At 42.4% G+C, this 72,089-nt stretch overlaps 1 protein-coding gene and 1 long non-coding RNA gene across 6 annotated transcripts; both read left to right on the top strand.

The window, feature by feature from the left end:
• The first annotated feature begins 9,683 nt into the window (after positions 1-9,683).
• On the top strand, positions 9,684-11,584 carry LOC148853061 (uncharacterized). 3 transcript variants are annotated; one of them, XR_016098995.1, is made up of 3 exons: positions 9,717-10,406; positions 10,489-10,719; positions 10,896-11,534. It is a non-coding gene; the product is annotated as an uncharacterized LOC148853061 (long non-coding RNA). The 3 variants fall into 3 exon arrangements; XR_016098997.1 differs by having other exon boundaries at positions 9,748-10,406; positions 10,489-10,809; positions 10,896-11,505; XR_016098996.1 differs by lacking the exon at positions 10,489-10,719 and having other exon boundaries at positions 9,684-10,406; positions 10,896-11,584.
• Positions 11,585-31,643: 20,059 nt separating this feature from the next.
• LOC148853060 (cellulose synthase-like protein E6) lies at positions 31,644-70,607 on the top strand. 3 transcript variants are annotated; one of them, XM_088945656.1, is made up of 7 exons: positions 31,644-32,468; positions 65,394-65,534; positions 65,657-65,788; positions 66,824-67,036; positions 67,621-67,833; positions 67,914-68,261; positions 69,927-70,607. In XM_088945656.1, the coding sequence occupies exons 1-7, from the start codon at positions 31,878-31,880 to the stop codon at positions 70,473-70,475; spliced, it is 2,187 nt and encodes a 728-aa protein (XP_088801782.1). In that variant the 5' UTR covers positions 31,644-31,877; the 3' UTR covers positions 70,476-70,607. The 3 variants fall into 3 exon arrangements, with proteins under 3 accessions (XP_088801782.1, XP_088801783.1, XP_088801784.1); XM_088945657.1 differs by having other exon boundaries at positions 31,652-32,468; positions 67,621-67,746; XM_088945658.1 differs by lacking the exon at positions 67,621-67,833 and having other exon boundaries at positions 31,652-32,468.
• Positions 70,608-72,089: the final 1,482 nt, after the last annotated feature.

Genomic DNA, 72,089 nt, shown 5'->3' with positions numbered 1-72,089 from the left:
TTTCTCCCTATTTGGATGTAGCTGGAATCCCCCATCAGACTTGCAGGGCCTTTTTTCACCTTCTTTTTTCAGGTGACAGATAAAAAGGGAAAGGACAATGTGGAGAGGACTAAGGGTTGTAGTATATTAGACACTTTGGGAAGATATTCTAGGATATTCTCAGAAGCTCAGTGAGGAGAAGCATATCTAAAAGCTATTATACATATTAGGGCGGTACAGTGGCTGAAATCTTTGTAATTATTCATAGATTACACCGTGGATGACATGTTGAGGAAGTGGGGTGAAATTGCTAATTGCACACAGACCAAGTCAGCAATGAATGTGGCGTGGATCCCTCCACCTAGTGGATTCTTGAAATTAAACTTTGATGGGTGTAGTATGGAAATTTGGGACAATCAGGGATTGGGGGTGTTTTTAGTGATAAAAATGGGGTCATTTCTGCCATGTTCTCAGGCACAATTGGAGTGGGTGACTCCCTTAGAACTGAGAACTTTGCAGTTATGGAAGGAGTCCGAAAAGCAAAGGAATTGAACATCAAGAAACTCTTAATTGAAGGGGATTCAGAGGTGGTGATAGGGTAGCCGATTAAAGAGCACAATGGTTTATGGAAGTACAATAATGAGTGGAGGAAATTCAAGTGGTTGGTGCGAGAGTTGGAAGTTAAGACATGTTGGGTTAAAAGATCGGCAAATTCTCTAGTTGATGGTTTAGCTAAACAAGGGGCAGAAAGGGATTCACTGTTTTGGGCTAAGTTGTAACTTTAGTGTTTTTTTTTCTCCTTTTCTTGAGGTTCTCTGTTGCTCTTGGAAGATTAGTGTGTTTGTCTTCCTCTTGTAAATCTTCTATTGATGATTTAATGAAAGTGTTATTGATAAAAAAAATGAATTCTATGCAGACACATATTAGTCATCACTACTTTTGGATGGAAATTACAAAGGAGGTGTGGAATAGTGTCACAGAGACCTATTCCCAAAAATTTAATGTTGCTTAGGCTTACAAGTTAAAGAATGATGTAAATAATCTAAGACAAGGGAGAAGCTCTTATTCGTTTACTTCTCCATGCTAAAATCTCATTGGTAGGAGATTTATTTGATGGAGATTGTGGTTTGGGGGTGTATAAAGAATGTTAAAACACATAGAAAACTAGTGGAAAGAAATCAGGTTTTTTAATTCCTTATCGGACTCAACTCGGAGTATGATATTGTGAGATAGAATGTTTTGGCGAAGGATGAGGTGATTTTATCTTAGGCTTATGTTATGGTGAGTAGTGAGGAGAGCAGGAGGCAGGTTCAGTTTATAGAGTTACAGATGGATCAATATTCTAATGCCAGGATAAAGCTGAAGATCAGCAGTGGGAAGAAAGGTGTTGTTTGTGAATATTATAAGAAGGCTGAACATACTAAGGACACCTGTTGGAAACTACATCCAAAGCTTATACCTACCAAACTCAAGAATGCCAATAGTTGAAAAAGGAATGGAAATGGGAAAGGTGTAAATGCAAATATAGCCACTTAGTGAACAGGGGCATAGTGGTAAGAAGTCAGTGGGAGAGCAACTTGCTAGAAACTGCCAAGGCTAAGTGTGAGAAGTATGGCTAAATAATTAGTCACCTTGAGCCTATTGCTATAACACCTACTTCATTAGAGACAATTCCCTCTTCATTTTCATCTGCCCATTTAGGTATTCGTGCTACTGTAGATCATGCTTCTATCTTAAGTAATTGTAGGATCCCTTAGATAATTGATTCTGGTGTTTGTGATCATATGACTAATGTGTTCCGTTTATTTTCAACTTACCAACTTTTTTCTAGTAGAGATAAGATCACCTTTGCTGATGGCTCTCTTGCTCCTATATTTGGCAAGGGAAACATTACGGCTTTAAACACCCTCACCTTATCCTCAGCCCTTCACGTTCATAAACTAAACACTAATTTTCTTTTAGTTAGTAATTTGACAAAATATTTGAATTGCAGGACCTTTTCCCCTTCTTTTTATTTTTTTTTTTCAAGACATGGACTCTTAGAAGGTGATTGAGAGTGGTCATGAGGCAAATGCGATATACCTACTGGACATGCATGGACAAAGTCAAGAGTCACCTCCGAGAGTAGCTTTTGGTTTAAATGTGTCAGAGTCAACCAATCGTATTATTTTATGTCATTATCATTTGGATCATATTTCATTTTCTTTGTTGAGTCTTTTGTTTCCAACATTGCTTAAAGAAATTAAGTTGTTAAGTCTACATTGTGAGTCATGCAAGTTGTCAAAGCATCAATTGTAGAAACTCTTATAACCACCTATTACCTTGCATGAGTGGTTATAAGTATTTTATTATATTTATTGATGATTTTTCTCACTACACCTACCTTTATTTTATGGATTCTTGTGTAGAAGTACCCAAACTTGTAAAATAGCTTCATGAATTTGTGGTTACCCAATTTGATACCCACATCAATATATTATGATCAGGTAATGCTAAGGAATATTTTGAGAATGATCTTGTTTCATACTTTGAGAAGTTTGGGGTTATTCATCAAAGTTCTTGTGCTCATACTCCAAAATAGAATGGGTAGTAGAGAGAAAGAACCAACATGTTGTTGAAAGAACCAACATGTTGTTGAAATAGCCAACAACATCCTTTTTGCCTCCTATGTTCCAATGAGATTTTGGGGTGACGTTGTGATGACAACTACCTACCTTATTAATCACATGCCTTCTCGTTTCTTAGGGTTCAAATCTCCCTTTGCCGCCCTATTTTCTGAGAGTAAATTGTTTCCTAATTCCTTTACGTGTCTTCGGGTGCACATGTTATGTTCATGTCCTTAACTCTCAAAGACATAAGTTTGAACCCAAGGCCTACAAGCGCATTTTCTTATGGTATGCCTTCATACAAAAGGGTTATTGTTGTTTTTATCCCACTAGTGGAGCTCGTTTTGTCTCCATGAATGTTACCTTTGTAGAGTCACTTCCATTTTATGGTAATTCTTCTGAGGGGGAGCATTCTGTTGAACTATTTTCTTCACCACTTCCTCTGCATTTTCTTGTTGAACCTAAGATTGAGTCTCCTGTAGTTCCTTCTATTCCACTGGTAGAGCCTTCGTCTCCCAATTCTACAATTCTTGCTTCTCCTCATCCTCCTATTAGTCCTCTAGTTTTCATTATTCAATCCTATAGTTTAGAGGTGGTATCAAAGACAAAGGCTACGACATGATCAAGTTGTTCCCCCGTCTATAGTTGAGCCTCAAACACTTTCAACCCCTAAAGAGAGGACAAGTTCTTCCCCGCATGCTTCAGAACCTCCCTTCCCAGACTTAGACCTACCTATTGCTGTGAGAAAAGATAAGAAGAAATGTATAACACACTGTATTTCCAAACACCTATATTATAGCTTGTTATCCCCATCTTATTATTATTTTTTAACCTTTATTTCTTCTTAACCTATACCCAAGTTAGTTATAAAGGCTTTTTTATTTAAGCCAAAATGGAGAGAGGCTATGAAAACTGAAATAGAAACACTTCATAAAAATCATACCTAAAGTATTGTGGATTTGCCCCATGGGAAGGAACCAGTGGGATGTAAGTGGGTGTTCACTTTCAAGTATCATGCTCATGGCACCATTAAGAGGTATAAGGCTCGGCTAGTAGCCAACGGTAATACTTAGGTATATGGAATTGATTATATGGAGATTTTCTCACTAGTTGCAAAAATGACTACGGTGAGAGTTTTGTTATCCTTGGTAGTGAGTTATGACTGGCCCTTATATCAATTTGATGTGAAGAATGCTTTCTTAAATGAATATTTGACTGAAGAGGTTTATATGTAAATGTAGGGCAAGGTATGCAAGTATTAGACAGTGTATGCCCTTAGCTCCAATCAAATTAATGTACATAAATATTTATTTGTTAATGAATAAAGTACATTATTGTTTCATGTTAATGATGATATGCTTTCTATGAATTACCCCTTAACCTAGACATTTATGAGACTCATGTTAGTTTAGAATATTTTTTGTCATTGGATAGACTTGGGAACTTTATCCTAAAAAGGTTGACACTAGTGTGCTACTAAATAGTTAGAGCAGCTTGTCTTAGCTATTAGGTTTAGACCGCAAGCACAAGTAGTGGGTCTTTGGAAGAAAATTTGAACCCAAACCAATTTTCAATTATGGCTTGGAACTTGGAGATAGATGGACAAAATTGGAAAGTTACACATAACCCCGGACTTGATTATGATATTGCACTAAGTAATGAATTGGGGCTACCTTTGATGTGACGACTAATGATGTCCATTATCAGTCAAAATATCTGAGTATGTTAAGAGAGTTTGGGAAATTACTTGAATGGGTGATCATAGTGATAGGATCGACCCATTTGTCAAACAAAGTGAATATCATGCTTTGCATTCTCTTTGATAGAAACCTAAACTTCCAGTAGCAGATTTCATCTATGTTTGAAATCTAGTTTTGAAAAATATACTTATATATTATTATACTATTATTTTATGAAAAATGTTTGCAAAATGTTTTAATCTCGGGATCCATCTGAGCAAAGAGTGTAACATTGTTACTTGTAGTTAGGGAAGAGATCCTTCCTTGTGGGTAGTGTTTTGATGATTATGGGCTGAAAGGTTTAGTGTAAGAGACCATTACAGGACTAATTACCTGATGGGATTTATTTTACATAAGTTCATTATTCTTGGGTCTTCATAGGGTGGCTTAGTCCAATGATCATTTAGGTGTAAATGTTGGGTTCAAACTGAGCCCAATCTGATGTGAGACCTTTGTGGGGTTCACTACCTTGAGCAATGAATTCAGCTTAACCTCTTTTATAGGTGGGGCTGAACCCTTATGGACTGGTGTGAGACATTTGTGGGGTCCCACGCCATACAATATTAGGCCAAAAGTGGCCATGTAACACCTAAGGACGTGAGCCATTAAAGAAAATAGGCCAAAGTTTTATTACTAATGAAATTAGTTAAGCTATCGCATGATAATGTGATTTGGGTCGAAACTGGGCATGGTTCTAGGTACGAAGCACCTATCATCTTAAGAGGATAATGCTTATCTATTAAAAGAGTCCAGATCCAAATCAAATTTGGATAATATCCTAATTAAATTAGGAGAGTGCTCCATATAAGGGGGTTAAGAGGAAGAGGGCGAGTACAACTTGGATTCCTCCTCTCTTGCTCTCTGCTCTTCTCTTTTCTCTCCCAGAAACCCTAGTTTGACCTAGGCATTAAAAGAATGATTTTTATCAGTTTTTCTGTTGTGTTTTTTCAAGAAAATGTTGGAGAAATCGGGCTCAAAAATCCCAATTGATTCAATGCAATTGGATAATAGTTTTGTAGAAAACAGTTTTGTTGAATTGACTTCTCATTCATTGTGCCATCTTTAGTTGGAGCCCGATTTTTGGGATTGATTTTGGATGTGAACTACCACTCTTGGATATGTGATTTGTAGACTATGTATCAAGTACAATTTGTTTTAATTTCGATTTGAAATCTTGTTCGGTTTAGTGCAAGAACATTCTAAAAATTTTAGATTTCAAAATCTCTAAGATATATTTTTATATCTTTGCATGACATGACCAGATATCCCATATACTGCTAGTGTGATTATTTAGTTCATGCATGCCCATAAGGACACAAATATGATTGTTGCAGAACGGATTATGTGTTATATGAAAGGAACTCCAAGAAAAGGGTATCCTCTTATCTAGGCATGGACACATGAATCTAGATGCTTACCCAAATTTTGATTAGGCTGGTAGTATTGATGATAGGATATCTACATTGGCTTACTGTGCCATGGTTGAAGGGAACATTGTTTCCTAGGGGAGTAAGAAATAGTCAATAGTAGCGAGATATTTGGTTCAAAGTTGTTATGGCTCAAGTCACTTCTAGAGGAGATGGGTTTTACACATGATAACCTTTTAATGCTTTACTATGATAATCAGGTTGCGATCAACATAACTCATAATCCAATTCAACATGATAGGACAAAACATATTGAAGTTGATCGACATTTTATAAAAGAAATGATAGCTTTTAGAGAAGTTTTCCTTCTTTTAATTGCTTCAAAGCAACAATTAGCATATATTCTGACCAAGGGTGTCCCCAAGGCAAAGTTACAACATTGTGTAAGCAAGCTGGGCATGATTGATATTTATGCTCAGCTTGAGGGGAAGTATAGAGATAATGGGCCAAATAAACCTTAATTTCATTATTTTTCTTTAAGTTATGTTTATGACTTGTGTTAGTAGGTAGTGGACCTTAGTTATGGATGTATTTTCTTTTTTTCTTGTTTTTTATTGCTTTCTTTAGTGATGGGCTCCCTATATATTAAGGGCAATTTGTAATTATCCTTATTTTTTACAAAAAAAAGAATAAAAGAGATCACGGGGGACTGAAGAGAGGTTTTGAGCTACTCTATGTTTTTCTTCATTTTCTTTAATCTTCTTCCTCCATCACTTTTCTTTCTTCAATCTCCTTTTCTCCTATTTTTTTTCTTTTAATTTAGATTATTGCAAGTGTGATTTACAACTATATCCATCCACTAAACTCCACCTCTATTTCCTATTATTTGACCCATCATCAAACCAAGATTTCATTTCAACACCCCCATTAACTTAGACTTGCAAATCTTAAATCTATCCATCTGATGCAACTTTAGAACTTCTAAAATACCACCAAGGACATCAAAACGCCCTTAGATCTCCCTCTACCAAACCCCACTTCTAATCTTCACCATTTGACTCATCATCAAGCTAAGATTTTGCTTTAATACTCCCATTAACAAAACCTCTAAATCCCAGATCTACCTATTTGATCCAATTTAAAAGCTCCTCAAACTCCACCAGTGACATCTAAACATCTTAAAATCTACAACATCTTCCAAATTCCACTTCCGATCCCCATCATTTGAACCACTATCAAGCTAAGATTTCATTTCGACCCTCCTTGTTTACCTAAAAGCTGCATATCATAGATCCACCCATACATTGTAGATACATCAAACCTTGCCAATGACACTAAACCACTCTTAGACATCCATCTACCAAATCCCACCTTTAACCTCCCATCAAGTCTAGATTCCATTTTAGATCTCTTAGTTGGTAGAAACCTTCAAATATGAGATCTCAATATTCCAATTATTAAACAAAGATATATGTATATATACAGTAAATCAACAAATAAATAAATAAAAGTAAAAACAAAAGGGGTTTGCTTAAGGAAAGTTGTTTCTTGCTTTGTCTTCATGATAGTGTTTGATGTTTCCTTTATATAATTAAGAATTACATATTAGTGCTAATGTTCACCTTGGAACCCCATGTGGGCCCCACCTAATGGATGGAGGAAATGAGTGTCTAACCTCTTCTCTCTCCCATCCAAGTCTTACCAGACCATTTCAGCTGGTGCTTTGGGCTTTGGTGTCACTATTAAAAAAAAATTAAATAATTCCTGAAGCTCCAATCACCTGCATTTCACTGGATTAATGGGTGGTGATTCTAAACTAGCCTAAGTGAGCCATTTTCTTATGCTTACATGCACCTTAAACCTATCACTATTTTATCCATCATCAAGCCTAGATTCTAGTTTCAACATTCCTCAATAGCCAAAACTACCAAATATAAGATCTAGCCCCTTAATCCTAACTTGAGACCCATCAAACCTTATCAAATTTCTCCATATGCCCTTAGATCCCCATCTGTTAGGTTTCAGCTCCAAATCTTTATCATTTGACCCTCCATCAAATAAAAGATTTCATTTCAACTATCCTAATTGGTGGAAAACTTCATACCAGAAATTCCCCATGACAACATGAGCATTGTCACGTCAAACACAACCTATAACGTTGAAAAATCCATACATACTTATTCATCAAATTTCGGCCCTAAAATCTCCATTTTATCCCACATGAAAAAGATTTCGATTTAACCCCTCTTGTTAATTACAACTCTCAAAATCAAAGATCCACTTCGTAGTACAACCCTCGACTTCCAAACCCTACCATTACCTTATTAAACATTCCAATCACTTATCCGTCAAATTCTAAAACCTAAAATTCCCATTTTACCCCTCCTATAGAAAAGATAATCCAATCACTCTCGTTAGTTGTGGCTCTTCAATCCAAAGATTATCTTTGTGGTACAAACCCCAAGACTTCCAAACCTTAACGTTACCTTTCTTAACCTCTCGATTACCTGTTTGTCCAACTTTAAACTCCAAAATCCCCATTTTACTCCTCATATAAAAGGAATTTGATTTGACCGCTCTCATTAGTCGTAACTCTCCAAATCAAAGATTTTCTTGGTGACACAACCCCCGTATCTTCCAAGCCCTACCATTAACTTTTTAAACCTCTTGATCACCCATCTATCAAATTCTCGACCCTAAAACTCCTATTTTACCACTCATATAAAAAAATTCCAATCAAATTGATTTTATTAGCCACAACTCTCAAAATCTAAGATTCTTGTAACAACATGGTCCTCAAGACTTCCAAACTTCATCATTATCATTTAAAAACTCAAGATCATCCATTCCTAAAATTTCAAACCTTAAAATCCTTGTTTTTCTCCTTCTATGAAAAATATTTTGATATAATCGCTTTCATTAGCCACAACTCTCCAAATCAAAGATTCCATTTGTGACATGGCCCCAAGACTTCTAAACCCTACCATTACCTTTTTAAACCCCTCAATCACTCATTCATCAAATTTTAGACCCTAAAATCCCCATTTTACCCCTCATATATAAAAGATTCTAATATGACTGCTTGTAATTAGCCATAGATTTCCTTTGTAGCATGTCCCCCAATACATTCAAATGCTACCATTACCTTTTTAAACCTCCCAATCACTTATCTGCTAAAGTCTAGACCTAAAATCCCTGTTTTACTCCTACAGAAAGGATTTTGATTTGATCACTCTCGTTAACAACTCTTTAAACCAAAGATTCTCTTTGTAGCATAGTCCCTAAGACCCCTGAACCTCACTATTCCCTTTTATAAACCCTTTGATCATCCCTCATTCATTTTTTAGTCCTAAATTTCCATTTGACCCCTCTTATAGAAAAGATTTTGATTTAATCATTCTCAATGGCTATATCTCTAAAAATCAAATATTCTCTTTACAAAACTCTCGATATCCACATGTCAAATTTTAATGCAAAATTCCTTGTTTGACCCTTTCATTAATAAAGATTCCAACCGATGCAACATGGTAGGTTGAAGCACCTGATATTCAATTGCCTTAAAATCCTAACACCCTCGGCACCTTAGACCCACTTTAAGTGATTTGGCCCTACCTAAATAGCTTTCCATTATTTTTTCGTGCAAAGATACCTTCCTACACTTCAAAAACCCTAGATTCCATTTTAAAAAATCCCATTGGTTCATCCATTTAATTGACATTACACCCTAGCCTCTTACGGTTTAATCTCAGCCATTAGATCCTTCTCACTACACTCTCCCTAAATCTAGACCCTTCCTACAACTCACTCTCTAAAACTTTACAACTAAGTCCCTAGACATTTTTTCAATTTATCCAAAATTGCAAGAGAACCTAGAATCGACCTCAGCCTTAGATTTGAAAACCCCCTTTCTAAAGATCCCTCTCTATTTTCAGTCAAAGAGTCACTTAGATTTGAATTTGGCATTTTAAAAGAGAACCCCCTTCTCAAGGCAGTGGGAGTTCAGTCGAGAGAGGGGATAGACCCAAAAAGGTAAAGAAAAAAAAGGAAAAAATAAGAGAGAGAGAGAGGAAAAACGCTACAGTGAACCTAAAGCTCATTTCGATTAAGAGAGAGAGACCATTAAACCAAAATCCTCCTTTCTTTATCTTCCTCTAGCAATGAAAAAGCAAAAGAAACCCTAGCTTCCTCAACCTTCCTCTAACAAGAGGAAAAAAAACCAAAAATTGAATTCCTCCTTTCTCCGTCTTCCCCCTAGCAAGAAAATAGAGAAATCTCATCATTCCTATTCAAACTAGGCAGGGAAATTACCTTATTCTCATCATTATTTTGACAAAAGGCTTTATTTCTCCCAACAAATTGTCGAGACCGAAGTCTCCACTTTCCTCCACCCAAAAACTCTATAGTTGTTTCTCAAAACCATCCACCATCAAACACTACTCCCAATCAAACTTTCATCCATCCTCCACTGTAATCCTCCATTTTAGGATTCAAACTAAGAAAGAATCCCCTTAATTGGTTTCAGCTGTGAAGAAGAAGAAGAAGAAAGACGAGTTTTGATTTTCACATTAGAACACATTTTCATTGTTTCTTCTCTCTTCTTATGGTTCTCGGGTGACCAAGAAGCAAGAAACATCTCAGCCTTTCTCCTTACATTTGCAACTACCAAAACCCTTTCAAAGCTCTTTCAAAGTGTTTGTTACAAGGCCACACTCAAGGTAGGCAATCCCTTTCTTACTATTATAATAATAACAATAATGTATCCACAAACAGCAACAAAATCTTTCCAACCTACTGCAGCCTGACTCTTTGATGCGGAAGATCTCAACTACTACCTTTAAGCAAGTTTTTGAAGGTCTTTTGTACCCTGCCTTTGTGGTCATTCCTCTCGTTGTCGTTGAGTTTTGGTTGAAACCACCCTGGTGACAGGGACAATGCGTCTAGAGGTATCTTTTCTCGCTGCCGATATAGTACTCCAGGGGACCATCTGAATCATCGTTAGAGCCGAGACTAGAAGAATGATTCAGATCAGTAAGTGTACGGATGCACCATGACTCTTGTCCTCGGCGATTATGAGGAGTTTCAAAAGCTCCACCTGCAAAAGAAAATAAGAATAAGAACGTGAAGAATGGAAAACCCCCTCTTCATTTTTCTTTTTGTTTTTGACTTTTCTCCCTCTTATTTTCTCTCTAATTTGAAAATTGCAGGTCAAGCTTCAGCTTGGCGCAGAGGGTCAAGCTTGCATCATTGAGTTTCATCAGTCTGGTTACAGACTTGGGGGATGGAGGACAGAGGACGGAGGGTTTAGTTGCAAAAAGAGCTCTCCTTCTTACATCATCGAGTTTCGTTGGTTTGGTTGCAGACTTGGAGAACAGAGAGTCGAGCTTTAGTTCGGTGCAAAGGATGAGAGAGAGCAGAGTCATCATTCTGGTCGCAAACTTGGACGGAGAGTCCAAACTTCAGTTTCACTGCCGCCAATGCCCAACGCTGCGGCTTCTACTTCTCTACAACTTGCCCTGGCTGTAACAACCACACCTGTGGTTTGTCTCCAAAGAAAGCGGCCAGCTTGCAGAAGACATGAAGCCCTTCCCTCTGCAAGTCGAAAACAAAACCAAACACCTGTTTGTCTGAGCAGGACAGTGAAGGAGGAGTTCATGAGTGTGTTGCTGAGAGGTTAGAGAAGGAGCAAAAACCGCTTGAGAATTCGGTGGACGACTATGTTTTCTAGCCTAACACTCGAGGAACCGCTGCTCGACTGTTTATTAATCTGATTTTGTTGAGCCTCTTCTTTGAGAACAGCGATTCAATATGTTCCTTGGTAGTAACCGTGGATGCCATAGCTGAAACTCCGGGGCATTTCTTTATAGGGTTAAATACAAAATTAAGCTTAACTAAATTGTCAGAACTCCACCTGGTCTAAATTAGAGACTGAAATTAGGCAAGAACGAGATGAGAGTTACAAAGAAATTAAGGAACGATGAGCATGCAAATTGAAATGAGAGCAATCGAAATTAAATAGAAAATTTGAAGTGGAACGACTGAACTTAAAACCCTAAGAATGAACTAGAGGAAGACCCCTTGTTCTGTTAAAAACTCCGTCAAAAATATTGGTTAATCATTAGTTGGTTTTTATTTTGAAAATTCAAAAAATAATGGAGGGTAAATTTGATATTTTTCTTTTTTCGTCAATGTTTAACAGTGATGACAATTTTCAAAAAAAAACTTGGAGTACTTTTAAGACAATAATTGAACAATAAGGATACTATTTGTCAATTAACTAAATAGTAAGGGTAGCTTAAGAAAGTTGTCATTTATCTTTTTGATGTATTTTTTTTTTCTTGTTCAATGTAAGATTTAAATATAGAGAATTGAATGAGGTGAAAAGTTGTAATTCAATTTACAATTTAAACATCACAATTAATTCATTTCCTTTTTTTGCATGTTTCATGGAGTGATTCCATTGAACCCTTATGATTCATGGACCAAGTAATTCTCAATAGGAGCAGAAGCAAAACTAGATGAAGTCAAATTCCATAAAACAAGAGGGCACGATACACAAAGAGAATGGTTCATGGACCAAGTTATTCTGATATAGATTTAGGGACTTTACTTAAAAAAGCTAAAATGAAAAAAAAAAAATATTGGATCACTAACCCAAAACTCTCCTAGAACCCCTACAACACCAAGAACCCTCTTGGGTCTGTTACGAAGCCAATCAAAGCAGATGATGCAGCTGTATATGGAGAAGCTAGATATATTTGACCTTCTTTATGCCCCATTCGGCCAGGGTAATTCTTATTTGTTGTTGACACACAAACCTGCAAGCAGTCATAGTACTAGATTTAAAAGTTACTTCAAAAGAATGCTCATTGGTTTTTCATAAGCATTATGTAAATGTATACAGAGGACTGAGGTTCATTGTATGACTGATTCATTCATGAACAAACTGTGGATGCAGCCCATCCATGGTTTCTGTATATATTACAACAGAAATAACAGCTTTCTATTTTAGTAGTTCTAATTTTCGGTAAGGTAGAATCATTTATCTTCCCTTTTTGCATCTTTTGTACCTTTTTTTTTCTGCTCAGTTTGGTCTATCTTATTTTCAACCTTAACCATCTCTGGTATCAGCTCTTGGATACATACCATGGGATTTTATTGGTGAACACGACACTGTGTTGCCGGGTAAGACCTTTGTAATGAAGGGATGAGAGATCCATTATATGGATGGTCGAACCCTATAAGAAGGTTGGGCGAAATTTCAAAAATTTCTCTCTCCCATCTGGGAATCGTATTCCCTATTTTAGAAAATTGCATTTTCAAAAAGGGAGGAGAGGGATATACCTGATACGAAGTAGCAGTAACTCCGAATGAAGGTATTCATGCCCAAGGAGAAAACCAAAACCCGCTTCCACTGAAGATGGCACAGTGTGTAGGAAAGAAGAATCAGTAGGACAGTTCTTCAACAAGAATGGAGTAAAGGACTGGTGAGCACGACTTCTGATTGCTTGTTCTGCCAAGAAGCAATATCAAGAAAAATTCTTGACCACTCCCACAAGTGGAGATCGAATTGGGTAGGGGTGGCAAGAACAGGGAAGAACTTTGCAGATTGTTGTGTTGTGTAACTAAGGAATTCGCCCCCTTTATTTATAGCCCTCTTAGGATCAGCCTCCTAATCCAATTAGGAGAGAGTTCCTTAATCCAAATCTAATATTTGGATATGGATTCTTGAATGGATAAGACATATCTTATCCTTCATCTAATCCTCAGTCTTCTGCTTATCTTGAACCCCTGCAATGACTTACATGCATGAGTTGAAGCCCCAGAGTCAATATACCAGGAAGCAGAAATAACCAACAGATTGGTCTCTATGACAAAAGATCCAAAATTAACTTACTTTTTAGTCTTCAGATATTGAGGACAATTCCTGTTCCAATGGTTAGTCGGTTTGCAAAAGTGACAGGCATCCGATGCTTTGTCCTTATTTTGCTTTTTCCGTTTGCTAGTCTCTTTCTAAGCCTTTTTCTTTGCCCTTTTCTTCTTCTTACCTGAATTGCTACCTTCAGCAAGCATGGCTATCGGTTTATCCTTCTTGATCAGTTCTTCAACCCTCTATAACATATTGTTGAGTTCCTGAAGGCTAACATTTAGCTTATTCATATTGTAATTCATGATAAACTGATTGAATGAGGGAGGCAAGGAATTTAGGATTGCATTAACCTTGGTGACATGATCTAGCTCTGACTTGAGTGCCTCTAGTTCATTAATGTAACCCATCATCTTGAGACAATGGTCATGAACCATCTGGCTCTCGGTCATTTTTGCGGTCATGAACAACATCAAGACCTTCTGACGAGTAGAACGATTCTGCTCTTCATACATTGTCCTTAGACTATCTAAGATATCCTTGGACACTTCAATCTGATCGAATTGTCTCTGTATCGGATTGTCGAAGGAGGATATGATATAGCACCGGGCAAGAGAGTTCTTATCTTTCCATTCTTGATATTCCTTCCTACGTGCCTCAGAAGCCCTATCACCCGGACGATCTGGAGCAGGGTTCTTAGCAATCTTGTCCAATTTTTTGGACTTTAATACCAACATAAGGTTACGTTTCCAGTCAGTATAATTTGGGCCCTTAGGTTTGTTATCATCCAAAGCTTGGCGGATTGTTCATTTGCCATTTCTGATAAAGGGTAAGGCAGAATATTAGTCCACAACTTGAATTGATTCATGTTTACAACATAGATATGGCTTTTAATCTATATTTAATTTCCATTTATTCATCTCTGAGATTTTCCTCCTATCTTATTGACAGAGACTGCGAATTATGTCTCTAAAAATGTGGAAAACCACATTAAGCCAACTGCTTCAGCTGCATAACCCCACCAACTTTTGTGAAGGATCATATCCACTCATCTAATGAGCTTTCCCTTTGACCTCTGTCAGACAAGGTTCATTGCCATCTTAGGTTAAACCTTTCTGTCCAGTAAGTGTTCACCCATCATATTTGCGAACGCCAAGGTACCATGAGAGAGTCTTCCATTTTATGATAGGCTCCTCCCACATCAGTCTATGACGCCCCTATCATCTTATGAAACAATCCAACAGATCCAACAACAAATGGATAGCCCAATTTTATGGTGCATCTTTTCATTACTCAAGAACTCATCTTCATGCTAATAATGGAAGGCCTTTAGAGAGTTCATCATATGAATCTCCCTATCACATGCACTTATATTTTGAGGAGGGGACAAATAATTATGCCCTAGATTTATTTAGGTCAAACCAAAGTGGCTCCCACTGACTTTCATAAAGCTGGATTTAGATGGGCCCTAAACAGCTAAGGTTCCACACGGTTCCTCTTGGGGAAGAAGCTAATGTGGGGCCCACTATGTAGGGATATCATCCAATGATCTTAAGAACACCATGGCAATGATGTGCATTCAACCATGGTGTGTGAAAGAATCACTATCGAATCAGCATGGGCCAAGTGCTTATGGCCCATGAATGTAGTACATCACCACTTCCATACATCACATGCATGAAATTCATATTTGATCCAATCAATTAAATAACTATAAAACCCATAAATAAAGCCCATTTAATTCCGTAATGTTACCAATTAATATTATCTAGGTATATGGGCTGAACTGCAAAGAGCAATTCAGCCCATATAGCATTTATGTTGAATTGGGCTAAAGCAGTTTTAACATATTAAAACTAGGTTTTACAGATGTGAGCCAAATTGCATCTTGAAATTAACCATCAATCGCTCATCCCATGAAGGAAATATTAGGTCTGAGAATATCCCCATCGAACCATAGATTTGGCCCAACCAGTTTGGTCCAATCTGGTTCGAATGGGTCTAGGGTTTGATGTTCAATTCAAGAAGATGATCTGAAATTAAATAACTAATAGATGACATTCAAGAATCAGTGATCAAACAAAAAAGGGGGCTGTTCGTAAGGCTGCAACCCTACAAAACAAGAAATTAGATTGCAGATTGCAGTTTCCATTACTGCAATTCGCAGATCGCAGATTTCTTATCTGCGCAAATTTTCTCCTCCATGCGAACCAGCTTCGTCTTCCATGAAATAAAATAGAAAAAACCTAATTTTTCTATTAATATTACATTAGAGTTAAATACTATACATCCTGTCTAAAAAATAAAAAAATTATTTCCAGGCAAAGAATGAATAGAATAAATCAACAGGTGCGCGTATTTCTTGCGCCAATAAAAGAATTCGATCTCCACCATACAAATAGCCCAAATTTCAAGAAATATAAATAGAACAGTTCTAAATATATTACAAAAAATAAAAGATTTAATTTCAGATCAATCGCCTAAAAGTGGGATCCGATTTCCCAGAAAAAAATGCTAACTGCGCAAATCGGGTAGAACGCCTTTTGCCCATTTGCGTAGATTCAAATCTGGTTTTATTCGGTTCAAGATTTGAATCTGGCTCTGATACCACTGAAGGGATAAGAGATCCATAATATGGATGGCATTCCCATTTGGGAATCGCATTCCCTATTTTAGAAAACTGCATTTTCAATGATCAATCTTGAACTAAAACCGAACCAGATCTGAAACAAAAAGGGAGGAAAGGGATATACCTGATATGAAGTAGCGGTAACTCCCAATGAAGGTGTTCACGCCCAAGGAGAAAACCCAAACCCGCTTCCACTGAAGATGACACAATGTGTAGTGAAGCAGGATCAGCAGGACGACTCTTTAACAAGAACCAAATTCTTCAGCAAGAATGGAGTAGAGGGCTGGTGAGCACGACTTCAAATTGTTTGTTACAATTCTTGATCACTCCCACAAGTGGAGATCGAACTGAGTAGGGGCGGCAAGAATAGGGAAGAACTTTACAGATTGTTGTGTTGTGTAACTGAGGAATTCACCCCCCTTATTTATAACCCTCTCAGGATCAGCCTCCTAATCCAATTAGGAGGGAGTTCCTTAATCCAAATATGATATTTGGATTTGGACTCTTGAATGGATAAGACTTATCTTATCCTTCAAATAATCATAATTAGATTATAGATCCTATTTTGCCTCCTTTTAATTAACTAACTTAAGCCTAGTTCGAATTAGGCTTTAGGCCCGTTAAGTTTATGTGCTCACTTAACCTCTTAATTTGCTGCCCAGTTGGCTCTATTAGTATGGTGTGGGACCCAAACATTGATCTACACATCAGCCACATGGGTTCAGTCCAACCTTTTTTACAAGGCCTGGCCGAATTTATAATAGGAGACAGTGAACCCCTGAGTCCATCACTATAGACTCCTAATGGGCCCAACATTTACACTTAATGGTCATTGGGTCCAGCCACCTTATGAAAACACTAGGACTATGGGCAGATGCAAGATTAGCCCATCAAATATTACCCTCAATGGTCTTACACTTAACCTCTCAGCCCATAATGATCAAACACTGCCCGACAAGGGAGGACTTCTCCCTTGGCTGCAAGGAATAGTGTTGCACTCTCTACTCACATGGATCCCGGGAATTAAAACATTTTGCAAACATTTTGAAAACATATATATATATATATATATATATATATATATATATATGTTTTGCAAAACAAATTTCAATGATTGAAATCAACTACCAGTAGTTTAGGTTTCCATCAAAAAGAGTGCATCCCCGATCATTCACTTTGTCCGACAAAGGGGCTGATCCTGTCACTATGATCACCCATTCAGATGAATTCTCAAACTATCCAAACATACCCAGGTTTTGACCCCGTCTAAGGATCTCATTGATTGGCACATCAAAGACAGCCCAATCCGACACCTAGTGTAGTATCATAATCGAGTCTAGGAGTCAGGTGTAACATTCCAGTTTTGCCCATCTATCTCCAAGGTCCAGGGCAATTTTGGAATTTTGGTCCGGTTCAGGGTTTCAAGAAAACCCACACTGCATGCACCTCAGGTCTCACCCTGATAGCTGAGACAAGCCACCCCAACCAACTTGGCGGCACATCAGTGTCAGCCTTGGCAGTATAAATCTCCCCAGATCTATCCAATGGCTATGAAGATTATAAACTAACACGAGTCTCATAAGTGTCTAGTTTAAGGGTATTACACAAAAATATATCAAAACATATGAATCAATTATGTACTTTTTTTCATTTACAATAAATGTCATCAAGTACATCAATGTGATTGGAGCTAAGGACATACACTGTCTAACATGTAATGCTTGTGTCTTCTTTGAAATGTTAAATCCCATGAAGGGGACTGCAGAAAGTACAATTCTAGAATCCATTGGTGTGACAATGGAAATTGATAAGACAACTTTTTCACAGAGCTCTAGAGCTCTATTAGCCTATGCTACTGTTCCATTATAACCAATCAAAGTATTTAACCCTTTTGATCTTCTACAGGTTTATGGAACGCTAAAGGAGGTAAATAATCTTAGTAGTTCTGAACAGTTAATTCATGGGGAGTTGTTAACTATCCAGTTTGTTCCATATTTGGACTCACCCAGCAATACCATTCATGAATCACTAAGAGGTCAATTAAGAATTTCATAGATTTTAACATTTTCTTCACTTTCTTTCATTTAAACTTGTGTCCAAACTGTTCAGTTCCTGGTTTGATTAAATCATCCCCTACCCTGATGTATGAATTTTCAAGACTGTATATTTTGTGGTTGAGGTGTGCCCAAACCTAATCTGGCCCAGCGCAGCCTGATCTGCATACCTATGTGCTATATATCATATATCTCACATTAACATGTTGCATATATGATACACACTTATAAATTGTTGTTTATTTGTTTGAAGGAATTGATTTAGATGTGCATACCTTTTTTTTTAATTATAATTTGCACTCCTACCTGATGCAAATTCACATTTATTGTCTGATTTTCACTTATTTTGTAAATTTTGCATCTTAAAAATTGATTCTCACCATTCTCCTACCTTAATTCTCTCTCATATAAAGTGGGGATTATATCATTTTACTTTTTATTTTACTCCTAGACCAAAAAAAAAAAAAAAAAAAACTTCTTTTGCCTTCATTCTCTTTTATATAAAATGGGGGCCATATCATTCTTTTTCCCATTTTACACCTGCAAACAAACAAAACAAAGTAAACTTAAAACAAAAGTGAATCGGAATTTATAATACTCGTCCCATTTGCACTCCCATGCATTTACACCATTTATTTGCATTACAAACAAATGGAGCCATATAGCAAAGTCTGTTGAAAACTTTGAAACATGGGTTACAATCTAGAACCTGTAATCCTAACCCCACATTATATTGGAATTTTGCCCATGAGAAACTCTCTGCTGCCAAAAGCTTTAACATTTTAACTCAGAAATATTAAATGAAAAGACTTCTTTCTATATGTGAAAAATGCTTTTAGGCTCAAATCTGCCCATAAAATGGAAGGTGGAGATATGATTATGTCCTTCCTTAGCAAACCCAAATCACAAACTGATTTGGGTTGGCAAGGCAAGGGCCAGGGCCAGGCCCAGGCTGCTGCCCTATTAGCTTTCTTGTAGAAAAGGAAAAGCTAAAAAGAGGAAAGGATCCAAAAGATGAACCATGTCTATCCCAATTCCCAATTGAGCAGCAGTGTGGCTCCATTCCTCCATCACATATATGGCTTTAATGTACATCAAAGTTAAGCTTGTGGTGACACTAGACAATCACTGTAGTATGGACTAGCATCAATCCTCTCAACCACCTCACAACTCGTAGCCTCACACCATGTTTTGCATGTCACACGGGGCTTGGAAAGTGAAAGAATCACACCCAAAGCCTAAATTATGCCAGCTTAAAAGCCATAGCTTTTCCAGACATTTACAATAGAACTATGAGTTTATGAAAGTGTAACATCACATTCCATCTCTCATACAGACCATATTGACAAAGAAAAGGTTCTTTTGTAGCTTTGGCCATTCTTAGAGCTTCAAAGCTTAGAGTTGTTCAAACTTTAAACTGAGATTGGAAGACTGAACCCAAGCAAATCTCACTCAATATTTGTTGGCAAATGGGGTCACTGAAACTTGTTGTCTTTAGAACATTATGTGCCCCCACTCAGTTTCACTAAGTTTGCTATTGGGTTACAGGCAAATCCGTTCCCAGGATACAACAGAGACTTGGGCGAGAATCTACAACCAACAAAGTTGAAGAATCTCTGAAGATACCTTCTATGAGACTGTAGCAGACTGGACTATGAGAGAAAGAGAGAAAGTGGATTTCAAAAATGTGTGTTTTTGAAGTCCAATTCATGCTCCTTAGATAGTTTATGAAGAGGTATGAAGAAAAGGTAGGTGTTGGTTCTCTGAAGGCACCTTGAACAGTCACAATTTTAAACATTGTGACTATTTAAAAGGTAGTTAACAGTTAATGACTGTTAACTTTGAATTGTGCCTCTTGATCACACCCGATCAAATCGTGATTGTTGATCTCATCAACAGTGATCAACGGTCAGCATTGCACCGAAACCAAAGCTGCCCTTCGCAAGCCACGTGGGTGCGCACAATGTGTGAGCAAAGTTCTCCTCTAAAGCGCCTAATTGTGCCACACACACACGCGCACACACATGCACGCATGTTGTGCGATATCAAACCTCCATTCTCTCCTCTACTATTTCTAAGGAGTGTAAATCAGCTCCTATTAAAATATTGAAAACAAAGCTTATAATTTTCCAATGTGGGACAAGTTCAAACTGGGTTTTGTAAGAGAAAAGCTAATTTTCCAAACAAGTGTGCATGTGCAATTTCTCATGTAATTGACCAATAAACCTGATGCGGCACAATCCAGGCACTCCTAGCTGGCTACTAACTGTCTCCTTGCTGGCGACGGATGACACCTGAGAAGATGAAAAGTGAGGATTCCCAAGGATTTTACACGGTGGGAGTACTCCGACGCTTAAGTTAGAATGCAAGGAAAAGAGGAAAGAAGAGTGGGGTAGCTAAGAGTGTAGGTCGCGCTTTATCACTATGCTTGAGAGATTAGAAGTCTCAAAAAGAAGGTTTCTCTACTGCCCTGAGGACTTTTATAGGTGCGTTCTTGTTAGGTTGGGCGTAACCGCCACTAGGCCCCTGCCACAGTCGTTACCTGCCAGTGCTGCGCAGGTGGTCGTTGCAACGTACTCCTCGCCCGGGTGAGTGACACGTCTCCAAAGGGCAGGCGCGCCTCCACCTGTTGAGAGACGTGGGTGCAGACTATCGAAAGGACAAGGACTGTGCCGTCAGTTAAGGGACGTGGCACAGTCTAATCGGTACGGCCTGTCAGGAGGAAGCTTCCTGAGGAACGCTCATACTGCTCACCCGCGAGCTACTTTGTAGCGAGCTCGGAATGCTTCAGGGTTACCCTTAGTAGAATTGGTCCTTGGGATGACTTGTTTGCTTGGGAGCTCGAGCGAGCTAGTTTCCCTAGCTCGCGAGCTAAAGTTTCCTCGGAATATCCCTTCCGAGATAGCTCGGGGAACCCAGAGTTCACGTTGTGGCAGGCTCCTCCTTTTGCGAGCTACAATGTAGCGAGCTACTTTATGGGCCCGCTACTTGGTTGTGCCAAGCCACAATGTTGAACTGTTACTCATGCTGGGTCAGTGTCCATGTGTCACCATTTCGTAGGTTGGGCCAAATCATCCTCCATCAATTGCCCCCCACTCCTCGAGCTGAGAGTGTTGCCTTAGCGTGGGGAGTTCATGAAGTGTGATGGACTGATTTGACCGAAATTCAAACTTGATTGACTGCTCACATTAAATGCATTCGCAAAAACTAGGAGATTTTCTGACCTTTCGGATTTTGAAAATGTGCTGGAGTAGCTCTTAACTCTGGATGTTGTGCAGCCATCATTACCTCAATCATGGAAGACGTGCAGCCAATCATTTTCGATTTTCAGAAGGCATGCGGTCAGTACGCCTGTTAACCATTGGATCCGCGGGCCGTCGATTCGGGGGCATGGGGACTATAAATAGGAGGGCCCTCTAGGTCTCATTTTCCTTCATGCCATCTTACTGTCTTCAGATCTTGAGGTCGCGCATCTGTCAAATCTACTTGAGTTCCTCAACTCACTTCATCCTGTCCCTTTCGGTGAGTCTTACTTACTGTCAGTCATGTTGAGGTACCCGTATCATGTTCATCACCAGGGCGGTAACCAGGACGATGATGCTCCTTCGATCTTAGGGGGAGCTTGGGAGCAGGTTTCAGGGGCCCAGGAGGCCTCCGGCGAGGGAGCCTCCTCTTCTTGGGGAAGGGAGCCCGATACCTTCGGCCCTTCCTCCATGACAAAGGGGAGACTTCGATCTCTGATTAGTTATTTCCATCTTCATAGGGACCACCTCTACTGCCTTCCCACCGATGACTTTTTGTGGGAGCATGGTCCCAATGACATAGTCATTTACCAGGAACATCTCGAGGCTGGCCTGCATCTTCCCCTACACCCCTTGATAGTGGATGTGCTAAACCACTTCAATGTCACTATCGATCAACTCCATCCCAATGCCATTCGGAACTTGGTTGGGACTATATCCTTGTGTTGGGAGTATTGTCTTCCCTTGAGTCTGGACATTTTTTCCGCCATCCTCTGTATAAAGAATGCCACACCCGAGGCTCCACCGGAGAGGCGTCTCTATTACTTCTCTCCCTGTCGTGGCTACAAGCTCTTGCATGAGCTCCCGAAGAAAATTCCTGCCTGGAAGCGGGATTATTTTTTGGTCTACAACCCCGAAGGGTGGCCCTTCCCTACTTCTTGGAGGGGCGCCATCCAGGACTCTAGGGTCAAGTTGGACCCTGATACCCAGAAAACGATGCTGTCCTGGGCATCGGTTGGCTTCCTCTGTTCAGACTACTTGGCCAAGGAGAAGCTCGTGTAGGCCGGCTTGAGCCCGGGTAGGTTGTCCTTTTAGATCATGTGGTTTTTGTCACGACATTGTGTTCATACGCATACATATTTCGTTCTTACCGAACTAACACTATGATTTCTTCTTGGCAGCCATCATGTCTGGTATAGACTCGCACCCCGACCAGACTCCCACCTCGGGGGACACTGAGTTTGGATCTGCCGAGCCGGTTTTATCCTCCCCTCTGCCTAAGATCCCGCCACCTGAAATCCTACCACCTCCATCCGAAGGAGGGGCTAGTGGGGCTGGCCTCGAAAGGGGGCGAGCCCCCGTGGTAGGGGTGACTTCCCGTAATCCTCTCCAGCCATTCCCTTATCCTCTGTTCCCAGTGGGAACTGGGAGGGGGTGAACGACTATGTCGTGGCTCGACGGAAGAGCCAGAGGGCGATCTGTAACGACGAGGTCGCCCATTGGGGGAATATGGAGCCTGAGGACCTCGCCGCATTTGCCTCCTCTCACTACATGGTGGTAAGTGATTCTTTCCTTTCTTCTCCCATTTTGCTTTCTTTTGTTGTCCTTTGATTCTTCTTTTGTTGGCAGGTGAATACCGCCATCCATGCTATGGCCCTCCAGGTGCACATCCACCCCGGCGATGCCATCGACCAGCGAGCTATGAATCAAAAGCTCCAAGAAGAGCTCGATCGGACTCGGGGCGAGCTCCATCACACTCGCAAGGGGAGTGAATCTCAGGAGCTGCTCATCCGCGACCAGTAGGCACAGATCGCCCAGCTTTCTGAAGAGAGCGCACATTATAGGGAGGAGTCATCGAGGGTGGTGGCGGAGAGGGAGCTCCTCTGGCAACAGGTGCAGGACTTGGAGTCTACTCTTCTGGATCAAACTCGGAATTTTGAACAGATGGTGGAGGCTGAGCGAGAGAAAGCGGTCTAGGATTTCAAGGACTCCTAGGAATACCATGACCTCCAGGTGGAATATGGCTCGAGTTCATACCGCTCTGGGTTTAAGCTCTGCCGGTGGTTGGTTCGAAAGAAATTCTCTGGGCTCAACCTTGATGGCGTCACTATGAAGGGTCTGTCTCCCGAGACAGCGGACCAAGCGGAGGAAGAGGAGCCTGACTCTCTTGAGGATGAGGATGAGGAGGCGGATCCCTGAGGCTTCAGCGATGTTTTTTCTAGACTTCTGGCATCTCCCAGGTGCCATAAACCTGGTCTTGCAAAGATCTTTGGTTGGGCGGTTGTGCCCTTTGATTATCAGGCTTTTTCGAGCTATTTAGCTCGGTTATTGCCTTGTTATTTTTCTTTCTCTCCTTTTTTTAACGGTAATGAAATTTCTTCTTTTTCTTCCAAGTATGATGTGCTCTCTTTATCTTTGCTAAGGCAATCTCAACACCCATGCTATTAGAGCTACATACCCGAAGTAGGACTTCTTGATAATCGTTATCTTGAACTGTCCCTTAAATCATTTAAGGCATCTCTATGGTGCACGACGAAGTGATTACCTTGTGTTCCCGAACTATACACTCGTTGGTTGTTCTTTAGTTCGATCAAGGTACTAAAACGAGCTATGCTTGGCAGGGTTTAAACCCAAGCTGCTTACGTTTTTCATACTTTACCTTCATCATCGAAATGGCTAAGTCTTTCTTGATGTCGAGGTGTTGGTTAGCTCGGTGTTTTAGCCCATAAGCCGGGGAGTGACTTATGGTCTACCCTTGAAGTTTGCCCATGTCATGGAGACGACTGGGTATTATTGCGCTGAGGTCATGTTAGCTCAGTACTTTGGCCCTTAGGCTCTAGAAGTGACTCATGGTCCACTCTTGGAGTTCGCCCATGCCATAGAGGCGACTAGGTCCTATTGCGCCGAGGTCTACGTTAGCTCGGTATTTTGGCCCTTAGGCTTTGGGAGTGACTCATGGTCCACTCTTGGAGTTCGCCCATGCCATAGAGGCAACTAGGTCCTATTGTACCAAGGTCTACGTTAGCTCGGTATTATGGCCCTTAGGCTCTGGGAGTGACTCATAGTCTGCCCAATTGTCATAGGTAATATTGCCTTAAGTTGACAATATTCCATGCCCGAGGTACCTGTTTTCCTTGAAGAGTCTCAAGCTCATATGTTCCCTCCCTGAGTACTCGTTTCACTTGGTAAGGTACTTCCCAGTTGTACCCGAGCTTGCCAGTGCCAGGCTCAGGTACTATAACTTTTCGAAGGGCCAAGTTGCCGACGCGGAGGTTCCGCTTCTTGACCCTGGCGTTATAGTATTGAGCTACTCTTTGTTGGTAAGCCGCGGTCCTGATATACGCAAGGTCCCTTATTTCGTTGAGTAGATCAAGGTTGGTACGTAGCTCATCTTCATTCGTTTGGTCACTATATGCTTTCAGTCGCAGCTTAGGTACTTCGATCTTTGCGGGGATGATTGCTTTGGTGCCATAAGTGAGGTTGAAGGGAGTCTCTCCTATGAAATCTTCTTTGTGGTTCGGTAAGCCCATAGAACACTGGGTAGCTTGTCTTCCCACAACCCTTTAGCTCGATCCAATCGTGCCTTCAGTCCGTGAAGGATGGCTCTGTTTGTGACTTCTGCCTAACCGTTTGCTTGAGGGTGTGCTACTGAAGTGAAATTCTGTCAGATCTCCATGTCTTGGCATTAGTTCTGGAATTTGATGTCCTTGAACTGCTTGTCGTTGTCAGAAATTAGTACCCGAGGTAACCTGAAGCGGCACACAATGCTCTTCCAAAAGAAGTTTTGGACGTTCCAGGCTGTTATCGTTACAAGAGGATCAACTTCTACCCACTTGGTAAAGTAATCCACTGCTACTACTAAGAACTTCCTCTGGCCCACCGCTGGCAGGAACGGTCCAAGTATGCCGATTCCCCATTGTGCGAAAGAACATGGGTTGGTGAGATACTTGAGGTCGACAGCAGGCTGATGATGAATATTGGCATGCTTCTAGCATTTGTCACATTTTCTAACGAGCTCGATGGCATCTGCCTTCATTGTTGGCCAATAATACCCCAATCGAAGTGCCTTTTGGGCAAGGGCCCTACCCCCTAAGTGTCCGCCGCACAGACCCTCATGAGTGTCACAGAGTACGAGCTCGGCTTCGGTAGGTCGCAAGCAGTGCAGGTAGGGGAGCGTGTAGGATCTCCGGTAGAGCCGTTCGTCTATTATGACGTATTTGGCTGCCTAGCGCTCTACCCTTCTAATGATAAGGATAAACCCTTATCTTATCTACAGATTAGATTAGCTTTATCCTAATCTTATTAGGAGGTTTCTAGATCTGAATCACATTCAGATCTGGACTCTCTAAGTGGATAGGATTAAGACCCTATCCTAACTGCTAATCCATCTCAGAATTCGCCCCTTTAATTAAGTAAATTAATAGCCCAGCTCGAAATGGGCTTTAGGCCCATTAAACTTATGTGCTCACTTAACCTTCCTAACTGCTGCCCAGTTGGGCTTCCTTGTATGGTGTGGGACCCAAGCATTGATCTACACATCAACCACATGGGTTTGGCCCAGCCTTTGTTACAAAGCCTGGTCGAATACACTATTAAAGACAGTGCACCCCCTGAAACCCATCAAATGGGCTCTATGGGCCCAACACTTACCCTAAGTGGTCCCTGGGCCAAGCCACCTTGTAACACCCAGGGACTGTGGGCAGATGCAAGATTAGCCCATCAGGTATTATCCTCAATGGTCTTACACTTAACCTCTCAGCCCATAATGATCATACACTGCCCGACAAGAGAGGACCTCTCCCTCGGCTGTAAGGAACAATGCTGCACTCTCCACTTATATGGATCCCGAGAATTAAAACCCTTTTGCAAACATTTTAGAAACCATAATATATATACTTTTATATCTCATATAAAATATATTTTGCAAAACAAATTTCAACGGTTGAAATCGGCTGTCGGCAGTCTTGATTTCCAACAGTGAGAGTGCATCCCCGATCATTACCTTTGTCCGACAAAGGGGCTGATCCTGTCACTATGATCACCCACTCAGATGAATTCTCGGATTGTCCCAACATACACAGGTTTTGACCCCCGCTAAGGATCTCACTGATTGGTACATCAAAGACAGCCCGATCCGACACCTAGTGCAGTATCATAATCGAGTCTAGGGGTCGGGTGTAACTTTCCAGTTTTGCCCATCAATCTCCAAGGTCCAGAGCAATACTGGAAATCTGGTCCAGTTCAAAGATTCAATTAATCCCACACTGTATGCGCCTAGGGTCTCACCCTGGTAGCTGAGACAAGCCACCCCAACCGACTTGGTGGCACCACAGTGTCAACCTTGTCAAGATAGGTCTCCCCAGACCGACCCACTGGCTGTGAACATTCTAAACTAACACGAGTCTCAATAAGTGTCCAGTTTAAGGGTATTACACAGAAACATACCAAGGGAACATGAATAAAATATATACTTTTATTCATTTACAATAAACTCATAAAGTACATCAATTTTGATTGAAGCTAAGGGCATACAAAACTGTCTAACAGCATCAGCTGCAAGGCTTCATAGCTGCGGGTCAGGAAAACATGGTATGTAAACTTAATAGATCCATTTATGGACTTAAGCAAGCTTCTAGAAGTTTGAACATCCATTTTGACTCTACCGTCAAATCGTTTGACTTCGAGTAGAATCCGGATGAACCCTGTGTTTACAGGAAGTACAGTGGAGATAAGGTTACCTTCTTGGTTCTGTATGTAGATGACATTCTACTCATTGGGAATGATATAGGAATGTTGACTATGGTAAAAGTATGGCTTTCACAGCAATTCTCCATGAAAGATCTTGGAGAGGCCTCCTATATACTAGGTCTTCGACTCTATAGAGATAGATCGAAGCGGATAATAGGATTATCCCAATCTGCCTACATTGACAAAATAGTCAAAAGATACAGCATGGAAAACTCCAAGAAAGGAAATGTTCCTTTCAGGCATGGAGTCACTCTCTCCAAGAAGATGTCTCCCAAGACTTCTGAGGATATTGATGGCATGAAGGACGTTCCCTATGCCTCTGTCGTAGGGAGCATCAGGTATGCCATGCTGTGCACTCGCCCTAACATTGCTCAGGCAGTGAGTGTAGTAAGCAGATTTCATGCCTACCCAGGGCAGGAGCATTGGACTGTTGTGAAAAACATACTTAAGTACCTTCGAAGGACAAAAGAGTTTTGTCTAGTATTCGATGGTAGCTCACTACAGATCCAAGGGTATATAGATGCCGATTTTCAGTCGGATCCAGATGATAGAAAGTCTACATCTGGATATGTTTTCACGATAGGATCATGTGTTGTTTGCTGGAAAAACAGTAAACAGGGGTCCACTGCAGACTCCACGACCGAGGCCGAGTACATTGCCGCAAGTGAGGCTACCAAGAAAGCCGTGTGGATGAAGAAGTTCGTTCACGAGTTGGGAGTAGTTCCATCCAGCACATCACTCATCCCATTATTGTGTGACAACAATGGAGCTATTGCTCAGGCTAAGGAGCCACGAGCCCACTCGAAGTCGAAGCACATCGAGAGGACGTCCTGATTTAGAAAGTAGCGTCAACGAAAAATGTAGCAGACCCATTGACAAAGCCACTATCACAGAAAGTGTTTGAGAAACACGTGGAAAGCATGGGACTCCGGCTACTACCTGATTGGACCTAAGTGCAAGTGGGAGCTGTTAGACAGTTTTGTATGCCCTTAGCTTCAATCAAATTGATGTACTTTATGAGTTTATTGTAAATGAATAAAAGTGCATATTTGATTCATGTTCCCTTGGTATGTTTCTGTGTAATACCTTTAAACTGGACACTTCATGAGACTCGTGTTAGTTTAGAATGTTCACAGCCAGTGGGTCGGTCTGGGGAGACCTATCCTGACAAGGCTGCCACTATGGTGCCATCAAGTCGGTTGGGGTGGCTTGTCTCAGCTACCGGGGTGAGACCCTAGGCACATACAGTGTGGGATTAATTGAATCTTTGAACTGGACCAGAATTCTAGTATTGCCCTGGACCTTGGAGATTGATGGGCAAAACTGGAAAGTTACACCCGACCCCTACACTCGATTATGATACTGCACTAGGTGTCGGATTGGGCTGTGTTTGATGTACCAATCAGTGAGATCCTTAGTGGGGGTCAAAACCGGGATATGTTGGGACAGTCTGAGAATTCATCTGAGTGGGTGATCATAGTGACAGGATCAGCCCCTTTGTCGGACAAAGGTAATGATCAGGGATGCACTCTCACTGATGGAAACCAAGACTGCCGACAGTCGATTTCAATCGTTGAGATTTGTTTTGCAAAATATATTTTATATGAGATATAAAAAGTATATATATATTATGCTTTTGAAATGTTTGCAAAAGGTTTTAATTCCTGGGATCCATACTTGAGAGAGTGCAACACTGTTCCTTGCAGCCGAGGGAGAGGTCCTCTCTTGTCGGGTAGTGTATGATCATTATGGGCTGAGAGGTTAAGTGTAAGGCCATTGAGGATAATACCTGATGGGCTAATCTTGCATCTGCCCAGAGTTCCTGTGTGTTACAAGGTGGCTTGGCCCAGGGACCACTTAGGGTAAGTGTTGGGCCCATAGAGCCCATCTGATGGGTTTCAGGGGGTGCACTGCACATAACAGTGTATTCGGCCAGACCTTGTAACAAAGGCTGGGCCGAACCCATGTGGCTGATGTGTAGATCAATGTTTGGGTCCCATGCCATACAAGGAAGCCCAACTGGGCAGCAGTTTGGAATGTTTAATGAATACATAATCCTAAATGGGCCTTAAGCCCATTTCGAACTTGGCTAATTTGATTAGTCTTTAAGGGGCGAATTCTGAGATAAGATCAGCTGATAGGATTGAGCCCACACCCTATCCACTCAGAGAGTCCAAGATCTAAATGAGATTTAGATTTGGAAACTTCCTAATTAGATTAGGAACTGGCTGATCTAATCTGCAGATACGATAAGGTTTATCCCTTATCTTAAAGGGACTTCTAATCCAGATATGATTTGGGTTAGCAACTCCTAATGGGATTAGGAGCTGATCCCTTTAAGTCTATAAAAGGAAGAGGGGGCGGCAGCCTTTAGACACACAATCACCAGCAACAGTCTTGTCTTTAGAGCTGAGATCACAGAGGAGAGAATTCTGCACCCTGCAAATTCTTTCTAGCCGCCCCCTTCCTGCAGCCGCCGCCTATAGCAGTTCGATCTCCATTACTTGGGAGAAATCAAGATCAGATCTTGATTCCAATCTTTTGGAGAAAAGATTGGTAGGAATTGTATTCACAAGTCGTCCAGGTGATTCTTGGGAAGAATCAAGTTCTTAGGAAGGACACTGTTGATTCTGCTCCACCTTGCACTGCGCCATCTTCAGTGGGAGCAGATTTTGGTTTCTACCTTGGGCGTGAACACCTCCATTGAGAGATATTGTTTCTCTGTATCAGGTATTATCTCTCTCTCCTTCTTTTGGTTCAGATCTGGTTCAGTTTATGGTTCAAGAATGATCCTTGAAAATATGATTTTCTAAATAGGGAATTCGATTCCCAGTTGAAGGGAAAGAAAAATTTTTGAAATTCGCCCCCTTTATTCCGCAATCTTGGGCATCCATATGATGGATTTCCTATCCCTTTAGTCTCGGGGGCAGCAGGCTGGGCCTCCTCCTGTGGTACGGAAGACGGTTCCACGATTAAAACCTCAGGTGATTGATCGGGCTCCGGACAAGAGCTGATGGATTTGTGGCAAAGGAAAATGGGTCCCGAATGACACTATTTATAGCCACTATGCCGAGAAAGCAACAGTCAAGATTGAAGCGATCCGACAGCTCCTAAGAAAACCAGTTGAACGACCCTCAAGACTGAATCAATTTAGCACGTTTTTTGGCGTTCGTAAAGCCTATAAGATCACCTGACGTCTGCGCGTGAATCGCACATGGCCCGTCCCACATCAGCCTAAACTCCGAGCCAAATCCACTTGTCACATCATGAACTCCCCGCACCAGGTCAGGACCACTAGCTCAGGGAGTGGGGGACAATTGATGAAGGGTGATTTGGCCCAACCTCATATATAGACGACGCGTGTACGTGACTCAACGCAAGTGACAACATGGCACAAGCCAGCTCGGTATAAAGCAAGTTCGGGTATGCTAGCACTCCGAATTGGGATCACCTCGACCCAAGGACACTTTGGCATTCACAAGGGCAGACCAAAGCGCGAGCTCGAGAAGCTCGCTACTCATTAGCTTGCTACCGAGCAGCCTAGTATCCTGTAGGTAGCTTATCTACCGTACAGAACTCCGCATGGCCACCTCGAGGAATACATCCCCATCCCTGAACCCCACAGGACCGTACTTATAACAGTAACATTAATTCACCAACTCCCTGTTCTTACGGGAAGTGACAGTATTACCGTTTGACGGTGCTTCAACCACCTAACACACAACAGGTCCCATCGTAATAGGGGGTTCAGTGACCATTCCACCTACCCACCTAAGCCAGTGTATAAAGACCCCGCTCTCACCAGGGGCGAAGGTAGGTTCTATGATTATTATTGTTGTGTGAAATCTCTACTCTCTGAGCTCTCTCACTATTATCATCTTCAAGTTCTATACTATCACTGTGTTCTAACTTAGTCATCGAAGCATCGTCGCTGAAAGCAAGATCACCTGCGATAGAGAGTAGCCGGATTATGCCACATGAAATACCATTAATCGAGAACATTTTCTCAGAGAAATTGATATAGCCCATAAAACTTCAACGCTCATATGCGACAAGTCCACAACTATTTTATAATGTCTGACGGGTAGTGATGTAACTGGAACCTAGTCGTTTGCTCTTAAATCATACCTTTCGTCTTTATAAAAATATTAAAATATAATATAAATGAGAAAAAGTGGTTAAAATTGGTGGAATCGTTCATTGTACCAATTCTCGACTCTCTGAGTCATTCATTGCTTGTCACATATACGTTTAATAACCAAAGCATAAGCATTAAGTACTATGGCTAAAAGACCAAAATAACCCTTCGGGTCATATGCCCGGAGTATGATGATCCATATAAGATTCCATTTCGGGCTCACCAAGACTGCCCTTTCGTAATATATATAGTCAGTAATTGTAAATTACTTCTAAATGCGTTCTCCTTTGCTAGCTGTACTTGTTTTTTTAAAGGAAATTGCCTTTTACGTTTTTAATAAAGAATCAAAAAAATATTGCGAGAGGTTTGAATCGTAGCTAGAAGTAATAATTCTGTGGACATGAGATTTTTATTTTGATATTTTAGTGGCAGGTTGACGTATGACACATTGTTTCTATATGCTGTAGAACTTTTCTCTCACAGACACACAGAGAGAGAGAGAGAGAAGGAGATGGGTGGCGAAGGGTATCTCCCTCTGTTCGAAACGAAGGAATTGAAGGGTCGAATCGCATATAGATTGTATGCACTGTCGGTGTTGGTTTGTATTTCCTTGTTTTTGGCGTACAGAGTGACACATTTTCCAGGAAAAGAAGAAGATGGAAGGTGGGCTTGGATTGGAATGTTTGGGGCTGAGCTCTGGTTCAGCCTTTACTGGCTGATCAATCAGTCTGCTAGATGGAAGCCTGTCTTTCGACGTACTTTCAAAGACAGGCTCTCACAGAAATACGAGAACGAATTGCCGGGAGTGGACATTTTTGTGTGCACAGCAGACCCCAAAATAGAGCCCCCAGCCATGGTGATCAATACTGTTTTATCAGTCATGGCGTACGACTACCCGCCAGAGAAACTCAGCGTATATCTCTCCGATGATGGTGGGTCAGACCTAACATTCTACGCTTTGTTAGAGGCCTCCCGTTTCTCAGAGCACTGGCTCCCGTTCTGCAAGAAGTTCAAGGTCGAACCTAGGGCGCCGGCGGCTTACTTTTCCACTGCAACTGATCCACTTAATCCAGTCGAAGCCGAGGAGTTCTGGTCTATCAAGGTAAGTACCTAGCTTTACTATAATTAAAATATGTTATCGCCATAAGTATGTATAGAGAGTATTCAGGTGTGGTGTGTTTGGTTTTGATAGAAAATAAGAAAGAATTTTCCCTCGACTTTCTGTTTCTTTCTTATTCTCTCAAACCAAACAGGTTTAATGGATTGATGTATAAGGTCAACCAAAGCAACCTATATCTGGCCATTGCTGCTGCTCAGTCTGCAAACGGTATCTGTGTTTGTTTCATTAAGATCTTAGTGTCCCGTTTAGTTTGCAATCAGAATCGGAATCGGAATGGTCTGTTTTTATAGAATGGGAATAAGAATTGGAATCAGCATAAATGATATTTCATTCCGGAGGGGTAGGGAATGGCTATTCTCTCAAACAGAGAATTATCATTTCAACAAGAATGGGAATGAGATTTCAATTCCGATTCCTGACCCTATTCCTGTGAATCAAACAGGACCTTAATTCTACATGTTTATAATTGTCGATGTGAATTGTTTGGTCACAAATTTTTGTCTTTCGAGTGTTAGTCAAAATAAACCTATCCCCAACAGTAAAGTGGAACTAGGATTTTTGAGGTGGACTCAACAGTAAAAATCCCAAAAATCTAATGACCCCGGAAAGACATGAAATTAAAAGAGCATTGAGCAATCAAAACCCACCCATAAATTTTGTGAAATAGTATGGACAGGCTCAATTCAGATTTCTGATTTTTATTTTAGAATTATAAACATTTAAAATGTCAGCAATCCACACTCTATGCATCAATACCCGCCTGAGTGATTAATACATTTATAGTTAAATGGGTTGATTGGTCATGATGATAGACGACTCAGTCGGTCCTAATTGCCGAAAACCTTGACTCTAACAGAGCGAGAGATGCCTGAAACAGGGAGGAAACAAGAGATTCCCTGGGGAGGAACCGGATGGGGATGCTCCGACGCTCAAGTTAGCACTCTTGAAAAAGCAAGGAAGATGAGAAATTCTCTTAGACCAGAAGGCGCAAAGTATCACTTACCTTTACTGGGGGAATAGGGCATTTTATAACCGCCCTGGTGCATTCACTCCTAAGCCTCTGCCAGATCAGGTGTAACCGCCTCTGCGGGGGTAGACATAACTGCCACTGTCTTCTCTGTCGGAGCCATCTCTACAACGACTAAGATGGCGGTAGCAGGTGGCCGTTGGAGTGCGGCTGTCATGTGTCAGATCCCTGATCAGTCAGGCGCGTCACCTCAGGATAGGGACTTCTTTGGTGTCAGGTATGGTTGTTTAGTCATGCGACCTGGAGCCGAGGTGCTGGAGTGGTGCATGAGGTGAAGTCTTGAGTTCGGATAGGGGCATGGCCCGGGCTTCGCCTTTCGTGGTGTTCCTTGTAGGGATTGGGATTTCTACCTCCTGGGAAGCACGGGTTCTCTTTGGGGAGCTCGGGGCCTCTCCTTGGTGAGCTTGGGCCTCTTCTTGGGCTAAGGCTATGTCGCTATGCCGAGCTGACGCTCCTGCTAGGTCATACCCGGTTGCCTCCACGTGTCGTGTGGCCAAGGGGTCGGGTCAAATCTCCCTCCATCAATTGCCCCCCACTCCCCGTGCCCGGGGTCCTGACCCAACGTGGGGAGTTCACGGGATGACGGGTGGATTTTCCTTGTGGCACACTTCGTCCAGCTTGGTGATCCTCCGGTCTGACCCACCTATGCCTTTGGCTTGATTAGGGTTAGCTCGGCTCGACCAAGGGTCAACCCGGGTCGCGTACAACTCACGCGCGGATGTCAAAAATTCGTGCTAAACTGATTTCACCTCGGGGGTCGCGTAGCCGGTTTTCCTGAGATCCGTTGGATGGCTTTGATCTTGGCCGTTCATGCACAGGTATAGCGGCTATAAATAGTGGGGGTCCTGGTCACTTTTCCCTCGCCATAGCCTTCAACACTTGTTCTTTGAGCTCGCGTCCAAGGTCTTTAGCTCACGTCACTTTTCCTAGTCCGGTAGTTTTTCCTTTCAATGTCTAGTTCGGGTAGCTTAGATAGTTTTCTAGGAGAACCTGAGGTGGGGACCTCGGCTCGGGCTGCTTCTTTCGACAGCCTTCTGGATGAGTCGGAGGTCGGGTCTTCAGTCCGGGTCAGTATTGAGTTTGTGAGTTATGAGGTTAGGGTCTATGTTGGACATTTCTGCCGCAGACCAAGCAAAAACATCTAAGTTACTGAGTAAGAAGCGTACCAGATCGGATTGCAAGGGCGCCTCCAGGGAGGCTTTGATCTGAAGTGCTCGGGCTGGGTCCTCTATCGAGACAGGGATGAGAGCGGCATCCTCCGTGGGCGCAGCTCGCTCCTCATTCTGTTCCACGGGTTTTTCCAGCTCGAGGTCGCTGACCACCTTGGCTTTTCCCTTGAGGGCAACGACGTAGCATTTGCGGGACTCAAGCTGGTTGCGCCGCACTACCCCTATGCCGAAGTCTGTGGGGAACTTCATGGCCAAATAGCAGGTGGACACCACAGCCCTTAAAGCATGGGTGATCGGCCGACTTACTATGGCATTGTATGGGGAGGGGGTCGCAACCACCAAGAAGTCGTGTTTGAGCCTCACTGTGCTAGGCCATGTGCTGACTTCCACAAGTACTGTAACCCTTCCCAGGGGCCTGATTTCCTCTCCGCGGTACTATAACCCTTCCCAGGGGCCTGACTTCCTCTCCGCTGAAGCCAACCAGTGGGGTGTTCGCGGGCTTCAAGTCACTCTCTTGGAACTGGAGTTGGTCGAAAGCCGCTTTGAAAATGATGTCTGTCGAACTGCCTGAATCAACGAGGACATGCCTGACTTCAAAATCATTGATCTTTACCTTTATGACGAGCGCGTTATCGTGGGGGTAGTGAACTCCGCGCGCGTCATCCTCGATGAAAAGTATGGAGTCTTCTGCCCTTGGCCGCTTCGGGGGATTCTGCTCTTCTCTGGCGGCCTCACGAGTTGATGCCCGAGCTATGGCCGAGGTGCAACCCGCTACAATCGACCTTCCGACGATTACATGGATTGTTCCCCGAACTGGTCTCTCCTCCGGGGGTTGCTTTTGTGACTGCTTTGCTGGCCTGTTGCTGGACTCGGGAGCATCCCTACTGTGCTCCCCCTGCCGACCTGTTTTATTATTATTATTTTGTACAAAATTCCTTAGGTATCCGCGATGAATGAGTTCCTCTATCTCGTCGCGGAGATTCTTACAGTGCTCGGTACTATGACCGTGGTCTCTATGAAAGCTGCAATATAAATTTTTATTCCTTTCATTCGGGTTTCCTCTCAAACGGGGTGGCCACTTTATGTACGGGGCGTCCTTGATCGCCATCAGGATCTCAGCCAACTTCGCGTTCAAGGGTGTGTAGTCTGCCCAATCTGTCGCGGGAGCTCGGAATGGCTGACTTGGCTTTGCCCCCCGAGCTGAGTCTTTCTTCCTCCTGTCCTCTTGGTTGGAAGGTTCGCTTTCCCTCTTTTTTTTTTTCGAACCTGCCCTCAGCTCTTTGATTGATCTCCTCCTCCGTTCTTATGAACCTGTCCGCAAGCTTGAGGAACTCAGCTATTTCAGCTTGTAAAATTTCAATTCAGCAATCTAATTCTTTTTTATTCATTCAAATGGTCATGAATTGTACTTGGAGTTTTTTGAATAAGGGTGTTATTGTAGATTAATTCGGCCAACTAACCTTCAAAACTCAGATCTGAATTCTCAGATATGAGATTGCAAGATCTGAATTGCTTGAAAGAGAATTCAGAACTGCAATTTTCAGATTGGCCGAATGGATCTAAAGCTTGGAATTCCTAGAGTGCTTGAGAGAGACTCTAGGAATTCAGATCTACTATTCAAGAACTGAATTGGATGCAAGATTAGAGATAATTTGCACAATTCAGTTGGTGATCAATTCAGTTTTGAATTGATGCCTTAGAAGTGTTTGAAGAAATGCATGCATGGGGATTAGATTCTTGTTAGAGATAGAAGAATTGTCGCTCATGCATAGGATGAACATGCGGTTGAGAGAGGCTGTTCATGACCTTGGGGTTTCACCAAACCAAGGCTCAATTATGATTTATTCGAATGATCCAAATTGATAGATTGCTGGATTTTGATATTGAAATTTACTGTTACTCTTCTAACCTAATTTGAAGAAAATTGGACCAATGATTTAGATAGATTTTAATTTAGGATTTTTAGCTTTCATTAAAGTTTTGATTTATTTGTTAATCAGATAAGAAGTACTCAATTTAGTATTGATACTTGTTTCCTAAATCCTCATGGGAACGATAGTTCTCTCACTACTTTATTACTTGAACGACTAGTGCACTTGCTAGTGTCACAGTGAGCCACACATCATTGACCACCATGTGCCATTTGAATTTCTTGTGCGTCACACCCCTCTTGGCCGCTATGAGCTATACTGCGGGGTAGTGGTATCAGTAAGCATGCATCGTTGAATTGCTTGATATAGCTCCGGATGGCCTCCCCTTCCTTCTGGACTATATCGAGGAGGTTCTCCTTAGTTCGGGGGCATCGCTTGCTGGTGACGAAGTGCGCGGTGAAGACCTACACGAACTGGGCCTAGCTTCTTACCGATCTGGGGGCCAGGTTCCTATACCAGGTGCAGGCCACTCCTCTGAAGGTGGTAGTGAAAGGCACACACATGCAGGACTCACTGGCCCTCGCCAAGTGCATCTGGGACTGGAAAGCATCAACATGGTCACTCGGGTCAAAGGAACCATCGTATTTGTCTAACGGGGGGAGTTTGAAATCCTTGGGCATGGGAACGGCGAGGAGTTCCGATGACAGGGGGGCAGGGATTGATAGGTTAGGAGTAACCTTTACCTCGTCCAAACTCGCTTCCTCTTTACCTCTGAGCTCGGGTAAGACGTGGGTGGTAGTTCGGCGGGCTCGTCGATGCCTCCACTACTACTTGGAAGGTCCAGTGTTGGCGTTGCTCGCTTCGGTGTTGTCGAGCTCAATGGGTCCGAGCTGTTGGTGGTGGTCCGCGGCTAAGGCGCCGAACTGGTTTTCCGCGAGCAGGAGAGCGTCGAGGTGATGCTGACTTGATAGGCCGGTAGGTCCTCGATCCACTGGCGTGCTACGAAGCGGGGGTAGTCAATCTCTCCCTCCTGCCAGGGGATGAGGCTTGGCTCTTGGAGGGGTTCTGAGCCTAGAAAGTTTCTCCTCGGTGAGGGCACCCACCTTGAGGAGAGGGCTTGACTTGCTTGGCAACGGGGTGCAGAGGTGAGAGCTGCGGCTGGCTCTGAGGCAGTTGGGGGAACTGCTGTTGGTAGTGGTACTAAGAGACATGATGTAGTACCTGCTGCTGGTAGAGTTGGTGTTGCTGAAGCTGCTGCATTTGGGCTTGCATGGCCCGCATGCACTGCATCAAATCATCGAGTTGGTTCTAGCTAGTCGCCAGAGGGGCAATGGTTGGTTCAGTGAAAGTTGTCTGAATAGAGGGGGGAAGGGGAACATTCATAGGCGCCACTATCCGTAGTACATCCAGGCCAGGGATTCCGTCCACCGAGAGGGGGATGGGGAACTGCCCGATGCAGACAGTGGGGGGCTGAGGGTGTTCCCCGACAGCATTCAGGTCGGCATTATGTCTATCACTGCCGAAGGAAGCCATGAATGCTAAGTTTTCTTTCTTTAGGAAAGAGCTAGAGGTTGGGGAGGCTTTTTGAAGCGTTTCCCATAGACGGCACCAAATGATGATGCACGATCCGGTCAGTCCTAGTTTCTGGTAACCTTGCCTCTGACGGAGCGGGAGATGCCTGAATCAAAGAGGAAGCAATAGATTCCCGGGGGAGGAACCCGATGGGGATGCTCCGATACTCAAGTTAGCACTCTTGAGAACGCAAGGAAGATGAGAAATTCTCTTAGACTAGAAGGCGCAAAGTATCACTTACCTTTACTCTAGGGGAATAGGGCCTTTTATAACCGCCCTGATGCACTCACTCCCAAGCCTCTGCCAGATCAGGTGTAACCGCCTCTGCAGGGGCAGACATAACCGCCACTATCTTCTTTGTCGGAGCGGTCTCTACAACGATTGTGATGGCGGTAGCAGGTGGCCGTTGGAGTGCGGCTGTCATGTGTCAGATCTTTGATCAGTTAGGCGTGTCGCCTCAGGATACGGACTTCTTTGGTGTCAGGTACGGCCGTTCAGTCACGCGACCTGGAGCCGAGGTGCCGGAGTGGTGCATGAGGTGAAGTCTTGAGTTCGGACAGGGGCGTGGCCCGGACTGACCCGTGGCCCGGACTTACTCGAGAAATGACCGGACCATGTCCAACAAGGTCCTATTCCTCCTCTCTGAAACACCATTGAGTTGAGGTGTAGCAGGAGGAGCTAGTTGTGACACTATCCCATTGTCCTTTAAGTAGTCCCTGAATTCGTCAGAGAGATACTCACCGCCTCGATCCAATTGAATGGCCTTAACTTCTCTCCCTAACTGTTTCTTGACTTCCTGTCTGAACTCTTTGGACATTTCAAAGGATTCAGACTTGTGTCTCATTAGGTACACGTAACCATATCGTGAAATATCATCTGTAAAGGTGATGAAATACATGTGTTGATTCTGAGTCCTAACACTCAGGGGACCACATACATCAGTATGTATTAGGTCAAGTGTGCCTCCAGATCTTTTAGGCTTACCGTCAAATGGCCGCTTAGTCATCTTACCTTGAAGGCAAGGCTCACAAGTGGGAAGGTTTTCTACGGTTAGAAAATCCAAAGGACCATCCTTTACCAGCCTTGTGATTTAGTCAACACCGATATGGCCAAGTTGGTAATGCCAGAGGCATGTGGGATTTATTGTATCATGATTCCTTTTCTTGGGATTTTTGACCGACGTAGTTTCGATTAGGTTAGTTTCAAAGAAGGATGTAGAACATAGAGACCGTTATCTAGTTCCCCGCATGCGATGAATTTGTTATTCCGTTTAACAATAATCATATTATTAAAATAAACAATATATTCATCAGCACACAGTTTAGAAACATAAATTAAATTTCTTCTCAAGTTCTGTATATAAAGACAATCTTTAAGTACAAGGACTCCTCTAAAAACTAATTTTGCGGTTCCTATTGCCGCAGCTGCAACACTTGCAGTCGTTCCCAAAAATAGTGTCAGTTCGCCTTCACTCAATCTTCTGCTAACTTTGAACCCCTACAGTGAGTTACACGCATGAGTTGAAGCCCCGGAGTCAATACACCAAGACACAGAAGTAACTAAATATTAGTTTCTATGACACAAGTTTCAATGTTACCTTTCTTAGATTTCAGGTAGGTAGGACAGTTCCTCTTCCAGTGGCCGGTCTGCTTGCAGAAGTGACAAACATCAGATGCCTTGTTCTTCTTCTGCTTCTTGGGTTTGGCAGCTTTCTTCTGGGGCTTCTTTGCCTTTCTCTTTTTCTTGCCTGATTTGTTAGGTTCAACAAGCATAATCACAGACTCATCCTTCTTGAGTAGATCCTCGGCCCTCTGCAACATATTGCTGAGTTCCTAGGTGCTGACATTCAGCTTATTCATATTGTAGTTCATTGTGAACGCATTGAAGGAAGAGGGCAAAGAATTCAGGATGGCATCCACTTGCGTGCCAAGATCTAGCCCGGATCCAAGAGCTTCGAGTTTGTTAATGTATCCCATCATCCGAAGACAATGGTCATGAACTTTCTGCCCTTTGGTCATCTGCGCGGTCATGAACTATTTCAGGACCTTCTGGCGAGTAGAACGGTTCTACTCTTCATACATTGTTCTTAGACTGTCCAATATGTCCTTGGCTAGTTCGATCTGATCGAACTGCCTCTGTATTGAGTTGTCTAATGAGGCAATGACAAAGCAGCGAGCTAGGGAGTTTTTATCCTCCCCATCTTGGTAGTCCCTCCTACGGGCCTCAGAAGCCCTATCACCCAGACGTTTTGGGGCAGGATTTTTCACCACCTTGTCTAACTTTTTGGAAATTAGGACCAGCATAAGATTTTTGTACCAGTCGGCATAGTTTGGGCCCTTAAGCTTGTTATCGTCTAAAAGTTTTGCAAATTGACCGTTTGCCATTTTCTGATAAAACAGCAAAGACGTTAGTCCACAACTTTAGTTTGATTCATGTTACCTACATAGATATGGTTTTTAATCTATGTTCCATTCTCATTTGTTTATCTCTGAGATTTCCCTCATTTCTTAGTGACGGATATGATGAAATGTCTCTAGAAATGTGGGAAATCACGTAGGGTGCATGAAGCCAACTGTTTCAGCTGCAAAACCCCACCATCTTTCTGTGACGGATCATATCCACTCATCAGATGAGTATCCCTTTGGCCTCTGTCAGACAAGGTTCAGAGCCGTTTTCAGGTACACATTTCTGTCTAGTGAGTGCACACCCATCATATTCAGGTTACGCCAAGGTACCATGAGAGAGTTCCCATTTTCTGGTGAAGCCCCTCCCACATCGGTCTATGACGCCCCTATCATCTTATGAAACACTCTAACAGATCCAACAGCAAATGGATAGCCCAATTTTATGGTGCGTTTCCTCATTACTGATGGACTCATCATTGTGCTAATGACGGAAGGCCATTAGAGAGTCCATCATATGGATCTCTCTATCACATGCATTCATATTTGCTGGAGGGAACAAAATTACGCCCTAGTTTGATTTAGGTCAAACCAAAGTGGCTCCCACTGACTTTCACAAAGCCAGATTTCAGTGGGCCTTGAATCAGCTAGGGTTCCGCACGTAACCTCTGATAGGGTTTCTCCTCTTTCTTCTTGATTAAGAAACCTCCTAATTTTGGGAGTTATCCCAATCCAAATCAGTATTTGGATAGGGGATAATCTTAATCCTATCTGCAGATTAAGTTAGCTGACTCCTGATCTTATCAGGAGGTTACCAGATTCAAATCTAATTTGAATTTGGTCTCGTAGAATGGATAAGGTTAAAGACCCAATCCTTTTACTAACATTAATCTCAGATTCGTCCCATGAATAGGTGATCATATCAGCCCAATTCAAAATGGGCTTTTGTACCATTAAGTGTTCAATGTTTAACTAGTTTCCAATCTGCTGCCCAGTTGGGCTTCTTTGTATGGCGTGGGACCCAAGCATTGATCTACACACCAGTCACATGGGTTCGGCCCAGCCGAATTCACTAAAAAAACTCAATGACCCCTTTGAGCCCATCACATGAACCCTATGGGCCCAACACTTACATTAAGTGGTCCCTGGGCCAAGACATCTTATAAAAACCCAGGCACTGTGGGCAGGTGCAAGATTAGCCCATAAGGTATTATCCTAAATTGTCTTACACTTAACCTCTTAGCCCATAATGATCAAGCACTGCCCGACAAGAGAAGACCTCTCCCTCGACTGCAAGGAACAGTGCCGCACTCTCTTATCACATGGATCCCGGGAATTAAAACCTTTTGCAAATCTTTTGAAACCGTTCATATATATATATATATATATATTAATTTTGCAAAACAAAATTCCAACGATTGAAATCAACTGCCGGCAGTTTGGTTTCCATCAGAGAGAGTGCATTCCCGATCATTACCATTTTCCGACAAAGGGGCTGATCCTGTCACTATGATCACTCACTCAGATGAATTCTCAGACTGCCCCAACATGTCCAGGTTTTGACCCCGACTAAGGATCTCACTGATTGACATATCAAAGACAGCCCGATCCGACACCTAGTGATGTGTCATAATCGAGTCCAGGGGTTAGGTGTAACTTTCCAGTTTTGCCCATCTGTCTCCAAGGTCTAGGGCAATACTGGAAATCTGGTCCGGTTCAAGGGTTCAAGCAATCCCATACTACATGTGCCTTGGGTTTTACCCTGATGGCCGAAACAAGCCATCCCAACACTTGGTGGCACATCAGTATCAGCCTTGGCAGGATAAATCTCCCCAGATTTATCCAATGGATCTGAATTTAACATTACTACAGCAATGGAAGGACAAAATGGAACTCCTTATGAAAAGGAGGTAATGGACTACTTACAGTACATTAATTTAGGAATAAAGCTGAAGCATCTATCCTAATGGATCGGATCATGATGCAATCCAATCCAAATGGATTTTCGGATTGGACCAAATAATAGGATGCACTTGAAAATCGGACCGAATTCGAATCAGCCCCCTATCCGATCCGATCTATATATAAACAACCTGAAAATGGAATTGTTCTAACCATCAGTTTTTGGGTCGATGGTTCGATCATCCGATTTGAACGAATGGCCCATTTTGACAATAAAAATAAAAAAATAAAAAACGGCCAAAAACTGTTGAACATGTCAATGGATTGACGGTTCGACTGCTTAGGTCAATGGGTCGTTGATGGATTCAATAGTTTTTGGCTAGGGACCGGATTTGGGGTAAAACATAATCAATTTCCTAGACGGTTCTCGAGCCGAACGGTTCGGCCGTCTGTGTCAACGACGGTTTGAAAACCATTATATATATGTATGTATGTATATATATTATTTATAATTTTATGAAAAAAACATGTATACATATGATGAAAATAGTTAAATAAAATACTTGTATTTTTTCTTTATATAAAATATTATTTTTTTAATTTTTAAGAAATTAAATCAGATTGGATCATATTGGGATATCCGACATTATTAATAGATTCTAATTTGAATCTATGTTTGTGAGATCCAGGATGTAGATTGGATCAATTGTTTGTAGTGTTGGATCAAATTTGGGTTCACCTATCTGAATCCGATCCGATCCGTTTGCATCCCTACCATCCAGTTAGAGCGTGCTAGGGAGCATTTAAGCAAGTTTAGGATGCCTTAAGCCTTTACTCTATTGATTGAGATCTTAAAATTCAAGGAGTTTTTGAAAATTCTCACCACATTGGTGTACACTTGGTTTGTCAATACTGCACCCAATAGCATCTAGTGTTGGGACAATTAAATTGAAAAGTTCCTAACAAAATGGTTTACAGTGGAGAAAAGATTGACAATGGCATATATGAGGAGTGTTAGATAGCATAATTCAGAAAACTTGGGGGTGTATTATTTGTGTTGAGATTTAGAAAGGAGTCTTAGCAAGTGCATGAGGAGCATGTAAAGGAGAAAGACTCCATTGATGAGTGCAATTGCAGTATGCATCCCAGGTACCACATCTAGTTGAAGAATTTGCACATTCCGGATTTCTCAATGTTTTGGGAGTGTATTAAGTGCACTAATTGCTTAGAGGCCTTTGGAGCAATAGGGGTGGGGGCAGAGGATGAAAGCTTTTGCTATAGGCTCCTGGAGAGGGAGCTTTTTACGACATCAAGAACCAAGACCAAGATCAAGAAACGGACGCCAGATGGAGAAGTCGGTTGGCACGTGGTCTGCACCAACTAGTTTCTACATTAGTTGCAGCCCCCAAGCGAGGAAGGAAGAGAATAAGGAGGTACGAGAGCCCGTGGTCAAAAGGAGGAATAAGATTTGATGGTGCGCAATCCGGCCGGTCCTAGCTATCAACGATTTTGCCTCTGATTGGAGCAACAGGGATCTTGAAACGGAGAAAATGAGAGAACTCTGGGGGGAACCCGGTGAGATAACTCTGAAGCTCAAGTTAGTATTTTCTCAAAGGCAAGATAAAGACCAGATAGCGCAAAGTTCACATACCTTGTTGTTGGGGGTAGGGGGCCTTTTATAACCACTTCGCGCACTCACACCGAGGTCTCTGTTAGGTCGGGTATGATTACTTCTGTGTTTCTGCCTGTTCGGGTGTCATCCTTTCTGCTGGGACAGAACCGCCACTGCTTCTTGTCGGAGCCGTCTCTGTAACTAGAGATGGCGGTGTCAGGTGGCGGTGGCAGGTGGCCGTTTGAAGTGCGGCCGTCAAGCGTCGGATCCCAAGTCAGTCAGGTGTGCCGCCCCTGGATACAAACTTCCTCGGTGTTAGTCATGGTATGGTTTGTTCAGTTTGGCATCTTGGAGGCGAAGTGCTGGAGTGGTGAGCGAAGTGAAGTCTTGAGTTCGGAGGTAAGTCCTGAACTGCCATAGGGCAGGCCAGTTCGGAGAAGTGTGTCCCGAACTGCTATAAGGCAGGCCAGTTCAGTGAGGTGTGTTCCGAACTGCTTTAAGGTAGGCCAGTTCGGTGAGGTGTCCCAAACTGCCACAGGGTAGTCTAGTTCGGAGAGGTGTCCCGAACTGCTATAAGGCAGGCCAGTTCGGTGAGATGTGTCCTGAACTGCTTTAAGGCAAGCCAGTTTGGGCTACTGCCCTTTGGGTTTGGCTCAGGGCCCAAGGGAGAGTTCGGGCTCCTGATAGGGAGTTTGGACTATTGGTAGGGAGTTCGGGTTGTTGGTTCCTCCCTTTGGTGCTCGCGCCTTAGGCGTGCTATTGTGCTGAGCTATTGCCTTTTCCACGTGTTGCATAACTATGAGGTCGGGCCAAATCTTCCTTCATCAATTGCGCCCCACGTGTTGCATAACTACGAAGGGCCTTGCCCTGGCGCGGGGAGTTCGTGAGGTGGTAGGTGGATTTGTCTCGTACTTCGAATCTTGATAGTGCGAGATGCGTTGTCGGGGTTCTTTGGGTCTCTCGAGTGCCCAAAAGGTGGGAGATGCGCCTACCTGTTTACAAATGCTGACAAACATGGCGGCGCACGCTTATTTCAATTTTCAAAAAAGCGCACAATTGGGAGACGTGATAGCTGGTCTTTTTGATTTTGAAAAGATGCGTTGCTGCCATTTGAAAGGCGAGGAGACGTGTGCTGGCCACTCTATCAGTTTTAGAAAAAGACATGCATGGCGTTTTGTCGGTTTCAGAAAGACGTGCGCCGGCGTTTTGTCAGTTTCAGAAAGACGTGCGTCGTCATTTCGTTAGTTTCAGAAGGACGTGCACCTATCACGTCTCGGTCTCAGGGGACGTGCGGTCAGCGTGAATGCGGGCCGTCGTATTTGGCCCTGATCTTCACTGTTGGTTCTCGGTTATTGTGGGTATAAATAGTAGGGGACCCCAGTCGCTTTGTTATTTCTGCGTTTTCCTTCTTGAGCTCGCGTCCAAGTTTCAGCTCACATCCAGGCCTTTTAGCTCGCGTCTAGGATTTTTAGTTCGCCTTCAAGGTTTTTTGCTTGTTCCCGTTTCCAGAGTCTTCAAACCTTTTTCGGGTGAGTACTTTCCTGGAATCCATCTTTTCTCCTCGATGTCTAGTTTGGATAGCTCAGACAATTCTTCAAGTGGGTCAGATGCAGGTTCTACGAACCGAGTTGCATCCTCTGATGGCCTTAGCGAACTTGAGGTAGAGCTCGAGGAAGAGTTTGAGCCTGTAGGCCGAGCCGCTTCGGGCAATCTGGCATCTACCTCTCGCCGAGGTCGGATGCTAGATAGGTTTGGTCCTTCGACCATGACGCCCGAGGGGCTCTAATCTTTTATTATCTCTTACAATTTGCCTGGGGGGTACGCCTATTTCATTCCTTCGGGTAGCTTTCCTTGGGAACACGGTCCTGATGAGATCGTGATATTTCGGGAGCAGCTCGCTGCGGGGCTGCGATTGCCTTTCCACCCCCTTCTTGTCGAGGTCATAAACCACTTCGGCGTTACCGTTGGCCAGCTTCATCCAAACTCTATTCGTAACTTGGTGGGGACAATCTCCCTTTTTTGCGAACAGGGCTTCCCTTTAGACTTGGAGATATTCTCCTCCATTTTAATGCTCAAGAAACAAGCGGGTCCTCTTCCCGGGAGTAGGCGGGCGTATTACCTATCTCCTCGCCCGAGTTTTAAGTTTTTGCACGAACTTCCCAACAAGGTCCCGACATGGAAGTGAGACTACTTCGGGGTTCGAAGTCCACAAGGGTGGCATTTTCAGACCGGGTGGGGGGAGGCTTCCCCTGACTCTAGTGTCACTCTTGATAAAGAGACAGTGAATGGCCTCCGGCAATGGGCACGACTAGGGCTAAAATGTCATCAGTACCTAACGGAGGTCAAGCTCATTGCAGTCGGCCTGAGTTCGGGTAGGTTCCTTGTTCAGAGGTTTCTCGTTTCGCTATTTTCTTTCATTTTTTCTGATGCCAAACTCTTTTTTTGCAGGTGTGATAGACTCAGAGAGGACTCGCGGCAGGCACCTGTTCCAAGGCATGAAGAGGAGGAAGCGGGTCGCCAAGCGAATTCGTACCGAGCTGCCCTAGGATGCGAAGCCTCAAGTTCCAGACTACCCGTAAGAGGATCCGCCCAGGGAGCCCAAGATGGATCCTTTAATGCAAGAAGCAGCAGGGGCCCCTTATGCCGATACAACTCACACGGGTGCTCCCGCCTACTCTAGTGCTCCTGCTTACTCTGGTCCGCTTATACGCGAGCTGGGCCCTCAGGCTCGGGAGCTCAAGGGGAGTTCAGGAGCGTGCTATCGCCGAACTATGCTCTTCAGAAGAGTAGGGAGGCTACTTTCCCCGAGGAGATCGCGGCGTGGACTGATCTTCCCTTGAACCAGATCGCCTATCATGCCACAACTCATGCTATGGTGGTGAGTCAAATTTCTTGTCGGTCCTCTTTGTTTTTATCTTTCTTGTTGTCGTTCTCTTAATTACTTGTTCCTTTTGGTAGGTGAACTCTTCTATTCACGCCTTAGCGGCCCAGGTGGAGAGGAGCTCGAGGTAGGTGCGAGCTGCCGAAGAGGCTTTTCGTGCCGCCAAGGCGACTACCCGAGCTGCTGAGGTGGCTGCTCATGCTGCCGAGGAGGCTGCTCGCGTTGCTATGGCCAGGCAGGCGAGGTCTCAGAGGGATGCCGAGGCCATGGGGTGGTTGTGAAGCATATGGCGGACCTGAGGCTAGACCTGCAGCATCAGGTCGAGTACCTTCAGGAGGACATAAGGGAGAAAACGTAGATCTTTTCCCAAGGCATCGAAGATGCTAAGAAGAAGGTCGTTGATGACTACATCACCTCGCCGCGCTTTGACGACCTGATGGTGGATTCTTACAGAAGGGGATTCAAATTGAGCTGATGGATGATCTGGAACACGTACCCCGAGCTCGATATTAGTGCCATATCCACTTCGCGTATAACTCAGGAGATGGCCAACACTACTGATGGTGAGCTGGATTCTGAGGGCGAGGCAAGACTTTCGGGTGTCGTTGAAGTGCCTTCTGATGAGGAAGAAGTAGCTCCGGGCTTGTGATTTTTTTTTTAAAATGTACTCTTCCTTTTCTTGCAATGGAATGGACCTTTCTTTTGTTTAAGTGTTGTTGTTCTTTCTCCCGAACTGACATAATTGCCAAACTGATAACATGTCCGATTTGTTTCTTGCCCGGGTTATTGCACTCACGCGACCTGTTTTGGTGTTTAATACTTTGCTTCGCCCGTCTCTTTGCCTATGCCGAGGTTCCTTTGTTAGCTCGGCATCCTGGCTTAGGCTTTGGTAGCGATTTCATCCACTTCGCTTGGCGGTCTATAGATAGTATCGCCTCAAGTTGACGATGTTCCACGCTCGAGGTACTTGTTTGCCTTCCAAGGTTTCAAGCTCGTATGCCCCTTCGAGCGCTCTCTTTACTCTGTAGGGCCCTTCCCAATTTGGTCCAAGTTTGCCTATGCCGGGTTCGGGTACCATAATCTTACGGAGAACCAGGTCGCCGACTCGGAAGCTTTGCTTCTTTACTCTGGCATTGTAGTACCGAGCTACTTGCTACTGGTAGGCCGCTGTCTGGATGTGCGCAAGGTCTCTTACCTCATCCAGTAGGTCGAGGTTGGTACGTAGCTCGTCTCCGTTTGTCTGATCATCGTATGCTTCTAGTCGCAGTGTAGGTATTTCCACTTCCGCTAGGATTACCACTTTAGTGCCATAGGTGAGGTTGAAGGGGGTCTCTCCCGTGGTGGTTTTTTCTATAGTCCGGTGAGCCCATAAAACACTTGGTAGCTCATCCGCCCACAACCCTTTAGGTCAGTCTAGACGTGCTTTCAGTCCGCGCAGGATGGCTTTGTTCATTACTTTTGTCTGACCATTTGCCTGCTGGTGTGCGACTGATGTGAAGTTCTGACGAATTTCCATATTCTGGCACCATTCTTGAAACTTGATATCCTCAAATTGCTTGCCGTTGTCGGAGATCAGTACTCGAGGTAGCCCGAAGCAACATACTATGTTCTTCCAAAAGAAGTTCTATCTGTTTCGGGTTGTAACTGTTGCCAGAGGTTCAGCTTCTATCCACTTTGTGAAGTAATCTATTGCCACCACTAGGAACTTTCTCCCACCTGTTGCTGGAGGGAATGGCCCCAGGAGGTCGATGCCCTGTTGTGCAAAGGGCCATGGGCTGGTGAGGTATTTGAGGTCAGAAGCAGGCTGATGGTGGATATTGGCGTGCTTCTGACACTTGTCACATTTTCTAACGAGCTCGACGGCTTCTGCCTTCATCGTTGGCTAGTAGTATCCTTGTCAAAGTGCCTTTTGGATGAGTGCTCTGCCCCCCAGGTGTTCGCCGCATAGACATTCATGAGTGTCGTGGAGTACGAGCTCGACTTCGGCAAGTTGCAGGCAACGCAAGTAGGGGAGCATGTAGGACCGTCAGTACAATCGTTCGTCTATTATGACGTATTTGGTTGCCTGGCGCTGCACCCTCTTGGCTGCATTACGGTCCGTAGGGAGGGTTCCATCTAGCAAGAAGCTCGCGAGTGGGTCGATCCAGCTCGGCTCTACTTCAAGGACGGGAGCGACCTCCTCTGCCCCACCGATAATGCTAGGCCGAGGTAAGTCCTCTATGTACACGGTTCTCATGGTGTTGTGACTCGTGCTGGCTAATCGGGACAGGGCATCGGCCTTAGTGTTCTCTGACCTCGGGATTTGCCTGATGAAGTGTGACTGGAAGTTGAGCAGAGCCTCTTTTACTTTCGCCAAGTATGCGATCATGGAGAGCTCGCGTGCTTCGTACTCGCCCTAACTTGGTTGACCACGAGCTGGGAATCACTGCAGATGACTATGTGCTTTGCTCTTACCTTTTGCGCTAGGTTCAGCCCGGCTATTAGCGCCTCGTACTCTGCCTCATTGTTGGATGCCGCGAACACAAAGCATAGTGCGTATTCCAATTTTGTGCCACCCAGGCCGCATAAGACTATTCTAGCCTCGTTGCCCTGCTGGTTCGAGGAGCCATCTACGTGAAGGATCCAGGGCTCCTCATCCCAGTTCGCGCTTGGCCTAACCAGGAGAGATGCCACACTGGCTGCTACTTCACGGGATTCAAACTCTATTGGCTTGGGAGCTCCAGGTTCACCCGAACTAGGGATATCGGGTTCAACCGGCCCAGGGGCTTCGAGGCTAAATGTGCACTTGGCGATAAAATCTTCTAAGGCTTGGGCCTTAATGGCAGTCTGTGGCTTGTACTGGAGGTTGTACTTGCTGAGCTCGATAGCCCACTTCGTCAGCCGACCTGAAACCTCGGGATTGAGTAAGACTTGCCTCAGAGGTTTGTTAGTCAAGACGACAACGGTGTGAGGCTGGAAATATGGGTGGAGTTTCCGAGCTGCAATTACCAGTGCGTATGCTAGCTTTTCTATCTGGGGATATCTCACCTCTACTCTCTGCAGAATTTTACTAACATAATAGATGAGCCGCTGGACCCGATCTACATCCTTTATTAGTACCGAACTAACCACCTCGTTGCTCGCTGAGAGGTACAGTTCTAAGACCTTGCCCTCCTCGGGTCTGGCTAAGGTTGGCATAGTGGCAAGGTAGGTCTTTAGCTAATCGAACGCGAGCTGGCAATCTCGGGTCCATTCGAACCCTTTGCCTTTGATTGCCTTAAAGAAAGGTAGACAGTGGTCTGCCGATTTGGACATGAAGCGACTGAGGGCGACTATGCGGCCATTTAGCCTCTAAACCCCTTTTACTTTTCGAGGTGGTTTCATATCTAGGATGGCCTTTATTTTGTTCGGATTGGCCTCAATACCTCGCCGGTTGACAATGTACCCTAGAAACTTACCTGAGGTGACACCGAAGACACACTTGTTTGGGTTTAGTCTCATTCTATATTGACACAGAATTTGGAAGACAGAATTTAAGTCTTTTATTAATTCCTGCGAGAACTGCATTTTGACGACCATGTCGCCTACATAACATTCTATTTTCGTGCCAATTAAGAGCCGAAAAAGCTTATTTACAAGTCTTTGGAAGGTCGCCCCAGCATTCTTTAGTCGGGCATGACCTTGTAATAGTACAGGCCGAACTCGGTTATGAAGCTGGTTTTTTCCTCATCGGACTGGTCCATCTTGATTTGGTTGTAGCCTGAGTAGGCGTCCAAGAAGCTTAGCAGCTCATGTCCTGAGGTCGCGTCCACTAGGCGGTCAATTCGGGGCAGGGGGAAGCAGTCTTTTGGAAAAGCTCGGTTCAGGTCGGTGTAGTCGACGCACATGCGCCACTTGCCGTTTGCTTTTTTCACCAGCACTGGGTTGGCTACCCAGCTCGGGGAATGAACTTTCCCTTATGAAGTCTGCTGCAAGGAGCTTTTCGACCTCTTCATCGACCGCCCTCCAGCGCTCCAGGGCTAAGTTGCGTTTCTTCTATCTAATGGGTCTGACTACAGGGTCAGTGTTAAGTTTGTGAGTTATAAGGCTAGGATCAATACCGGGCATATCGGCCGTGGACCATGCAAAAATATCTAAATTTTGAAGTAAGAAACTCACCAGTTCAGCTCGTAGAGGCTCTTTGATGGAAGCACCGATCTGTAGCGCTCGAGCTGGATCTGTAGCCGAGGTCGGGATCGTGATTGTTTCCTCTATGGGCGAAGCTCGTTCCTTGCCCTACTCCGTAGGCCGCTCCAGTTCGAGGTCATCGGCTGCCTTGGTTTTTCCCTTCAAGGCGGCAACATAACACTTGCGGGACTCAAGCTGGTCACCCCGCGCTACCCCCACACCGAAGTCCGTGGGGAACTTCATTGCCAGATAGTAGGTGGAGACCACTGTCCGCATAACATGTGTGATTGGCCGCCCTATTATGGCATTGTATGGGGAGGGGGTCGCGACCACTAGGAAATCGTGGTTGAGTCTGACCATGCAAGGCCATGTGCCGACTTCCACAGGTACTGTTATCTTCCCAGGGGCCTGACTTACTCTCCGCTGAAGCCCACCAGAGGAGTGTTTGCGGGCTTCAACTCGCTTCTCTGTAACTGTAGTTGGTCAAACGCCGATTTGAAGAGGATGTCCGCCGAACTGCCTGAGTCCACAAGTAAGCGCCAGACTTCGAAGTCACTAATCCTTAGTTTTATGATGAGCGCATCATCGTGGGGATAGTTAACACCTCGCGCATCGTCCTCCGTGAAAAAGATTGGTTCTTCTATCTTCGGCCTCTTCGGAGGGTTCTACTCTTCTCGGGCTGCCTCGCGAACTGACGTCCGTGCTGCTACCGAAAGGCACCCTGCTACTACCAAACCACCCACTATCACATGGATGGTTCCCTGAACTGGCCTCTCTTCTGGAGGAGGTCGCTGCAACGCTTCGGTCGGTCTGTTGCTGGATCGGGGGCATCCTTTCCGTGCTCCCCTTGCCGACCTGCCTTATTATTATTATCGTTTTGTACAAAATTTCTCAAGTATCCACGATGGATAAGTCCCTCTATCTCGTCACGGAGATTATTACATTGTTCGGTACTATGACCGTGATCTCTATTGAAACTACAGTATAGGTTTTTATTTCTCTCGTTAGGATTACTCTTTAGGCGAGGTGGCCAATTTACGTAGGGGGCGTCCTTGATCGTCATCAAGATCTCAGTTTGCCTTGTGTTCAACGGTGTATAATCCGTCTGAAGTGCTAAGGGAGCTCGGAACGGCTGGCTTGGCTTCGCCTCTCGGGCCTAGCTTCTTCTGTTGCCTAGGTTGGCGGGCTCACCTTCTCTTTTTCTTTTCTCGACCCCGCTTTCCGTTCTTTCGTTGATTTCTTCCTCTGTTCTCATGAACTTATCCGTGAGCTTGAGGAAATCGGCCACAGTTGCGAGCTGGCTGGCCACCATGTGCCATTTGAACTCCTTGTGCGTTACTCCTCTCTTGGTCGCGGCAAGCTGTACTGCGGGGTCTAATCGCGGTATCTGCAAGCATGCTTCATTGAACCGCTTGATGTAGCTCCGGATGGATTTCCCTTCCCTTTGGACTACCCCGAAGATACTTTTCTTAGTTCTGGGGCATCGCTTGCTGGTAACGAAGTGTGCGGTGAAGATCTGCATGAACTAGGCCCAACTTCTTATTGACCCGGGGGCTAGGTTCCGGTACCAAGTGCGGGCCACCCCCTTGAAGGTAGTGGTGAAGGCCACGCACATGCACGACTCGCTGGCCCTAGCGAGGTGCATTTGTGACTGGAAAGCGTCGATGTGGTCGTTGGGGTCAAAGGACCCATCATACTTGTCCAAAGATGGAAGCTTGAAGTCTCTGGGCATGGGGACTACCAGGAGTTCTGATGCGAGGGGGGAAGGAACTGAGAGAATTGGGACAGTTTTTACCTCGTCCGAGCTCATCTCTTCCTTGCCTCTGAGCTCGGGTAGGACACGGGTAGCTGTTCGGTGACTTCGCCGGCGCCTTCGTTGAGCGGGCCTGGTGCTGGCACTGCTGGCCTCCGTGTTGCCGAGCTCGATGGGCCCGGAATGTTGGTCTGTTGCTAGGGCGCTGAACCGGTTCTCCGTGAGTGGGAACTCAGGCTTGGAGCGTCGAGGTGACTTTGTGGGCGAGGTTCCCGACCCACCTGCGAGCTGCGAGGCAGGGGTAATTTTTCTTTGCTTTCGGCCTGGGGATGAGGCCTGGCTATTAGGGAGGTTCTGAAGTTGGGAAGCTTATCCTCGGTGAGAGCGTCCACCTTGAGGGGAGGCCTTAAACAGCTTCGGGACAGGGTGCGAGGGGGGGAGGGGGAACAGTGGCTGGTTTAGGGGTAGCTAAGGGAACTACTGCTGATAATGGTGTTGGGAGAGGTGGTGTAGTACCTGGTGTTGCTGGAGTTGATGCTATTGGAATTGTTGCATTTGGGTTTGCATTGCCCACATGCATTGCATTAGGTCGTCCAGCTGGTTCTGGCAGGTCGCCAGTGGGACAACAGTTGGTTCAGCGAAGGTTGTTTCGATAGGGAGTGGAAGAGGGGTGTTCAATGCAAGAAGGTTCAGGGGCGCCACTGCTTGTGGCGCATTCAAACTGGGGATCCCATCCACTGAAAGAGGGATGGTGAACTGCCTGATGCACACCGCGAGAACTTGGAGTTGCTCTCCGGTGGTGGTCATTTCTGTGCCATGTCCGGCATTGTTGGAGGAAGCCATGGGTGTTGGAGATTTTTGGAAGAAGAGTAGGTAAGAGAGGTAAGAGAGATTTAGAGGGAGGCTTTTGGAAGCGTTCCCACAGACGGCGCCAATTGATTGTGCGCAATCCAGCCGGTCCTAGCTGTCAAGGATTTTGCCTCTGACTGGAGCAACGGGGAGCCAGAAACGGAGAAGATGAGGGAACTCCGGGGGGAACCCAGTGAGATAACTCTGAAGCTCAAGTTAGTATTCTCTCAAAGGCAAGATAAAGACCAGATAGCGTAAAGTTCACATACCTTGTTGTTGGGGGTAGGGGGCCTTTTATAACCACTTTGCGCACTCATTCCGAGGCCTCTGTCAGGTCGGGTATGATTACTTGTGTGTTTCTGCCAGTTCGGGTGTCATCCTTTCTGCTGGGACAGAACCGCCACTGCTCCTTGTCGAAGCCGTCTCTGTAACTGGAGATGGCGGTGTCAGGTGGCGGTGGTAGGTGGCCGTTTGAAGTGCGGCCGTCAAGCGTCAGATCCCAAGTCAGTCAGGTGTGCCGTGAAAGGGATGAGAGATCCATCACATGGACGCCCAAAGATTGCGGAATAAGGGGCGAATTTCAAAAATTTTTCTCTTCCTTCAACTGGGAATCACATTCCCTATTTAGAAAATCATATTTTCAAGGATAAATCTTGAACCTTAAACTGAACCAGATTTGAACCAAAAGGAATGGGAGAGAATAATACCTGATACAGAGAAGTAATATCTCCCAACGAAGGTGTTCACGCCTAAGGAAGGATCCAAAGACTGCTCCCACTGAAGATGGCGCAGTGCAGGATGGAGCAGAATCAGCAGTGTTCTTCCCCAAGAACTCTGTCCTTCGCAAGAATCAGTAGAATGGTACGTGAGCACAGCTTCCTTTTCAATCATTTCTCAAAGAACTGATGTCAAGATCCAATCTTGACTTCTCCCACAATTGGAGATCGAACTGGCAAACAGGGCGACAAGAGCAGGGAGGCGGCAAGAGAGTATTCGCAGGGTGCAGAATTCTCTCTTCTTGATTTCAGAGCGAGGTGAAGTCTTGAGTTTGAAGGTAATTCCTGAACTGCCATAGGGCAGGCCAGTCCGGAGAGGTGTGTCCCGAACTGCTATAAGGCAGGCTAGTTCGGTGAGGTGTGTCCCGAACTGCTTTAAGGCAGGCCAGTTCGGTGAGGTGTGTCCCAAACTGCTTTAAGGCAGGCCAGTTCGGTGAGGTGTCCCGAACTACCACAGGGCAGGCCAGTTCGGGCTACTGCCCTTTGGGTTTGGCTCGGGGCCCAAGGGAGAGTTCGGGCTCCTAATAGGGAGTTCGGACTGTTGGTAGGGAGTTCGGGTTGCTGGTGCTGTTGTGCCGAGCTGTTGCCTTTGCCACGTGTTGCGTAACTACGAGGTCGGGCCAAATCTTCATTCATCAAGATTAGTGGCATGAAACCACTATGTTTTTTTTTTTTTTGGTAATCAAATAGAGCTTCTATTCATTCCATTAAAGAGGAAAACAGGGGAGGAAGAGTCAAGACCCAGCTCCACAACGCGCGCTTGGCTAGAAAGTCCGCCAAGGAATTACAAGATGTTGGAGCATGATGAAAAAGAAGAGATTCAAAAGAGGCTACAAAGATTTTTATATCCTGCCAGAGAGCATTTAAGGGAGAAAAGCAAGCCGAAGCAGATGGATTGATAGCATCTTGGATATCATTCACCACCTCCAGTGAGTCTGTTTCAAAAATCACCTTCACTTGACCAAAAACTGAAGCTTCCATGCAACCCAACTGTAAAGCCATAGTTTCCGCCATCTTCACCGAGGCATAGAGGCATTTGGAAAATCTTTCAGTTAGAATGCGACCCTCTGAATCTCTTATTATACAGGCAATACCGGAGTAGCTGCTACTAGGTGAAAAACTCGCGTTCACATTAGCCTTTATCTATCCCAAGGGGGGAGGGTCCAGATTTCTTACTGCTTAGTAGCTGGAGCTAAGACTGTAGGAACTGGCCGACTATGAGAAGTCAATTGAAGCTCTGAAATGAAACTCGAGCTTTTCAAAACTACCTGACTCGGAGTGGTGATTGTTCCATTAAAAATCAACCCATTACGAGCCTTCCGTATCTTCCAGCAGAAATCGAGAAGGCCTGGATCCAATCTTGGCCATTTGACATTCCATGATGCTTGGCCAGAAGCTCAACAAACCAGTTTGCAAAAGAGCCATGGTCTATCCCTCTGTACACACTGCTAAGTTGCTCCACCGATTCCTCCTCCTCTCCACATTGAGGACACAGAGCTGAAATCCTAATCCCTTTCTTAGACAATAATTGGTGGACTGCTAGAGCATTAGAGATAGCTCGCCACATAATTTTTTTTTTTTTTTTTTTTTTGTGGGGAGGGAGGTGGGGGGATGTAGAGTTCCAAACCTTCTTCCAAGCTGAAGATGGCATCTGAGGATACTTGTTGTTCATAGTAGAAGATTCAGTCTGAGGGGGCCTTTAAGAAGATAGTTTTGCGACAAAATACCCACTTTTGACAGAGCATTCCCCATCCTTAGAGAATTTTCAAATCAATCTGCCCTCAGACTCATGCAAACCAAGAGGAATCAATCTATCCTCATGCTTAGGAGGTCTCTCAGATATCTCTTTACCTTTCAGGAAATTTGGGGTCCACACATCATCTCAAATATCAATTTCCTTGCCATTATCAATCTGCCAAATTAGCCCCTTAATCAGTAAAGCTCTACCATCTAACAGACTTCTCCAAGCCCAAGATGGCGTCGACCCCAGAGAAGCCTCAAGAAACCTTCACTGTGGGAAATAAATTTGATTTAAAATCCCACCCCACAGGGTATTAGGATTTTGAATAATTCTCCAGGCTGCATTTGCTAAAAGAGCTAGATTGAAGCACTTGAGATTTCTGAAGCCCGAATCACCTTGCATCTTGCTATTACACATTCTATTCCATGCCACCCATTTAATTTTATTTTCGTTACTCTGTCCTCAAATCAAATTTGACATAAGCCCATTAAGCTTCCTGCGAATACCTTCAGGAATCCTAAAGTGGCTCATATAATGAATGGAAGATGGGGTAGCAATAGCTTTGACTAAAACATCTTTCCCAGCTTGCCTTAGGGCACCTCCTTTCCAACCTTGCACTTTTGACTGAGTTCTGCTTACCATATCATCAAAGATCTTTGATTTATTTGCCCCAATAGAAGTTGGAATGCCTAAATATCTTGGTTGTTCCTTGCTCTCCTAAATCACTAGAATTCTTGTGATGATTCTCTTGAATTTAGTAGGGGTATTTCTGCTGAAACTCACATCCGACTTCTCAAGTTAATAAGTTTCCCTGAGACTTCAAAGTATTACTGTAAGATTTTTTTTTTTTTTATTTGAAGAGCATTCTGAATGTCAGCCTTCAGAAACAAGAGACAATCATCAGCATAAAATAGATGTGAGATATTCACACCTGATCTCTTGAACCTCAATGGATGCAACCTTCCATTCTGAATTGAATCTTGGATTTGAAGAGAAAGAGCTTGAACAGCTAAAATGAAAGTGTATGGGGACAGGGGATCCCCTTGTCTAATTCCTAGAGATGTCTTCACCTTTCCTCTTTGTGTGCCATTTATCTTGAAGGAAAATTCCACCGAGCTTATACAACTTTGGATTAGGCCCTGCCAATGTGAATTGAAACCCAATCTATCAAAGACTTTAGTAATATATGACCATTCCAATCGATCATAAGCCTTGTTAAGATCGATTTTAATGACCATGTAAAAAGTCTTACTCAACTTTGGATTAGGCTCTAGAGCTTTAAAGGCTCCTATAGAGAGAGCTTTTGTGAGACTGTAGCAGATCGGACTAAGAGAGAGGAGAAAGTGAATTTTGAAAATGTGTGTTTTTGAAATCTGATTCATGCTTCTTAAATAGTTTCTGAAGAGGTATGAAGAAAAGGTAGGTGTTGGTTTAGAGAAGGCACCTTGAACAGTCACAATTTCAAACATTGTAACTGTTTAAAAAGTACTTAACAGTTAATGACTGTTAACTTTGAATTGTGCCTCTTGATCACACCCGATCGAATCGTAACCGTTGATCTCATTAATGGTGATCAATGGTTAGCATCGCATCAAAACCAAAGCCTCCCTTCGCAAACCACGCGGGTGCGCGAAGTGCGAGCAAAGAGTGCCTCTAAAGTGCCTCATTGCGCTGTACACACGCGCGCACACGCGTGCACACGCGTGTGCACGGTATCAAACCCACATACTCTCCTCTACTATTTTTAAGTAGAGTAAATCAGCTCCTATTAAAATACTGAAAACAAAGCTTATAATTTTCCAATGTGGGACAAGTTCAAAACTAGGTTTTGTAAGAGAAAAGCTAATTTTTCAATATCAAACCCCCATACTCTCCTCTACTATTTTTAAGGAGTGCAAATCAGCTCCTATTAAAATACTAAAAACAAAGCTTATAATTTTCCAATGTGGGACAAGTTCAAAATTAGGTTTTGTAAGAGAAAAGATAATTTTTCAATCAAGTGTTTAGGTGTAATTTCTCATGTAATTGACCAATCATACCCATTGGATTTAATTTCTTATGACATTAAAATCTAACAATCCTCCACATTGATTGATCAATTACATAGTTCTCTCTCAATCCAAACTGCTATGACACAGTTATGCATACAAAAGGTGTTTATCAACTTAAATCTTTTGTTAGTATAGATATCTTAGAGCCTTGTCAAAGTTTTTGGTGGTAAGACCTTAAACCAATTACTCTCAAGATAGACCGAAAGCACCCATACAATAATGTCCAATCTCTACAAGAGTTTCAAGTATTGCTCAGCACTGTTATGGCCACGTGCTTTTTTCCTGGTTTCATGAACTATTCAAAGGGCAAACCTAAACTCTCATGAGAAGCAGCACCACTTCTATGTTCACATAGGTGAAGCTTCATTATGTGTTCTGTTATTCGACACATTTCAGAACTTCATTAAGAGTCTAACTCAAGCTTTCATCATAACGGACAACACTATTTATGTTGTGATGGAAAATTTCTCGATGTCAGTGCTAACAATCACATTTCTATAATTTGTTGTTACCCATTAAACCCAATACTGATGGTTTTTTCAGTTCAGGTTGGGTTACCATTCTAGGAGACTAAGTAAAGGGTTTTAATCCCATTTCTTTGATTGTCATTCTCACCAATTCTCTGGCCAAGCCCTTGGTAAGAGGATCAACCAAGTTTTTACTTGACCTCACATATGTTATAGTGATGACTCTATCTCGAATCAGTTGCCTAACAAATTAATGTCTCAAACTTATATGTCTGGACTTACCATTGTAGGTACCACTGTAGGCTATTGACAGAGTTGCCTCACTATCACAGTAAATGGAAATTGGAGGCATAGGACTAAGCCAAAGTTTTATATCCAATAATAAATTCCTAATCCATTTAGCCTCTTTTCCAGCAGCCACTAAGGCTATAAATTCGGATTCCATGGTCGAGTGAGATATACAAGTTTGTCTCTTGGATGCCCAAGAGATCGCACTCCCACCAAGGATGAAAATCCATCCAGATGTGGACTTGTGATCTTCATTACCAGTAATCCAATTTGCATTAGTGTACCCTTCTAATACAACTGGATAATCACATTAAAACAAGCCAAGTTCCAAGGTTCTCTTGAGATACCCAAGAATTCTCCCAATTGCCTTCCAGTATTTTGCACCAGGATTACTTGTAAATCGACTGAGTTTACTTACTAGAAATGCAATATCAGGTCTGGTACAAAGCATAGCATACATCAAGCTTCCTACTGCACTAGTATACTGAAGTTGTGCAATTGCTCTACCAGTATTTTCTACTAGATTTATAGTAGAATCATATGGCGTGTTATATTCTTTAAACCCTAAATGCTTAAATTTCTCAATATAATGTGATTGGCTTAATGCATAAACCCTACTTTGCTTTTTAACTTTTATTTCCAAGATGGTATCTACTTCTCCTAAATCTTTCATCTTGAAGACAAAGGATAAGTAGTTTTAGTTTCATTTATGTCAACCATATTTGTACCCATAATAAGCATATCATCAATATAAAGACATACAATTACTCCATAATTTTCAGTGAATTTTGAGTAGATGCATCTATCAACACTATTATGTTTAAAAACAAAAGTTAAAATGCAAGAATCAAATTTCTCATGCCACCGCTTAGGTGCTTGTTTTAATTCATATAGTGATTTAACCAGTTTACAGACTTTCTTCTCATTTCCAAGAAGAACAAATCTTTTTGATGTTCCATATAAACCTCTTCATTTAAATCACAATTTAAAAAAATAGTTTTAACATCCATTTGGTGAACAGATAAGTGATAAATGGAAGCTAATGCTATGTGTGTTCGAATAGAAGTTGTTCTAGCCACTGGTGCATAATTGTCAAAGTAATCAATCCATTCCTTTTGACTAAATCCTTTGGCTACCAATCTAGCCTTAAAAGTTTGTACAGTTACATCAATGTTGTATTTTCTTCTAAACACCCATTTACATTTTATTGGTTTTGATCATGGAGACAGGTCTACTAGTACCCTTGTGTTATTTGACATTATTGAATCCATTTTATCATTTATAGCTTCCTTCCAAAAGGTAGCATTTCTAGAGGTCATGACCTCACTGTAGGCTTTTGGATAATTTTCAATGTTTAGGACAATAGGTATCTTATTTAGAATCTTCTCTCTATCAGCCTCAACCACAAATACAATTGACTGAGTAGAGATAAAATCTGAACCTAAGTGTTTCTCTGTTCTTTGTCTTTGACTTCTTCTAGGTCCTATTGTAGGTGTTACAGTTGTGTCATTTGTTCTTTCAGTCTCATTATTATCAACAGGTATTGAGATCTGAGTTTCTCTTTCAGGTTCTCTGTCATTTTCTGTGGATTCATTTTTTGTAGATTAAGAACACAATTTATTTTCAAAGAATTCAACATCTCTAGTTTCAATTATTATGTTGGACTCTAAGTCTAGAAGCCTATAGGCTTTTCTATGTTCTACATATCCAACAAACATACTTCTCTTAACTCTGAGTCTTAACTTGGTTCTTTTAGGATCTGAAACTCTATAATATACTAAACACCCCCACACTTTTAGGTATGCTAAATTAGGCTTTCTTCCTGTCCATAATTTATATGGGCATTTGTTATTAACTCTAGAAACAATTCTGTTATATAAATGACAGGCTGTTAGGAATGCTTCCCCCACAGGTTTAAGGGCGCATTAGCTTTTAACAACATGCAGTTTATCATTTCTGTAAGTGTTCTATTTTTCGTTTTGGCTAGGCCATTCTGTTGAGGGGTATAGGGAGCAAAACATTGATGTACTATTCCAAATTCTTCACATAAAGATTTAAACTCATTTTTAAAGTATTCAGCACCCCTATCACTTCTAAGGATTTTAATTTTCTTTTCTAGTTGATTTTCAACTTCAGTCTTATACAGTTTAAATATGTTAAAGGCTTCATCCTTAGTTCTCATAAGGTAGACATAGGCGTATTTAGAAAAATCATTTATAAATGTTATGAAGTATCTCTTACTTCCTCTAGTTAATACACCATTGAGTTCACAGATGTCAGAATGAATTAGTTCTACAAGTTGAGAATTTCTCTCAACACTAGGGAAAGGTTTCTTAGCCATTTTAGATTTTACACATATCTCACATTTTTTAGTTGATTCATTACTGTAAGCAATTATACCAAGTTTGCTCATGTTCTTTATGGATTTAAAATTCAAGTGTGCTAATCTATCATGCCATAAAGAAAAAGAATCAATAATATAAGCAGAAACTTTTCCTTCATTAATACTTAATTTGATCATGCCATTATAACCATATCCCTTCCAACAAACATCCCATTCTTGGATAGGATTAGTTTGTCGGATTCAAAGATAACTTTGTATCCCATCTTATAGACAAAATTTACTGAGACCAAGTTCTTTCTAATGTCAGGAACATGGAAAACATTCAGAAGAGTCTGTGTCTTTCCAGAGGTGAATGCCCTCTTACAACAGTCAGTGTCAAATCCGTTCCCAGGATACAACAGAGCCTTGGGCGAGAATCTACAACCAACAAAGTTGAAGAATCTCTGGAGAAACCTTCTGTGAGACTGTAGCAGATCGGACTGAAAGAGAGAAGGAGAAAGTGAATTTTGAATGTGTTTTTGAAGTCTGATTCATGCTCCTTAAATAGTTTATGAAGAGGTATGAAGAAAAGGTAGGTGTTGGTTTAGAAAAGGCACATTGAACAGTCACAATTTCAAACATTGTGACTGTTTAAAAAGTAGTTAATAGTTAATGACTGTTAACATTGAATTGTGCTTCTTGATCACACCCAATCAAACCCCCATACTTGAAGGGATGGGATATCCATCACATGGACGCCTAAGTCTTGCGGAATGGACTGGGCGAATTTCAAAAAAATTTCTCCCATCTTTGCAGGGAATCGAATTCCTTATTTTAGAAAAACATATTTTTCAATGATCAATCTTGAACCATGAACCAAACCAAATCTGAACCAGAAGGAGTAGGAGGGAGGATGTACCTGATACAGAGAATTAGTATCTCCTAGTGGAGGTGTTCACGCCAAAGGAAGGATCCAAAGACTACTCCCACTGAAGATGGAGCAGAATTAGCAATGTTCTTCAAAAGAACTTGACCCTTCGCAAGAATCAACTGGATGGCTTGTAAGTACAGCTCCAATCAATTTTTTCCCAAAAGATTGGTATCAAGATCAGATCTTGATTTCTCCCAAGAACTGGAGATCGAACTGAAGGCAATGGCGTCAGCAGGAAGGAGGCGGCAAGAGAGATTTTGCAGAGGTTGCAGAAATCTCTCTTCTGTGATTTCAGCTATGAAGACAAGGGTCTTAGGTTGCATCTCTTAAGGCTGTCGCCCCCTCCTTTTATAGATTTAAAGAGATCAACTCCTAATCCTATTAGGAGCTGCTGATCCAAATTATACTTGGATTAGAAGTCCCTTTAAGTGATAAGGGAGAACCCTTATCTTATCTGTAGATCAGATCAGCCATCTCCTAATCTAATTAGGAGGCTTCCAGATCTAAATCTCATTTAGATCTTGGACTCTCTAAGTGGATAGGGTCTAGGCCCTAATCCTATCAGTTGATCCATCTCAGAATTCGGCCCCTTTAATTGACTGATCAAATCAGCCCAGTTCAAAATGGGCTTAAGGCCCATTTAAGTTTATGTACTCACTTAGCCTTCCAAACTGCTGCCTAGTTGGGTTTCCTTGTATGGTGTGGGACCCAAACATTGATCTACACATCAGCCACATGGATTCAGCCCAGCCTTTGTTACAAGGCCTGGCCGAATACACTGTTATGGACAGTGTACACCCTGAAACCCATCTTATGGGCTCTATGGGCCCAACACTTACCCTAAGTGGTCCCTGGGCCAAGCCACCTTGTAACACCAAGGGACTGTGGGCAGATGCAAGATTAGCCCATCAAGTATTATCCTCAATGGTCTTACACTTAACCTCTCAGCCCATAATGATCAAACACTGCCCGACAAGGGAGAACCTCTCCCTCGACTGCAAGGAATAGTGTTGCACTCTCTATTTACATGGATCCCGGGAATTAAAACCTTTTGCAAATCATTTCAAAACCATAACACACACACACACACACACACACACACACATATATATATATATATATATATATATATATATATATCTTTATATAAATACATTTTGCAAAACAAAATCTCAACAATTGAAATCGGCTGCCAGCAGTCTTGATTTCTACCAGAGAGAGTGCATCCCCGATCATTACCTTTGTCCGACAAAGGGGTTGATCCTGTCACTATGATCACCCACTCAGATGAATTCTCGGACTGTCCCAACATACTTAGGTTTTTGACCCCCGCTAAGGATCTCACTAATTAGTAGATCAAAGACAACCCGATCTGACACCTAGTGTAGTATCATAATCGAGTCTAGGGGTCAGGTGTAACTTTCCAGTTTTTCCCATCTATCTCCATGGTCTAGGGCAATACTAGAAATTTGGTCCGGTTCAAAGGTTCTATTAATCCTACACTGCATGTGCTTTGGGTCTCACCCTAGTATCTGAGACAAGCCACCCCAATAGTTGGCAGCACACCAGTGTCAGCTTTGGCAGGATAAATCTCCCCAGACTTACCCAATGGCTGTGAACATTCTAAACTAACACAAGTCTCATTAAGTGTCCAGTTTAAGGGTATTACACAGAAACACACCACAGGAACATGAATCAAATGTGTACTTTATTCATTTATAATAAATTCATAATGTACATATTTCTGATTGAAACTAAGGGCATACAACTGTCTAACAATACTCTCCTCTACTATTTCTAAGGAGTGTAAATCAGCTCCTATTAAAATACTAAAAACAAAGCTTATAATTTTCCAATGTGGGACAAGTTCAAAACTAGGTTTTATAAGAGGAAAGATAATTTTGCCGTCCTACCCTATTCGATCTCCATTTTTTGGAAGTGATGAAGATTAGATCTTGATCTTGTTTCTTGCTAAAAGAAGCAGTTCTGAAGTTGTGCCCACTATCCCATTCGATTCTTGTTGAAGAATCAGAAGTTCTTGGTGAAGAACTACCTGTTGATCCTACCTCATCCTAAACTGTGCATCTTCAGTGGAGGGAGTATTTGGTACACTCTTTGGGTGTGAACAACAACGTTGGGAGGAGCATTTTTGCGTGGATTCCATATCAGGTATACCTCTCCCTAATCTCGGTTTCAGATTTTGTCTAGTTTGGTCAAGAACGAACCTTAAAAATGTAGTTTTCTAATGGAATTACGATTCCTGGATGAGAGTAAAGAAATTTTTGAAATTTCGCCCAACCTTCCTATAGGATTCGGCCATCCATAAGATGGATCTCCCATCCCTTCAAAATTGTCAGCTTTTTGGATAATATGCCGACATGATCCCAGATCCTTACATAGCCTTTGATTTGCGGATTCAAAAATAATGTCATCAACATATATTTAAACAATGATCATATCATTTTCCACATGTCTTATGAACAAAGTGAAATCAATTTTTCCTCTTATGAATCCTTTTTCCACTAAAAATATGCTCAATCTCTCGTACCAACTCTGGGAGCTTGTTTTAATCTACTCAAGGCTTTTAATATCTTGAGTACATGATTAGAAAATTCTTTGCTTTCAAATTAATGGGGGTCGCTTAACCGATATTTTTTCATTAATCCATTCAAAAAATCACTTTTTACATCCATTTGCTATACCTTGAAATTTTTGTCACTAGCATAGGCTAGAAACATTCTGATGGACTTTAACTAAGCTATAGGAGCGTAACTTTCAACATAATCAATTCCTTCCACTTAACTATATCCTTCAGTTACATGCTAAAGAGTATAAAATGAATTATAAGTAGAGTTGTTAAAAGATATACAATGAGTTTAACATAAGTAGTAGTTCAAATTATATATTTCACCCTAATAATAAAGAGGGACCAAATTCAATTATAGCGGTATTTTAGTCAAGAAAATTTTCAGAACGTAGACCTCATTCCAACTTTTGATATTAGTACAGATAAATATAGATTGTATCCTTATTATTGAATTATCACTCACTGAACTATGCAAAAGCACTGTCCCGTTGGCTTTCAAAGTATTGTTTTAAGTGCATTAATGGTAGATAATATTCTTTTTCCTATTTTTTTGTTGTAGAAATTATACAAAGACATGGAGAATCGGGTAGAGACTGTAACTACCCAAGGTGAAATCACAGAGGAAATGCGCAAAGCACACAAAGGATTTCTTGAATGGGGGTTGGGTTCGAATCCACGTGATCATCAAACCATTCTACAGGTGATAGATTTCTATTGAAAAAATGAAATGAATTCAAAATTGTAACAAATATTAAATAAATAAATAAATTTAAAGGTCCTAACCATATATTTCTCTTGGCTAATATGTTTTAATTTTATTAGATATTAATTGATGGAAGAGACCATAATTTTGTGGACATGGAAGGAAAGCAATTGCCAACTCTGGTATATATGGCCCGTGAGAAGAGGCCCCATTACCATCATAACTTCAAGGCTGGAGCTATGAATGCACTGGTAACTTATTGGAAATAAATACAAATACTGCATAAATATGGTTTGCATAACATTTTAGGGGGTGCCATACAACAATAATGATTTTTTTTTCATTTGTTTTTGTTTTGAATTTAGCACCATCAAATAATGTTTTTAAAATAAAAACAAGAACATATTTTTGGTTTTTGTTTTGAAAACAGAAAAGACATACATAACCAAGAACATGTTAATTTTGTTTTGTTTTGAGAAGCAATTTGTTTTCAAATCAGATGGTTTTGATTATTTTTGAAATTCACAAGAAAAAAAAATTGTGGTATGGAATGTTCCCTTAGGGGGTGTTCTACAACAAGAATGATTTTGTTTTCATTTGTTTTTGAAATTGTCACATGAACAATAGAAAACAAAAACAAAAGAATGCTTTCCATTTTTGTTCTGATAAGTAAAAGCAGGTTAGGTTTGTTTATTAACAATTATCATGCTTTTTGTATAGTTTAGATGACTTGTGGAATATGATATTAAATGACCAAATGAAAACATGTTCTTTAAAACAAAACTTAGGCTTAGTTTGGAAGGAGTACAAATACAAATATGTACAGTACAAATACATACAATATAATACAGAATTCATAGTTTTGCACTCTACATATTTGTATTTATACTCCTTCAAAACTCAACCTTAAGAACACAATATAATACAAAATTCATAGCTTTTCAAATGCCGCTAAAAATCATTTTTCTTGTAGTGACTCTCAGTATCATATTGAAAGAAAAAACATATACATAACCAGGAACATGCATGTTTTCTGTGTTTCTAGTTTAAGAGTCAATTTGTTTTCAAACTAAATGGTTTCATTTGGTTTTGGAACTTACAACAAGAAAAACAATTCAAATTAGAGATCACCCCCTTAATTTTTACCACTAGCCAATTCTTAAACATCATTATACATATTAAGTTAATTATCAAACTCTAATACAAATTTTGTGAAGATGTTTAACAACTATTTTTTTTTCTTATTATAACATCAATCATTAATTTTGTCATGATCAATCACACAGATAAGGGTGTCATCACAAATCAGCAATGGAGAGATTATCCTTAATGTAGACTGCGACATGTACTCTAACAATTCAGAGTCCGTGAGAGATGCACTGTGTTTTTTCGTGGATGAAGAGAAAGGCAATGAGATTGCTTATGTACAATACCCTCAAGTCTTCAATAATAACACCAAGAATGATATCTATGGCAGTTTACTAAGAATCGCCATTGAGGTTTGTATTAGAAAACACTTGCAACTAGGGGTGCAATCAAGCTGAACCAAGCCAAACTTTGGCATGTCTTGACTTGGTTCAACTAAAATACTCCTGGGTTTGAGCTCAAGTTCGATTAAATATTCAATGAGTTCCAGTTTGGCTCAAAAGCTCAAAAATGAATATATTTTTAAATATATAATATTTAGTATATTCTTATCATTTGATTCGATGATTCTAATTGAATTCAAATCTTGGGGTAAGGTTGATTATCTATTCGAACTCAAGCTTAACCAATAGAAAGTTCAGTTTGAAAAGTTGCAACTTTAGAATCGAACTTTCTATTGGTCAAGCTTGAGTTTGAATAATTAATTGAGATTACCCCAAGATTTGAACTCAATTAGAATCGTCGAATCAAACTCAAGCCAAGCCTAATTGAACCTGAGCCCAAACTATTCAATTAGAGTTCAATTCAACTGCACCCCTATTTATAAGCATTTTGAAGGTTGAAGTTGAAAGCACTTTGGTTTGTTATATTTATGTGCTCAAAATAGATTTCATGCATCTTATTTTTGCTTCATTTTCTTCAATGATTTTGAATGAAGTTGGAGCTTCATGGATTGGATGGTTATGGAGGCCCTTTGTATATTGGCACTGGATGCTTTCATAGAAGAGAGGCCCTTTGTGGAAGAAAATACAACAAAGAATGGAAGAGAGAGAATACCAAGAAGGTAAAATATAATGTAAAGGAACTAGAAGAAAAACTAAAGGGCCTTTCCAGTTGCACATATGAGGTGAAGACTGGATGGGGAAAAGAGGTCTCTCTCTCTCTCTCTCTCTCTCTCTCTCTCTCTTACAAATACAAGCTCACTTGTGTTTCATGACCGTTGAATTGCAGATGGGATTGGTATATGGCTGTCCAGTGGAGGATGTAGTAACAGGATTAACAATTAAATGTAGGGGTTGGAGAGCAATTTACTTCAACCCAGCCAGGAGGAGCTTCTTAGGGCTTGCTCCTACCACATTGGCTCAAGCACTTTTGCAACACAAGAGATGGTGCGAAGGTCATTTCAAAATTGTAGTTTCCAAGCACTGTTCATTGTGGCAAGGACATGGAAGGATAAAGGCAGGACTTCAAATCGGATACTGCATTTATAATATGTGGGGATTCAATTGCATCCCAACACTATGTTACATCATCATCCCTTCACTCTGTCTCTTACAAGGCATAGTCTTGTTTCCATCGGTATGAACTTCCTTACTCCAATAATAGGCATGAATTTTTGTCTCAATTTTCTTTATACCAAGGATATATTCTAAGTGTATGTTGACTGGCTCAAATTTATGAGTTGGGATCCCCTGCCAAGAAAATACATTCCAACACCCTATCAACTTAATCTGATACCACACATTTCACTATGAAATTGGGGCCATCGAAAAAGTGGGACCTACTATATATGAGATGCGCAGTATTGGATGATGTTGGTAGGGTGTTGGAACGGATTTTCTTGGCAGGTGATCCGGATTCCAAACTTATCTCATTTGAATGTGTTACCCTTTTACTTTCTAGACCGTGGTTGGTTGGAAATCAGATTCAGTCAGTGCAGAGCCCATTCCAACAGCCATTATAGCCTTGTATTGGGAATATCTCCCCACGAAATAAAGAACCAAAGTACAGAGATGTTCCCGGTGCCAGGCTGTAAAGGCTGTTCGAATGGTGTTCGAACGGACCTTGCACCGACTAAAGCCGACCTCGGTTGGTTGCACATTGCAGTGCAGATTTTGACCTGGTACAAAATCTGCTTCCAATACATTTTTGCTTTCGTTTGTTTATAGTTATTATTTAAATTCCTATAGGTATCTAATGCAAAAATTCTACTTTTGCCTTTTTTGCACTCATTGGCAATTTAAATTTTGTGTCCAAAAAACGGATGCAAATTGTAAAGTTTTCACCACCTTCCTTCTACCTCAATTCTTTTCAAGATAAAGTGGGAACCATATTATCTTGCATCCTACCTTACATTTCTACATAGATAACCTTCCTCTTACCTTCATTGATCTCTTTCATTTAAAGTGGAGGTCACCTCATTTAACTTCTCAGAAACAAATAAGACAAAATCTGAAACAAAAGTAAATCAGAATTTGCACACCCGTTTGCATTTCCATGTATTTACACCAATCAACTGCAGCCTTATTGTTTTAAGCTTATTTTGAAGACAAAAGATGTTGGGAAGATACATTACAGTAGCAGAAATGATTGTAAAAATCATCCTGGGACAGCAAGAACATTTCTCCTAAGTTTGTGTGTCAAAATGGGTTTGCCAACAACAATGATAACAAATAAGCAATTCAGCCAAGTAACAGAAAACCAAATATCAATCACCACACAATAGCACACCAGAATGTTTACGTGGAAAACCCCAAAATCGGGGAAAAACCACGAGACCTATGATCCGTAAAAGTCTTCCACTAAACTGGTATGACAGCATTGTTCTACTATACTTGAGTTCTTTTCTTATTGTTTAAACTGGTAAGTTTGGGCGAAGGAAGCCAGCTGAGGTTTCTTTTCAACTCTTAGACTGCCTGCAAGTAGCCCAAAGCTTGAATATAATCAAGTGGCTCATACTGCAGCTAATCATGGTTCGTCTCAGAGTTTCTTTAGCTGGGAAGTGTGCCCACCGTGGCCAGCAAACTCTGTCTTGAAAGACATTTCTCTTTGTTGTTTTTCTTGACTGTGTTTTTATCCTTTTGCTTTTTGTTTTTTTGTGTTCTTTCTGTGATAGTCGCTTCTGGTTTGTGTTTTGTGATGCCTGCTTGTTCTTGGCTTTTCCTTAAATAGAGGAGATGGGTAAGTTGGTGTTGAAATGAATTAAACATTTCCTTCATGTTCTTCTTCATTTTTCACTTTCAGATTTCAAGCCCATGGTTTATACCCTTGGCATATCTGGTCATTGCTAAATACACATATAGCTTAGGCGAGTACCTCTTCTGTGGTGGCACACTTCAAGGCTGGTGGAATGATCAAAGGATGTGGATGTTTAGAAGGACATCTTCCTACCTCTTTGCCCTCATTGACCTAATACTTCAAGCATTAGGGTTCTCCAAGTCAGCTTTTCTCATCACAGCAAAGGTGACTGACACGGATGTGTCACAACGATATGAGAAAGAGATCATGGAGTTTGAGATCCCTTCTCCCTTGTTTCTCATCTTAGCAACGCTTGCACTGCTCAACTTATTTAGTTTGGTGATGATGAGTTTCAAGAGTGTAGTAATGAACACGAAAGCTGGAGATCTTGAGGCATTGAGCATGCAAATGCTTCTATGTGGGACTGTGGTTGCACTGAACCTCCCAGTATACCAAGCCCTTTTTCTTCGTAAGGATAAGGGGCGCATACCTTCCTCCATCACGTTTAAGTCGGTTGTTTTAGCCCTAACAGCTTGTATTATGTCGTCTTATTAATGGGTTGTGTTGAAATCAGAAATTGGCCGGGCATGCTATGTATTTCATAACACTAGTCACTAGTGGAAGGGCATATGTGATATATTAAAAAATAAAATAAAAAAATTATAAAAAGACATTTCAATTTTGAAAGACTTTTTTACTATTTTTCTTCTTTTTTTTTTTTAATAGCAGAGATCTGGAATTGAGTCCTGCCTTCACTCGGGCTGGGGGACGAAGGATCTGTTTTCTCAATATTGGTGATGCACCTAAATCCCTCATTAGTAGCAATGTGCCACGAGAATCGATCCCAAGACTCTGCTGGAACAAGTGAGCAACTATAGCAACCGAGCCATCCATTAGTTGGTCACTACCGTTCGGTAGGAATGGTAACGGGGCGGGGGCTTAGGGCTGCAAGTCAGGCCGGGTTAAGTCGGGTTGAGGTCAACCCTAACTTCTAAACCCCCAACCCAACTTTCAACCCGACCAACCCAACCCTAACCCTAACCCTAAGTAAATTCCTTCAACCCTAACCCAATCCAACCCAATCCAAAGTTAATTTCGGGTTGGGCCCAACCCAACCTTCTTTCCATCCCTTAAAACCTCGTAGAATTTCTCGATTTTAGATCTCAATTCAACTTTCTGTATATATATATATATTAATCCTATGTTTCATTAGTACTTGTTTGTTTACTTTTTTTGTTCTTTTGTACAAAATTCAGAAAAACAAGTGTTATGACTTATGATAGATCTTTCTTGGGAGACAAACAACATAAAGGATATGAAGAATAAAATTTTCAAAGAACATAAATTAATGTTATTAAGGTTTTAGTCTTTCTAATTAGGATTAAGTGAAGTGATTATCTTAAAAGAAATACATGATACTATGTGGTGGGGCTATACAAATATCGTGCATCTAAACAAATCAATATATGTTATATATTACATATAACATATATTTATATATGACATGTACTATAGAGTTGGGTTCAGGTTGGATCAGGTTGAATCAGGTTGCCTAAGGGGTTAACCCTAACCCAACCTGAAGTAAAGTCAGGTTCATGAATTTCAACCCTAGCCCAAACACCAACCCGACCCAACCCAACCCAACATTTTTGGATTGGGTTCGGGCCAACCCGGCCCAAGTTGCAGCCTTAGGCAGGGCAGGGCCATCTTTTGGAGTTCAAATCAGCCCCGCATGAGATTTCCCCCCACAATGTCCCACAGCACATCTCCATCGTGTATTGAGAGCATCTTCCGATGATGACATCACCATTTTTGAGATTTTCATCGGGAGATGTTCCCAATACACGGCAGGGATGTGTTGTGGGACGTTGTGGGGGGCAATCTTGTAAGGGGCTGATTTGGTCTCCAAGTTCTAAATACCACATCCCTAACCTCAAACTCAAATACCTTGTTCAGTCCCTGCCATGTATTTCAAAAGGGTTAGAATTCCAACTTCATTCCCTCTCTTACAGGGAATGGGGATCTCCAAATTTTCCCAGCCCAGCCCCGCCTCTCTCCAACGGGCTAGAAATCCCAACTCCATTTTTAATTGCAGATTTTTTTATATATTTTGAAAACTATCTTGAAACATATTATATTATGTAATATATAATATAATACTAAAAGTGA

This window comes from Nelumbo lutea, chromosome 5 (genome assembly GCF_056320005.1).
Source record: "Nelumbo lutea isolate HS-2025 chromosome 5, American lotus-T2T, whole genome shotgun sequence".
NCBI lineage: Eukaryota > Viridiplantae > Streptophyta > Magnoliopsida > Proteales > Nelumbonaceae > Nelumbo > Nelumbo lutea.
The sequence above is the reverse complement of the archived record's forward strand: the minus strand, read 5'-3'. Positions and strand labels throughout refer to the sequence as shown.

Bases quoted from the DNA above. Each gene is read 5' to 3' on its own strand.
- LOC148853060 (XM_088945656.1), top strand. From the start codon at position 31,878: ATGGGTGGCGAAGGGTATCTCCCTCTGTTCGAAACGAAGGAATTGAAG. The intron at 67,834-67,913 runs GTCTCTCTCTCT...GTTGAATTGCAG, and splicing joins AGACTGGATGGGGAAAAGAG to ATGGGATTGGTATATGGCTG. The intron at 68,262-69,926 runs GTATGAACTTCC...TTTCACTTTCAG, and splicing joins GCATAGTCTTGTTTCCATCG to ATTTCAAGCCCATGGTTTAT.